The sequence below is a fragment of the Diabrotica virgifera genome, chromosome 3, assembly GCF_917563875.1.
Source record: "Diabrotica virgifera virgifera chromosome 3, PGI_DIABVI_V3a".
In the NCBI taxonomy this organism is placed as follows: Eukaryota; Metazoa; Arthropoda; class Insecta; order Coleoptera; family Chrysomelidae; genus Diabrotica; species Diabrotica virgifera.
The window spans coordinates 8,567,248-8,639,336 of record NC_065445.1 but is presented as its reverse complement, the minus strand read 5'-3'; the positions used below and the strand labels follow the sequence as shown (position 1 = coordinate 8,639,336).

At 32.8% G+C, this 72,089-nt stretch overlaps 2 protein-coding genes across 2 annotated transcripts; both read right to left on the bottom strand.

The window, feature by feature from the left end:
- Positions 1-33,531: 33,531 nt before the first annotated feature.
- Positions 33,532-36,520, bottom strand: LOC114324615 (protein snail homolog Sna). The gene is made up of 2 exons (XM_028272486.2): positions 36,284-36,520; positions 33,532-34,795 (listed from the first exon to the last, which is right to left on the bottom strand). Exons 1-2 carry the CDS (start codon positions 36,357-36,359, stop codon positions 33,816-33,818), a joined length of 1,056 nt encoding a protein of 351 aa, XP_028128287.1. The 5' UTR covers positions 36,360-36,520; the 3' UTR covers positions 33,532-33,815.
- Positions 36,521-49,265: 12,745 nt separating this feature from the next.
- Positions 49,266-55,868, bottom strand: LOC126881740 (uncharacterized). The gene is made up of 2 exons (XM_050646209.1): positions 53,909-55,868; positions 49,266-49,522 (listed from the first exon to the last, which is right to left on the bottom strand). The coding sequence occupies exons 1-2, from the start codon at positions 55,866-55,868 to the stop codon at positions 49,266-49,268; spliced, it is 2,217 nt and encodes a 738-aa protein (XP_050502166.1).
- Between the last annotated feature and the right edge of the window lie 16,221 nt (positions 55,869-72,089).

The window sequence follows — 72,089 nt, the reverse complement described above, 5'->3', positions numbered from 1 at the left end:
TGAAATCAAATTAGTTGATGTTGAGCGAAAATCCAAAACGGGCATAGACAAGCGACATACGACATGAGGTGCGACTCAAATTTTTCTTCTTTTCAGTTAACAACGGCCTCCTAATGGATTGGAAATCATTTCCATGTCTTTTAAATTGTGTTCGGCATCTTCCCGATAATTCCACCAAGTGGTCTTGGCATTGGTCTGATCCTTCGTTTGTATCCATTGGCAAATAATTACACAGGCCAACAAACAAAAAATTTTTCAGTCTCCTATTTAGTAAAAATATTTTGTTTGAAAATACTGTACATCGAAAATGAAACATAAACTCCATAAATAATAAATTAATACAGTTTGCTTTTGTACCTTACTAGATAATGAAAAATAATTATATACGGTATTTTAGCAGATTTTTTTGAGGACCTCTTGCATTTAAGATGCCCGTGAGGGAGAGGGGGACTGTTGGTGTGGATGAAAACTGTAGGAGAATGGACTGTAGATGGAAAGAAGAAATCTACAGGAATGAGACTGGCAAAACAGGAAGAACCGGAGAGAACGGTTGAGTACAGGAATACAGTGAAAACTGTGGACATTTTTAGTATAAAACCAATCTTCCAAACCAAACCGTGAAAGAGGTATCTTCAGAGAGAATAAAATTAGTAGAATTTAGCTCCAATGAGGAACCAAATCTCCAAAATCGGTTTATACCTACATATACTGACAAATCAGTCATTCGTTGACGTCTTGGGGGGGGGGGGGACAATGGGGAACAAAGAAATCCAAATATTATGTTATGCAGACGACGCCGCATTAATCGCCGAGACAGAACACGATCTCCAAAGATTAACACACATCTTCAATACAACAGCCAAGAAATATAATATGATAATATCAGCAGAAAAAACCAAATGTATGCCAACATCTAAATACCCACTATGATGTAAAATCGAAGTTGATGGGAAAATAATAAAGCAGGAAGCAAGGTTTGGATATCTGGGAATAGATATAACCAGTTACAGAGATGTTGAAGAGGAAGTACGACAACAAAGCTTAAAAGCAAGTAAAGCGGTGGGATCTCTTAATGACACAATCTGGAAGAACAAACACCTAAGACAAGACACAAAAGCAAGAATCTATAAAGCAGCAATTAGACCTATATTGAAATACACGGCGGAGACAAGACCTGACACATCTAAAACGAGACGACTACTAGAAACAACAGAGATGAAAATACTCCGACGAATCTCAGGGAAAAGTCTGTTAGATAGGGAGAGAAGCGAAAACATAAGAAGATCATGCGATGTAGAAGACAGAAATGGATGGGTGACAAAACGGAAACAGGAGTGGAACGAACACATTAGTGGAATGGCAGAGGATAGGATAGTACTAATTGCACGAGATAAGTCACCAAATGACGAAGAAGTATTGACAGACCAAGAAAAAGATGGTGCGATAACTTAAACAATTTAGGAGGCTAATATTAAGAAGAAACAGGTTTTAAAGCCTACATACAAGAAGGAAGAAGAAGAAGAAGAAGAAGAAGAAGAAGAAGAAGAAGAATTTAGCTCCAATGAGAAACCAAATGTCCAAAATCGGTATATACTGACAAATCTGTCATTTGTTGACGTCTTGGTGGAATGGATTAGCGTCTCGAGAAAATAGATCTTTTTTAAAAGAAGCTTATTAGGAAACATTTAGCGGCAATTTAGCAACACGATTTACAGGCAATAGTGGCAACGGCGGCAAAAGGGAGTGTCTAACCGACAAACGCCACACATTTTTTTGATTATCATATACGGTACTATACGAGTACTCTCTGGCCTTACCGTGTTGTATTCTTGCATTATTATTAAAATTATTTCAGTGGCTTGCCCAAGGAGAGATCTATTGGAACATAATGTATTGTGGAGATAAATACGGGTGGAAGTTAGTATAAACATTTACATAAATACAAGATATATAAAATAGATAATTTTTTTTTTAATCTTTGTTAGCGGGTTTACTCTTGATCAGTGAGTTGATGCTTTTCAATTTGATAATTATGTATGTAGTTGTTTGAATGATATGATAATTTAAATATCTGTTGGTGTGGATCAGTTTTCTGTAGACTTCAGCTAGGTATCATATATATTTCTTTATAATTAACACATCTAGAAATAGTAGTGATTTATTTTCCTTTTCCATTATGAGTTTGATTGCTTCTTCTTTACAGTTGATGTCGATTAGAAATTTGTTTAGCGGAGAACACATCATCTACATAATATCCACCATCCTGTGAGTTTTTGGTCAATATCAATATTTTATACACAATATCTTCCTCAAATTCTTCCATGAATATATCTGCTAATAATGAAGACCCCATGAGTAATCCAAAGTCTTGCTAGTTAGTTTTGAAAGCAATTAAAGATTTACCTGAAATATATTGGCAAAAAATTGGTATTAATTTTATGACAGTAGCAAACATTTGAATAAAACAACTGGTAGTATGTATTATAAAGCAATTAAAACATATTTTTACCATTAATGTACTACCTGGCGAAATATTTTCTGATAATGACCCACTATTTATTAATTTCTATGAATTTTCTAAATTTTGTCCAATCTTTTCGTAGCAATGGTGTGGTTAAAAAAACAATACAGACATAAAAAAATATTTTAAAACTGATAAATTAAAAGACATACCTATTTTTAGCTGTATTAGATCAAAATGTAACGTCAAAACAAAACTCATGCTAACTGAAAAAAAAAATTATGCAAATATCTCAGAACTATATTGGCAACAAACGGCAGTAATTGAAATAGAGCATAGAGCACACAACATCAGAAGATATACGAATCCATTGGGGAGTGCGACAGGGTTGCGTTTTGTTACCACTATTATTTAATATGTATTCGGAATATGTTCAGAGAATCACTATCATTTAATATGCTCAGAGAAGCATTAGACGAGGTACAAGGTGAAACCAAGGTTAACGGAACCAGCATAGAGAATGAGAATATCAGGTACGCTGATAATACCATCATAATAGCAAGCAACGCACAAGAACTACCTACAAAATAGGAATAAATGCAGTATGTAGTTCGTCACAGCAAAATGTTGGGTTTAAATGTAGTATTTTCAAAGATAGGTGCTAATAAAAGTAATTTTTTATGCCAAGGACAAATAATAGAACAAGTAGCTTCCATAAAATATTTGGGAGCAGTCAATGTAACCCAAAAAAAAGAAATCCTATCAAGAATCGAACAAGCAAGAATATCTCATGAACATGAAAATATTTTTTACAAGATCAGACACGTCTAGAGATTCAGACAGGTTTTTACAAGTCTAGAACTCAGAATACGAATGATCAGATCTGATATTAAGTTTTTCTCTCTTCCTGTATGGCTGTGAAAGTTGGACAATGAACTCTGAAACATAAAAAATGCCTTTGAGATGTATACTACCAGATGGATGCTGAAAATTCCGTGAATATAAAAAGTTACCAAGATAAGGTACTTCGACGCATGAGTAAACAAAAGAATTACTAAGCATGATAAAAAAGAAAAACTGCTATTTTCAAATTGTGGTGGAAATTGTAACTCAAAAACTAAAGACCAATTCACCTGAAATTTTGAATAGATTTTCTTTAGACATTTCATGAGATAATGTTGTCAAGATATTTTTTGTTTTTTGCTTATTTTTTGTTTAACAATACTAAATATGTTTATTTTCACCCTTTTTTACGAAAAATTTCGTTATTTTTACTTCTGAGTGATGATACCAAAAACTCAAAAATCGTTAAAACTAAAAAAATACGATAGTGTTATCTCAATATACTGATAAACTAATAAAATATTTTTGAAATTTTTGATTCACGTGGTGCAGTGATGAATTCTGATGTCCCCCGCAAAATTCATTTTTTTGGGGAGATGTCTGGAATAATTTTCCATCGTTGGCTTATGTTTCAATTTTTTGTTTTGAATTTGTTTTTAGTTTTCTTTGAATTGTAATGAATATGTCTATTTAATTTAAAAATAAAAGAACTCTTCCGTAGCTTCAAAAATAAATTCACAAAAATGTGTTTGAAATGTTGAAATCTTGATTTCAAACCATACCCCACCCTTAATGGCGATTTTGGTACTTTGTCTCTTTGGTATTTTAGGAAAATAGATAAATAATTTTTCCGAATATTTGTACACTTTTCGTATTGTTTTTTATATGAAGTTTCAATTAGTCCAGGAACCGAAGCATTTCACCTCGCAATTTTTACAGAATGGATCGATTTGCTTGAAAATTTGAGAATAAGTAGTGGATAGTTCAAGGATCAAAATCTATATGATGCCGAAAGGCGCTTTTACCATGGGGTCGGTTACCACCCCATCTTATGGGTGGAAATTTTTTATTATGTTTTGACTGCAAAAGTTGATAAAAACATTTATTCTAAGCAAAAAATATTCTATACTTTTTTTTGATAAAATTAATACTTTTCGATTTATTCGCTATCGAAAGTGTTAGTTTTATATAGAAAAAATCAATGTTTTTCGATATATACTCATTTACCATTCACTCAATTTTTGCCGTAGAAAAAATTTTTTCCAACCAAGTTCTTGGGAATTAAATAACCTGCAATTTCATATAAAAAAAATTTTTTGTATATCTGATGCTAATCTTTCTATTTTGAAGAAAATTACATTTTTTACCAAACTACAAAAAGTCGTTATTCGCTTTTAACTCTAGTTTTTTAAAAACTAATCATTCTATGCCAGTCAAACTTTTAAAATCTATTAATAATATATAAATAAAGAAGAATTAATAAGGCCAATGACTAAAAGCAAAGCTAACTTACATTATTATGCTTCCAATTGGATTTCTTTTTTTTTTTGAAAAAAATATATTGATTTTTTAACCGTAACATTTTTAATTTTTATCTTAGAAAGTTTGTTAAAAAATAGTTTTGTAGGTTTTTACAAGATATATAAAACTATTAATACCAAATGCTTTTAAAATCCTCAGTCGCAAAAAGTGGTGACTTTGAAAGGGTTGGTAAAGGTGATTTTTGCATGTTATTACAAGTTTTAATTGTCAATAGCTCACTCAATTTTTACTGTAGAGAAAATTTTTGCAAACCAAGTTCTTGGGAATTAAATAAGCTACAATTTTGTATTTAAATATTTTTTGTATCTACGATGATAATCTTTCTATTCTGAAGAAAAGAGAATTTTTTACCAAACTTCAAAAATTCGAAATTTGCTTTTGACTCCATTTTTTTAAAAACTAATCATTATAAACCAGTTAAACTTCTAGAACCTATTAATAATACATAAGTAAAGAAGGCGAAATAAGGTCAATGAATAATTTTAATCAGGGTGGTGATTAGGGGTTTGCTTTCGATCACTTTTTCGCTGAAAAATATAGGGTCTGACATTCTTTTCATTATAAGCCACCTAATTTTTGAGCTAAAGACTTTTTTTTTATTTCTGAAGATAGATATTTTTAAATACTTCAAATTAGTTTAAACAAGTGATCCTCGGAAAATGCATAGTTTTCCCGTCCTTTGACTTTGAAACTACAATATTTAGCATTTGCCGAAGAAGACCTAATATATAATAAAGTATAGCTCGTTACTATTGGTCTTAAAGAAAATTTTAAAAAACGGTTTTGTTGATTTTTTCAAAAGGTACATTTTTGTTAAGCAAAGTTGTTTTGATAAAACAAAAACTGTTTGAGTTATTTGCAGAAAACTGATTAAAAACATTAATTTTTTTAATATAAAACTAACACTTTCGATAACGAATAAATAGAAAACTATTAATTTTATCAAAAAAATGTATAGAACATTTTTTGCTTAGAATGAATGTTTTTACCAACGTTTGTGGTCAAAATATAATAAAAAATTTTCACCCCCGACATGGGGTGGCAACCACCCCTATGGTAAAAGCGCCTTTTGGCATCATATAGATTTTGATCCTTGGACTATCCACTACTTATTCTCAAATTTCATTACTTGGACTAAATGTGTTAATTGATCTATGTCTATGTGTGTAGGTACTGAATGCTACTGACAACAGTAGTTTGTATATTCTATAGACAAAATAGCAAACGAAAAACCATCCTGTTAACGATTTGTTTATTTTGCACCTGAGTTTATTTTTCCGTCGTGTCTCCAACCTTCGTAAACATGTTATTTAAATTAAATTAATAATAAAGTCAATTTAAATGTACCGGCGAACAGGTTCACACAGTCGATGACAAAAGGCAGTTGGCTAATCATCCTTTATAAGCCGTAAGTATATATGTAGAAGTCTCGAGAAAACTTCCTACATCTCTCATAGTCCATGTTGTGAGGCCACTCCCGTACGAAAAAAATTCTGATTCGGTTCCTTTGCAGATTCCCGTTCAAAAATGTCCCCTTTTTTAACCCTTAACTACTAGCATGGATGTTTTCGGACGTAGACTCTGACATCCGCTTTTTCATAGCGTTGTCTATTCTTCTTTGTATTCAATATGAATTTGTCTTACTCACTATATCACTATATTTGTTTTTTTATATTAACTACGGAATGATTCTTCACACTGCTGTAGAATAAAATACTGCTCCAAATAAAATAAACTTTATTTTTTTAACAAAATTATGAATGCATGTATAATATTAGAAAAATGGTAGAGGTTCTTACAAAATCCTAATTAATCCATAAGGTACTAGTACACTTTTTTCAAGAATTTTTTTCTCAGAACCTTTATTAAAAATTAACAAAAACTTTTTACATATTAATATCTAACTCTTAGAGAGTACAAAAAATATATATATTTTCATTTATGCACGTACACTAATATTGTAGAGGGCGCAAAAGTCGAGGCCTCGAAAAATGATGGCGGACAGTTAATCTCAGGATTGGGATATCTGAAACAAAAAAATCGTACTGCATTTAAAAAAGGAAGGTTTCTTACGTAATAATTTACCACAATTAGACCAAAAAATAAAAAATAAATATTTTTTAACCGTGAAAAACTGAAAAAAAACGGGCGATTTTTCCACAAAATTTTTTCAAATTTCCGTAAAATCGTTTTTTTGTAAAATTTTTCACTAACGGTGGTAAATTGTCACGTAAGAAACCTTCCTTTTTCAAATGCCGTACGACTTTTTTGTGTCGGAGATCCTAATCCTGAGATTAACTGTCCGCCATCATTTTTCGAGGCCTCGACTTTTGCACCCTCTACAATATTAGTGTACGCGCGTAAATGTAAAAAGATATAGTTTTTGTATTCTATAATAGTTAGATATTAATATGTAAAAAGGAGAAAAAAATCTTGAAAAAATGCTTATTTTTGGTCTTCTAAAGTGTACTAGTACCTAGTAAAGTGTACTGAAGTACAAAAAATTGAGTATTGGTAACACAGAAATAGTAAAATAGTGGTTTTCATTTGAAGGTATTACACCTGGATGAACTTGCTGCCATATTAATAGTGAAAGAATACTGAATGGACTGCTTTTAACTATAGAAACGTAAACACTGACATACGGTAAGGGATACCGCAGGAAAACTTTACGCCAACGGGAGCAGGTACAATTACACACCATTTGAAGGTTTAGTCGAAACAAAAATCGGCGCATTTTATCAATGAAATTCGATAGGTTTAAGACATTCAGAAGCCGCTGCCGCTACAGATAAGATGTTTTAACAACCGATTAATCATTCTGAATTAGTCGACGGATATTAGTACAGTTAAAATAATTAGACGATAATGATTATGCAAAGAGAAATTTAACGTTTCTTCTACTTTAATGAGAAAAAAAGCAAGTTCAGCAGCGGAACCGAATTCCAAATTATTTTGCCCATCATATTTGATACATTATTTGGTTAAAACATCTCATTTTTGTTGGCAAAAAATATATTAATTTGTCTGGACTAAATTACAGTTTTGTTTATCTTAGAAGGGATATGTTAAAATCAACATTCACACAATGTTGCCAAACTGAATATTGTTATATTTGCTGTAAATTTTCCAACCGATTCCCGCGCCGACTATAGACAGATGGTGTTATTTTAACGCGTTTTGCAACAAAATATGTTTTTGGCAAGGTATGACAACCGCATGTCAGTGGTTAAGGGTTAAGCAAATCAAAAGGGTGCCTGGCGAAATTTTTGGACAGAAATAGTTTAAACAACATTTTTAAACAAATTCAGAAGATCACCTTTTTTGCCCCGGAAAATGATTTTTTTAGGATTTTGGATTATTTTAAACAAAAAGATCTCTTACCATTTTTCTGAAAAGTTGAGTTTTAAGCGAGTTATAAACAATTTAAAATCTAAAAAATGCAAAAATGCGCATTTTCGAGGCTTTTAAATGTAAATTATTACTTTTGAGGTTGCCAAGATCCTAAATTGAAATTTAAACATTCAGTTTCAAGATTCTGACGAGTAATCTGAGCTTATTTTAATTTAGACCGTGTTTTTTAATTGTTAGTTATGCGCGCCCACTCGACTTTTCTGCGGCCGCGCTAACGCGGCGCGCTCAGCGCGTCCTACTATGATTGGCGTATTTAACCCATTGAGTCACGATTTATTTGATTTTTTATTTAATTGATGTCACTGCCACTACCACTATCTACATCCGACTGCTTAAGATTGCTCTTAATCATCTTCATAAAATATATTATGTTTTAATTTCGCCTGTTTGTGTAATATACACGAAATAAAAACGAAAACGTTGACCATGTTGAAACAAATGTAATTTAATTAGAAACCATTTAGTCCAGGGCGCATCTGTTTTGAGGTGGACGTTGAGAGGTGACTTAAATTTTTTTGCAGAAATTGCTTGAAAATAACTCAAATAATAATATTTGAGATATCCTCTCACTCAAAATGGCCCGGAACATTGTTTAAATAATCAAAATGTCAAAATATGAAGGAAAAATTCGATTTTTTTATTGGATTTTTGATTATTTTAAAACTTTTCATTTCTAAGAAAAGTTGTAATGACTTAAAGTTGCGTAAATAAATTTCCTACAATTTAGAATTGGTGAAAAATTTAAAAAATAGTCACCCTTGTTGCAAAATAGCAATAACTACGAAAAAAAACATACAAAAACAAGTATTCGCATTTTACGTTTTTCAACCATTTATGCTACACTTGGGACCTTCATATTTTACCCAGAAAAACTTTATAATATAGTAAAATAACACTGTAAATTTTATTAAGATCGGTTTAATAGATTTTGCCAAATAAATCTTACAATCCAGCTTTCGTAAAAAAAATTCATTTTTTTTAAACTGTGGCCGGACTGAAAATAAAGCATGTAACAAGTTAATTTTTTTTCTTATAGAAGTGTACTGTACCTTTTATTTTCAATTTACAAAATTAAAATCGATTAATTACCACGGCGCGGCGTCAGGAAATTTTTTAAATAAACTTTAATTTTTGGTGCTACGTGCAGGACAGCGTTGTTCGATTCACACAAGTTGATTTCCACCAAAATTTCTTCAATCTTTATCTAATATATTATTTTCTTACTCTATATTTTGTTGTATTTTAATATTTTAATTCCACAAAAATCAAACTAATTTTATTATTGTTTGTGAAATATTGTTTAGACAATTGCATATGTTTAAAAATAATAAACTTTTATTCTCTAAGTTAAAATATATGAACAAAGAAAGTTTTTGCTAAAAAAAGTGTTATTTTAAAGGATAGAGTATGTGTTTTTATTTTGGAATAAACAAATTTATTTATTTATATCGAAATCTAATAAAAATTAAAATGTATTAATCATTATCAAAGGTCATTGGAATGCCCAATCAGAGCAAACTATCCACTGTCCTGCGCGTAGCACCAATAATTAATGTTTATTTAAAAAAATTCCTGACGCCGTGGTTGTTAATCGATTGTAGTTTTGCAAATTGCAAATGAAAGGCACAGTACACTTCTATAAGCAAAAAAATTTCATTTGCTAACTGCTTTATTTTCGGTCCTGTAACATTTTGAAAAAATGAATTTTTTTTTGTGAAAGCTGTATTGCAAAATTTATTTTGCAAAATCTGTTAAACCGATCTTAATGAAATTTACAGTGTTGTTTTACTGCATCATAAAGTTTTTCTAGGTGAAATATGAAGGTCCTAAGTGTAGCATAAATGGTTGAAAAACGTAATATGCGAATACTTGTTTTTGTATGGTTTCTTCGCAATTATTGCTATTTTGCAACAAGGGTGACTATTTTTTAAATTTTTAACCAATTTTTTATTGTAGGAAATTTAATTGCGCAACTTTTGTGTCAGTACAGTGTTTCTCGGAAATGAATACTTTTAAAGTTATAATCAAAACACGAAGAAAAAAATCGAATTTTTCCTTCATTTTTTGACATTTTGATTATTTAAACAATGTTCCGGACTTTTTTGAGAGGGAGGATAACTCAAATATTATTATTTCAGTTATTTTCAAGCAATTTCTACAAAAAAAATTTGAGTCACCTCTCAACGTCCAAATGTACTAATATTTTTACAGATGCGCCTGGTCTAATTGGTTTATATTGGAAATGAGCCCAAATTACTTGCAAGAATCTTGAAATTGAATGTTTAAACTTCAATTTCGGCACTTGGCAACCTCAAAAATAATAATTTACATAAGAGTTTTCAAGCCTAGAAAATGAGTGTCTATTTTCGAATTTTTCAGATTTTAAGTCGCTCACTCGAAAACTATTAACTTAAAAAACTGACACAAGAGACCTTTTTTTATTTAAAAAGATCTAAGAAGCATAAAAAAATTTTCCGGAGCAAAAAAGATGGTTATTGAAATTTATTTAGAAAAATTGGTAAAACCATTTCTGCCCAAAAATTTCGTCCGGTACACTTCAGATTTGTTTAAAGGGGACATTTTTAAACAGGAATCCGTAAAGAAACGAATAAACATTTTTCATACGGGAACGTAGTCACAACATGGACTAATGTAGAAGTCTCTCTCGCAGGAGATAACTTCCTACATCTCTCATGAATAATAGAAAATTGCATCTTAGCATCGGCTATGACTCACGCCGTTCAACTCGTAACCCAAACCAAACCAACAACCAACGAATAAAACATTTTCTAATAGAGTTCGTCTTGGAGGAATTAAGCGGTAATAGTTGTGTGGATGAACAGGTGTGAATGGGTGGTGGAATATCTTTCTTTTAGATAGTTCCGTTTTGCCGCCATTATTTATATATACTGCTTCACAGAGTTCAATGTGAGGAAGACAAGAAAGTATTGTCTGAGTTTTACAGTTTAGATATAATAGCAAAAAGTGCAGAGACACTTTCTCTCTATCTTTATTTTCCATGATTTTCAAGTGCACCAAAATTTTCACGACCATCATACTGAACAGATTGAATTTCAAGCTAATCAAGTAGGCTTTAGACCAGAATCCTCCTGGTCCTGCATACATTTCTATACATGGTTTTTGCCGATTTCGAGCTTGCCGATGACACCTTATCTCATGCTGATGACACCTTATCTCATGCTGATGTATGGTAAATATTAGAGCTATTAAACATCCCGCATAAAACAATTTCCATTATAAAGTCACTGTACCAATACAAGTACAGTGTACGGGTGTCCCAATAAGAATGGCTCTCGGCCATATCTCAGGAACCGTTTATAGTACAGCTTAGAGAAAAGAATATTTATAACAAAAGTTGCCTCGGGAAAACCCTGGAAATTGTTTTCATAATTGTAGGTCGACCACAGAGGGCGTAATTGAATATCAAAAATTAAAAAATCAAAATTTTACAAAGTTTACACAATGAAAGGGCGCTGGAAATCTAATCGTCGTATTCTTCATAAAATTCTGCGCATATTTGATTTCACAAGTTTAAGTCTACCTTTGCAAATAAGAGGTGGGGATGAGTGGGAACCTTCTTATGAAAAAATGGCTGTAAGTCCGGTTCTGATAAATCGAATTTTGCATACTTGGTCTTGTTGAAAACAGCTCTGTTTCGCCGATATAAGAGTCTTATTTTCGAAATAGCCTAATAAGTAATATGCCAGCTAGTAGGCGTTATTTTATTATTTTCAGAAATCTAGTTTTCTTTGGAGAATATTAAATACAAGTATGCATTTTTAATCCTGTATTACAAAATTAAACCAAATTAGCAACGTAATACCGAAAACCGCATGTCGACACCTTTTTCTATCTCGAGATATCTTAAGAAACGTGTAAATTTTAAACAACTGTTAATGTCACCGGTAAACGAAGCTGAGGAAAAGTAGTGTGCTATGGAAAAAACAAAGAAACATTTTCCGGATGTAAACTTACCTAATAAGTAATGTAAAGTTTACCTAATGAAAGGGCACTGGAAATCTAATTATCGTATTCTTCATAAAATTCTGCGCATATTTGATTTCACAAGTTTAAGTCTACCTTTGCAAATAAGAGGTGGGGGTGAGTGGCAACCTTCTTATGAAAAAATGGCTGTAAGTCCGGTTCTGCTAAATCGAATTTTGCATACTTGGTCTTGTTGAAACCAACTCTTTTTCGCCAATGTAAGAGTCTTATTTTCGAAATAGCGTAATAAGTAATATGCCAGCTAGTAGGCGTTATTTAATTATTTTCGGAAATCTAGTTTTCTTTGGAGAATATTAAATACAAGTATGCAATTTTAATCCTGTATTACAAAATTTAACAAAATTAGCAACGTAATACCGAAAACCGCATGTCGACACCTTTTTTCTATCTCGAGAAATCTTAAGAAACGTGTAAATTTTAAACAACTGTTAATGTCACCGGTAAACAAAGCTAAGGAGAATTAGTGAAAAAACAAAGAAACATTTTCCAGATGTACATTTTCTTTGTTATATTTTATAGTGTTGTTTGTCTTATTGCTGTTTTAATTAATTATATACGTTTACATCTGGAAAATGTTTATTTGTTTTTTCCATAGCACACTACTTTTCCTTAACCTCGTATACCGGTGACAATAACAGTTATGATTAAAATTTACACATTTCTTAAGATATCTCCAGATTGTAAAAAGGTATCGACATGCGGTTTTCGGTATTATGTTGCTAATTTGGTTTAATTTTGTAATACAGTATTAAAAATGCATAATTGCATTTACTATTTTAAAAGAAAACTAGATTTCTGAAAATAATTAAAAAACGCCCCCTAGCTTGCAGATTACTTATTAGGCTATTTCGAAAATAAGCCACTTACATTGACTAAAAACAGCTGTTTTCAACAAGACCAAGTATGCAAAGTCGATTTAGCAGAACCGGACTTACAGCCATTTTTTTCATAAGAAGGTTCCAACTCACCCCCACCTCTTATTTGCAAATCAAATACACTGAGGCGAAATGTAGCGTGTCACACACTGGGATCAACAGTGACGAATTTAACATACTTACTGGAGTCAGACATGGGTTACGTGCTTTCTGCGTTTCTTTTTAACATAACATAACTGTAGACTATATTCTCTCCAAACTAATAGATTCCGACATAAGAGGGATACAATGGATCTTAACCAAACGCCCAGGCGATCGCCGACGATATTTGTCTATTAGGACAAAGGTTCCAAGATGTGGCTAACCAATTGGAAACATGTTCCACTGAATCCAATAAAATAGATTTGAATGTCTTTTACTTCTTGGAGATCTTTAGATTTGTTTAATTCTGAAGCTACCTTTGGTTAGTTTCCTGGGAGGTATATTGCAAACTATCATTCCATCTTTTAGGTGGTCTTCCGGGGGTCTTGAACCGGGAGGGTTGTTTTCTAGAGCAATTTTTGGTAGTTTATTCTCATCCATTAGTCTTACATGGTTGTACCACATCCCCTTGCGCTGCCTTCCCCATCTTACAATATCTTGAATTTTGCATTGCTCTCTAATGTTTGTATTTGTATTTCTCATCCTGTCTCTTCTTGTTTTCCCTACTATTGTTCTTGGGGTTTTCATTTCGGCGACCCTTAGCACTAACTTACATCTGAGCGGATCTTTTGCTATTGTCATACATTTAGTTTTGTTGGTAAAAATGTTCATATTTAGTTATGGGCTTATTTGAAAGAACTAAAAGAGATGTCTCCGAAGATCATATTCTGATTTGGCAATAATTGCTTTGATGTGAAACTCAATATTAATGAAACCATAAATTCTTGAGAATAAGTGGAAGAAACAACATACTATTTACTGTTAACAACCTGCAGATTGAAAATGTGGAAAATTTTACGTATCTTGGAAGTGTCAAAACAAGCATACAGCATGCTTAACCCTATTTTGAGGTCTGGCCAGTATCTTGCAAAGACAAAGATCCTAACATTCCAGTCAAATATCATGTCTATTCTACTCTACGGATGTGAAACCTGGAAAGTGACAAAAACCCTTACAGACAAGCTGCAGGTCTTTGTTAATAAATACTTACGAAGAACTGTTCGTATCTTCTGGCCAAACATTATCAGAAACGAAGATCTGCTACACCTGACGCAACAAAAGAGGGTAGAAAATGAAATAAAATCAAGAAAGTGGGGGTGGATAGGTCACACTCAGAAAAAAAGCTCCAGTATTGCCAAGACTGCCCTAGAGTGGAATCCCCAAGGAAAAAAGAAAAAGAGGTTGCCCAGCACAAACGTGGAGAAGATCCATCATGGACGAGATAAGAGGTCAAGGAAAACTCGTTATTCATCGCCCATCTGTCATTCTAGCTATGTGTCCTGCTTATCTCCATTTTAGTTTGGCTCTCCTTTCGATGACGTTAGTTATCTTGGTTCTTCTCTTGATCTCTTCGGTTTATATTTTGTCTCGCAGAGTTATTTCTAACATGGACCGCATCACTCTTTTCTGTGTGACGCTAAGTTTTGGTAGCCGAGGCTTTTGTTAAGGTACGTGTTTCTGCTCCGTATGTCAGCACTGGGAGGAATCAATCCTTGATCAAATACTTTTCTCTCAAGCATGTGGACAGCTCACTTTTAAAAATTTCTCTCAGTTTTAGACCAGGAAAAACAACTACTGATCTAATACGTGTGTTATAATTAATTCAACATTATAGCTACAAACAGAACTTAGAATTACGTCATATGGTTTTAAACATTCATATGACTCGACCTCAAAATCGAAGGATGCTAGATAACGTCATGAAAACATTAGAAAAACCAGAAAAGCATGTTAGTGAGAATGACGCTCAGGAGCACGAGAAAGAAGGTAAAAATGTTGTGATTTTAAAACGAACAAATAAAGAAATAATGAAGATGTATGGAAAACGAATATTTACGGAAAAAATACGAGCCGAAATGTTAAAAACAATATTAAATGAGGAAGAAATGGGGGGGGGGGAGAAGAGGACTTCCAAAGAACAAATATTTGAAAGGAGTAAAGCAAGACTTGTCGGAAATATGCGTGAGAAATTGGAGATGAAAAACAAAGGATAAGAAAAATGGAGGGAACCATTGAAATAACCGAGTTTTTGGAAGCCAGGGTCCTAAAATTCCTGTAGTGCTTTTATATCTATGTGTGACTGCAAAAACTACCAGTCTGTTTTTGTACTTGTATGATTGATGAATGTCAAAGCCAAGTAAAGAAAACGATGTTTGTTGGACAGTGTATTTTTAGGATCGTTGAGTTATAATGAGTGACGTGAGTCATCAAACCATAATGTTTATATCACCGCCGTTGGTTGTTTATACGATTATATTTAAATAAATAAATTGATTCGAATCCTACATATTTCTCCCCCTCCCCCCTTTGTTCTTTGTCTCTCTATCGAAGCTAATTAGAAAAGCATTTTGCCTGCCTGTCCTCTTTCGTTCAACTTTTGTTTAGGATTGCACAATCACAGTTTAGTATTGTTTCGTCTTCTTAATCAGTCGTGATGAACAACTTAAGTTGCAATTGTCAGCGGAGGCTATTTCTATATGATTTGTTATTAGAAATTACCATTTTATTATTTGAAACTTGAATATTATAGGTTTCTTAACAAGATAATTCAGAGACTAGGTACTTTAATTTAATTATAGTGGATTATGCAGTAAAAATTCATTCAGTTGAGATTTAAATCAGTTGTAGTCGAGGAAATGAAGCTGAAAAAATGGTAAAACCTCGCAATTTTTTCGTCCACCATCGATTTGTACAAAAATTTGGGATTAGGCTCATTACACCCTCTAGTTCATTTTATATATTGAGTCGTTGTACGCTTTTGGTTTTTTAAGTGTGAAAACTACCCCTAATTTTAAAAAAAGAATGTGTGTGTACTTTGTACGCACGTAAGAAGTTATACTTCTATTATATGATTTAAACGAAATTAATATACTTTTTATTTATATTTTGTTTAAATAAATATTAAACTAATTTATACTTACTACTTCTCAAACATTTTTATTAGAACAGTGCCAAAAATTAAAATAATAAAAGAATAAAACACACACAAACACATTAAACAAGCCACAAATGATGTCTGAACATTAATTGTCGAAAAATTTTTTAACTAAATACGTATTTTCTGAAAATACAATTATATAATAAATATACTTACAATCATAAAATGTATAAAACAAAAAAGAAAGTTTCTATTGGGACTCGAACCAGCGCTGATAAGAGCGGTTGGTATAGGAATTCATTCGCCTTCTCCGCTTAGCCACGGACACTATGTGTCATTATTTACGAAGATCGACTAACTAAACGGATTAAACTTGTGATATTTTGATATTTTGAAAATTGATCAAATTATTTTAATTTTGAATTGAAATGATTTAGAATTGAAAAAATACAACAAAACATAGAGTAAAAAACAATATATTAGGTGAATATTGATAGAAATTTTGATGGTAATCAAATTATATAAATAAAAGTATTACATACTATGTATTTTGGCAGATCAAATAGGTAGATTTATACCCATGATACATCAACAATTATTACGTACCTGTTGCTTTTAAAAACTATTTAAAAGTCACTACAATATTATAAACTTTTTTGTTTCTGTCCTCACAACAATAAAACTAATATATTATACATTTGTTTACCTTTACCTTTACCTCCAAACCACAGCTGCCATATCGGATAATTTTTGACATGGCATTTGAACATCCAATCAGAACAAAGTTATAATGCGCATGCGCCGGGCTGATAGGTTTTAACATATAAAAAAATCACCCTCTATCGCCGGTAAAGAAGTATAACTTCAAAAATTATAAAATAACATTTTAAAATTTAATATTGTCAACATTTGGTTCTTATTAGTTACATAATGATTGTTTTTTGCTTTAAGATATACTATCATAATATTTCAACCCTTAAAACCAAGCTTGTTGGAGATATATGTAAAAAATTTACTTATCCTAAAAGAATAATTTCGGCTTGCATCGATTTACATAAAAATTTGGGATTAGGATCATCTTACCCTGTACTTCATATTCTATCTATATCATGCTTAAGGACGTTGATTATTTTTAGGGGTGTAAACTACCCCTTATTGTCAAAAATTATATAAAAACATTGTAAACTTTAATATGGGTAAATTTTGGTTTTGATTGGTTAAATAATGATTGTTAATACTTTAGGATATAATATCATAATATTTCAACCCTTAAAAAACAACCCTTAATAACATTACAAGTTTTTATAAGTAGGTATTTTAATAGATCTATACAGAAAAAAAAGAAGAGAAGAATTAAAGAATTACAATAACATTTATTTACACAAAATACGAATTTGCAAATATGAACAAATACAAATACAAATAGCTTTTTAGTCATCTTCCAGTATACGAACCGGTTCTGTGGTATTATACATACGTTGAAAATTATCCATAACCGGACTATCCGAATTTTTCGAAAAAAAAAAAAGAATGTGTGTGTACTTTGTACGCACGTAAGAAGTTATACTTCTACTACATATTATGTGATTTTTAAAACAATACCAAAAATTTTAAAAAAATAAAAGAATAAAACGCACACAAACACATTGAAAAATGCCACAAAGAAAAAATGATTTCTGAACGATAATAATTGTTGTCAAAAATTTTAAATACGCATTTTCTGAAAGAAAAATTATATAACAAATATACTTACAATCATAACATGCATAAAAAAATAAAACTTGCATCGGGAATTGAACCCTTGAATTTCGTGCCGCTTTGACTCGTAATCGAAGCGTAGACTAACTCGTCCAATCCCACATTATTTATCATGTGGAAAAATACTGTAACTGAACGTTTTACTGTTTGACAATTGTTTTGAAAATTAAATTATGTAGTTTGAATTTTGTGGAAGAAAATATAAAAATATAACAAAACAGTAAGAAAATAATATATTAGATGAAGATTGGTAGAACTTTTGTTGGTAATCAAATTAAGTATGTAAATCAAAGCATTACATACCTACTAGATAAATAAATCTACGCCAAAAAATCATAATTTAAAAATAAAAATCGAACCTAATTTGGGATTTCTCTCTAAAATCCGCATTCTTGAGAAAATAAATGTATGTATTTCAACCTAATCCAAATGTATAATTACAATATGATTATAATAAAAGCTACTTACCAAATTAGAATGAGTTTTCTTTGTCCAAAATAGTCCAAAAAGTCCAAAAATATAGGTATATGAAAACTATTTAAAAAGGCAGTATAACTATTAACTAACTTTTGTTTGTTGTTTCTTTTCACACAAATTTTAAAACGCAACAACCATAAATAATCTAACTACAGCTGTTCCACAGCCGCCATATTGAATAATTTTTGACATGTCATTTGAACATCCAATCAGAACAAAGTTATAATGGGCATGCGCCCGGTCGCTAGGTTTTCCCATATAAAAATTTACCCTCTATCGCCGGTAAAGAAGTATAACTTCAAAAATTCGTTTTATAAACATAGCTCCTTTATTTTTGGCAATAAAAAGATTTTTCAAAAATGACTGTAGGATTTTTGAAGAGTTATAAGACTGTGTAAACTAAATTCCGTAAGATCCCTTAGTTTTTAATTAGGGTGGGTTTAAAGGGCTCGAATAAGGGGGTGTTTGCACGTAAATAGAGGTTTTAAACAGATATATCTCGCTAACTTTTCACTATAATTAAAATCTATGCACAAGGGAATTTTAGTTATTAAAAAAGCTACAATTTAGTTGTCCATCATTTTTTTCGTATCTATTTCACTTCTGCCGTCTATCCAACTTTCAGTTCCTCAAGTTCATTTACATCCAAACCTTATAAACGAAAATGTAGATCCAATGATAGAACCTGATCATCCTGACAATGAACTGGTACCCATTAATGAACCTGCTGCTGAAGAACGTAATGCTCTTTCACAATTAAGAAGATCTGAACGAATTCGACTTCTCAATTCAAGATTTTAGATTTAGGTTTTTAATTCTTTTGTATTTTGTAAGTTCAAAATAGCGTGGGAGACTATAATATCCTCCTCTATTTTATAGTAGTTGATATGTAATGTTATATGTCAGTTCATATTTTATTTAGTTGTCAATAGTACATTGTTTACCGGGTAGGAAAAGCTTAACATTCCTGGACGACTGTGAAGATTGCTAAGTCGAGGCGCAAGCCGAGACTTAGCAACACAGAGTCCAGGAATGTGGCTTTTCCTACGAGGTAAACATACTATTTTTCCGCAAATCGTTTAAAATTCGACAGATATTGATTGATGTAAAAAAACGCGATAATTTTATTCCCAAATAAATGGTGCTTTGAAATTCCTAATAAAATTACTTGGGTTACTATGGAAACGTATTGAGGTTGAATTGTCAAACTTTTCTATCATTTATGTAGAACACTAACAACTGTACGGAAATATCATTTCCTTACAGTAAGGAAATGACATTTCCTTACAGTAAGGAAGTCCTGACTTTTTCTTCAAGAAATTTTGACAGGAATGTCAAAATTTCCTGGCGATTTGCGGAAAAATATAATTATCGAAATGTCCTACTTATTCCATCTGAAGATATAATACATAGGTAGCCAATTACATCTATTGCTTAAAAAGCCTTCTGCTAATAAGCAAATCAACAAATTTTGGGACATCCTGAAGCAGAAGAGAATTTTAAGCATATTCACATCATACAAATATGCTACAGTACAGTTATATCATAACTAATGTCATTATACATGTGTAAATCCTTTTATTTCTTCTTCTCCACACCTCTGCCATCAACCTGCCTACATTTGGCGTGTGTAACCAATGCACAATATGGCTATAAAGAACCAGCGTCTCCGATAATGATTTGAGTGAGTCATACGCTTCTACGATGGAATTTCGAGCTGGGTTGCATAATTCCCTTCTATTAATGTGAATGAAATTCTGCAGTATAATTAGGTGTATTAGTATACGCGACGTTTGTATAGGAAAGAGCAGAGCAAAGAATAATTACGAAGATACAGTTATTGCTTGTCTTGAGTTGTATGTGATTGCTATTCTTCCACAATATTTTTTAGCAAATATATGTTAAATATTTATCTTGTAAATATAATAACTTCTTCTTGACTGGCTTTAAAACTCGGGGTGTTTCTTCACCGCATCTACTATAGCCCTCCTTCTTCTACCCAGTGCCATAACATCCCTTCTCTTGTACCCCAACATCTTAGGTAAATCGGCTTCAACTTCATTCTTTCATCTTTTTCTGGGACAGCCTACTAATCTTCTACCGTCTGGTCTCTCAAAAAAGACTGCCTTTAACACTCTGGCTTCATGTGATCTTACCACATGACCTGCCCATCTTATCTGGATAGCTTTTATGTCTGAAGATGTTTTCAGTAACATACAGTGTCTCCACCCTCCTGTCTTCACTTTCCTGTCAACTCATCTCTTTGAGGCCAAATGTCATCCTGAGAACTTTCCTTTTAAATACCAGCAGCCTATTTATTACCCGCTGATGCAGAGTCCTTGTTTCACTTCCAAATGTAATAACTGGGCGAATAATTGACATGTATGGTCTTAATTTAGATTTAGATTGTCTTTTTAGTAGCTTAAATCTAGCTTCTATGTGGTTGTCATCTGTGATTGCCTCCCCCAGATATTTAAAACTCTTTTACTTCTTCAAATTTGTGGTCGTTATATTTTGACTAACTCTTGATCTTGGATTTTTGCTTACTGGCGTTGCATCAGCAAAGGTTAACAATAGTTTTGATCCTCGATTCGCAAATCCGCCTGTCAGCTTTAGTGTTGCCCAAATACAAGACCAACACGAGACTTAGAAAGTCTTGGTCTTGGTCTTGCGCCAGTACACCTGGTCTTGGTCTTGGTATTGCGCTCCCGGTCTTGGTCTTGGTCTTGCAGCAAGAGTCTTGCAAGTCTCGCAGTTGCCCATTAGCCTATTGCATATCTTTAAACAACGTAACAGAGAGGTACATTTTAAGCTTGAATATCATAGCCATAATGCCAAATAACAAGACCAGTCAAATTAATAAATATCTAGACCAGCGGTTCTCAATCTGTGATGCATATACCACTGGTGGTACATATCATTATTTGCGGTGGTACACAAAACGCAAAAACAGCCAAAATTAGCACCACAACTATTATAGTTAATTAGATTACCTAGCCTACAGGCCCGGACTGGGCCGCTGGCCCACCGGCCCGCGGGCCGGTGCGCCTTTTGCTTTCATTTATATTCCATTAAAAATTTAAACGCTGAATTTTTTTTTAAACTTTACACAAACATTCGTTGAAGCAAAGATCAATTAAGCATAGTGTGGTCGCAAAATACAACTCGTATCAGGTATCAGATAATCTAGCACACATAGCTCGAAAATGGCATCCAATGTTTTGTGTTAATAGCTTAGATGCGACGCGGGGCGCCCTCGAAGACCTTCGGGCACCTTTCGCCTTACTACATTATACATACAGGATTGTTGCGCTCCAGAATCATACATAACGAAGCCAGTGGATACAAAAAAATACAACTCGTATCAGTTATCAGATAATCAAAGACCAGCACACATAGCTTGAAAATGACATCCTGGGTATTAAGTTAATAGCTTACTCGTAGATACGACGCGGGGCGCCCTCGAAGACTTCGGGCGCCTTTTGTGGGTATCAATACCCGCCGTTTTCTGTTATAATAATATAAGAGTGTTACATCCCACAATTAGCTTAAAATATACATGTACAGTTTTCAGCAAACGTAGCTCGAAAATGGCATCCATGGTTTTGTGTTAATAGCTTAGATATGACACGCGGCACCCTCGAAGACCTTCGGGCGCCTTTCGCCTGACTACATTATACATACAGGATTGTTGCACCCCAGAATCATACATAACGAAGCCAGTGAGTACAACAAAATACAACTCGTATCAGATAATCAAAGACCAGCATACATAGCCCGAAAATGGCACCCAGAGTTTTATGTTAATAGTTTAGAAACGACGCGCGGCGCCCTCAAAGATCTTCGGGTGCCTTTTGTAGGTATCACTATCCGCTGTTTATATTATAATATGAGGCCATGAGAGCCAGAGTGGCCTAACAACTCTGGAACAAGCACTCAAGCTGTGGAAAAATGGCATGGGAATTCCTCTCAATGACGAGACCATATTATACACTTTATGTTTCGCTGATGACCAAATTCTGATTGCTCAGGATCATGACGACTTGCGTTTCATGACGTGTAAGCTAATAGAAGAATCTAACAAATGGGGCCTCGCAGTCAACATTAAGAAAACTGAAGCCATGTGTATTGGAGGGACAAAGCAGTCCATTACATTAGATGATGGAGTAGAAATTAAACACTGTGTTGAATACAAGTATCTGGGCATGAAGATAACTAAAGATGAGATACTCGATGCTGCTATAAATGACAGAAACATACAGGGTAGAAAAGCCATATCCATGATGAACGGCATTCTGTGGGACCAAACAATATCTAAAGCGAACAAACAGATCATATACAATACCATACTTAAAAGTGAATGAACAAAAGTCTCCACAAGATGGAGACCTTACGAAAATAGTACGGCCATATACAGAAAATGCCAGATGACAGGATCCATAAACAGATTTTGGCGTGGGCACCACAAGGGAGACGGGAAAGAGGAAGGCCGAGAAGAAGCTGAAGGGAAAGAATTGAAAAAGAACTAGAGGAAAGTCCAGGTCTGTGATTAAATAGAGAAGAATGGCGGTTAGGAGTCGGAAGGCGTCGGAGGGCTCTGTAAACCGATAGTAGTAGTAGTAGTATATTATTCTGTAGCGGTAGTTGAAAAATTACCCACACTTGTCAAAAATTTGTTTCGAGTCTCCAGAGAGTACCAAAGAGTGTAACGGATTAAAAGGGATAGCTACCTACTGGGAAACTGAAGCTATATTTTTGTGGCATCTTAATAAGTTTCATCTTAATAAGTTTATTCCAAAGGAAACTTAATATAACAAGCAAAATGTACTAAAGCACAGGATATCAAAAGGTAACCGAAAGGTCGACAGTTTAAAAAAAATATTAAAGTCAAAGTACCTATCGAGAAAGACGAAAACCAGAATATACAAAACCGTAATAAGAGCAACAGTCACCTACGGATGTGAGACATGGGTGCTAAACAAAACAAGAAGAAATGATAGAGAAATGGGAACGGAAGGTACGAAAAGCTATTTTCGGGGGAAAAATACAGAAGACGGTTGGCAAAGAAGAACCAATCAAGAATTAAGGATGCTTTAAAACGAACCAAGTATAACAAGATACACAAAGGCACAAAGCATCAGGTGGGCAGGTCATGTCAAGAGAATGGATAGAGCAAGAATGCCAAAGAAGGTACTGCTAAGTAGACCAGTTGGGACAAGGAGACGAGGTAGCCCAAGTAAAAGATGACAAGAAAAGTTTCAGAACGATATAGGATCGATGGAAATTACAGACTAGAAAGAGAAGTCGAAAAATAGAATACAGTGGAGAACCATAGTGCAGCAATTTTTACATAGAAATTAAATAAAATTAAATATAAGACATTAGTATACTATCATGTGTATTATGTAAAATTGTAAAGTTGTAATTGTAGAAATGTAAAGCCCTAGGCCTACAAGGAATGTAGTGCATATTAAATAAATAAATGAAACTTAATATAACTTAAAAAATTTACAAGTAATATTCAATGCATTAGGATTTCAAAGTTTAGTAGGGGGGTGTGTGGTAGGGCGCCATAGTTCAGAGATTAGGTTGGCGCCTTTTTTAGAATTTGGGTTGGCGCCTTTTTGATGAGCCAGTCCGGCCCTGCTAGCCTACCCTATTTCAGTTAGCAAATATTAGGTAATATTAGGTAACAAAAAGCAAATATTAGGTAACAAAAATAATAAAAAGTATTTTGTGGTTCATGACTGAAAAGATTGAGAATTACTGATCTAGACAACTGACACCAGGTAGGGTTTGAACCCACGATATACGTGATCCGTGCCTATGTTCTAACTCTAACTAACTAAAGTTTATTAGAAACTTATGTATTTTATATTTTATTATCCAATATAAGCGAATGAAAAAACAATGCTAAGAAAATATAAGGCTATCGTTTTAATTTCAGTACTTATTTTATAAACGCTAGAATATTTCACAGAGTGGTCCTTGACAACATATTAAAAAAATCGGACAACAAGTTTAGGAAATTCGAGACATTAACAATGACCCCTTTTTAAGGTGGAGCGTAAATTTTTTGAAGAAGTGTATATCGTTATTAAATAATATTTCGGTATTTTACCGTATCTGCAAAATGGAATGTAATATCTGCTTCCTCTTCCTCCATCTCACTTTCAATATTTAGTAAATTCCGAAATAATTCCTTCCATATTTCATCGATTTCTGTTTCTATCATTACCCCAGCAGTTCCACCTTATCTGAATGTCTTCACTTCTCTAAAGAATTTTCTTACTTGATTCCTCTCGGCACTTATGTCCATTTCTCGTATTTGCTGTTCTATGTAGCTCCTCATTTTAGTTTTTTAGTTCTGAGTAGTCGCCTTGTCTGTGCTCTTGTTCTGTGAAAATTTTGCTTTGTTCTCATTTGCAGAGTTTTGTAGCATTTTCAATCTATTGTGAGTTTTTATTTACAGCATTTCCTCTCTTTGTTTGTCAAACTATATTTCCGTTTTGGGTAAGTCTTTTTTTACAATGGTTTTCTTCGATGCTTGTTCTATAATTGATGCCACTTGCTACAATGCTCATGCTTGTCCTAAGGCTGCGTTATGCTCTTCCTCTTCCTCTCCCAGCAATTGAAATCAGTTGTTTTTACTAATTACCAGAATACACACAAAGTAAACAGTATGTGTTGCCCCACTCTACCCCACATTCACAAATCAACAGATCCATACTCCCATATGCTAATCCCGCCAAATTAATCATTAATGAGACATTAGTCTGTACGGTGTTGTGTGTAATGACATTTTTTTGATCATGTTTCTATTAGTGATTGACCTTCTTTCGTTCTCGGTACCATTTTGTTTTTTTCTTAGAACTCTCGCCACTCCTCCTGATGTATGGGGGACAAATGGAGATGGAGAAAGCTGTAAAGAATAATTCGCCGAGCCTTGAAAACAAGAAAAAAAAACTAATGTTTTTATGTATGTTTTTATGAATATTTACAGAAGTTGTTACAGTATTGTAATATGTAGTTGTAATGATATTTTGATATTTCTGCCTGAGATCAGTGAATGCCATAAAAGGTGAACATTACTATAGCAATTATAAATACTTATTTTTTTTTTTTCAATATAAATACCTAGTAGCTGTCTAACTACTCTCGACGTCTAGATGCGTACAAAAATTTTTGTGAGATTCTCCAATCAATGAGTGCACCGAGAGAACAATTTCTTTTCTCCTAAAACACCGATTTCTTTGAGCAATATTTCTTAAAAGTTAACATATCCTATTAACTTAAACATACCGGTTCACATATAAAGAAACGAGTTTTTTAAACACAACTCAATAATTTCTTACAGATAATTTCTTCAATACTAAGAAATGCATTAATTTAATACATACATTTAATTTTCTTATCCTAAAGTTTTTATTTCTTAAATTGAAAACTACAAATATTTTGCAGTATAAGAAATATAATGTTAAGTTAATGCATATTTATATTTGTGAACAAGAAATTTTCTTGTAATTAAATAAATATTTTAAACCACAAGAAATAATTCTTCAGAAATAACCTCTGTAGTAACTGTGGTTATAAAATAAAAACTTTGTCATTAATGCCGAAATGTTACTTGCAAAGAAATTTTCTTCCACAAAAGAATTGCGCAGATTAACTATTTATGATTTAGTCGTCAGTGCTTGTCAAGATGGCGTGATATGTTCATGTTCATATAGATGGATGTTGGATTTATTGGTGTACTTTAAAAATTAACGGATATTTTGAAGGTACGTACATATATAGGTATTAAATAAAAGTAAATTGAGTAATTTAAGATGTAATAATAATATTGTTGCGTATCCGAATGGTTAAAAAAGAAATATAATAGTATCTTTATATGCTTTTTAGGTATATTGATGGACGACTCTGAAATAAAGGAGCTTATTATTCTAACTGGGAAATATGCCACAATTTAAAGCTGGGACAGAATGATATAATATATAGCTTTAGAACAATATTAAGAAAGGAGTTATTAACCAACTGCGGGACCTTCCAGAACTTCATACATGTAAGTACCTTTTTAAAAATGTGTATACTTATGTATCAACTATAATAGGTTTCTTGAATGTATCGTCTTCTATAAAAATTTACAATATAACGCTATATCAAACATGGCGGGTGCAACGCTGAGGATTTTTTCTGTTAATTTATTTGAGATAAAGAAATCAGTTAGTCTAAAAAAATATATGTTTATGGTTAAGAAATGTTTTAGCCGAAAACCGTGAATTAGTTAATATGTATTAAATGACTTAGATGTAAACTAATAATACTTTCCCGTAATAAAATTGATGTAAACTAATAATACTTTCCCGTAATAAAATTTCTTAATGATTAGGTATGCTGTCTCTTTTAGATTATAAAAATTAAGAAAATTACATATTATTATGTCTGCTTCAATGTTTTACATTGGTTGTATTTTCCCTCTTGTTTTAGCTAAACAATGTTTATTGTGTGACTTAATATTATACAGATAAATAATTAATATTTCATTAACAAAAAGGAAAAAAATAAACAACGATGTATAGGTTAAATAATGCCATGTTTGAACTAAATATGATTGATTATTATTAGTATTAATAGTTCTTACGTGGGGCCGTGTATTTGTTTTTTTTTTGTATATCCTAAATTTGTCCAAATAAATATCTATATCTTTATAAAAAAAAATTTTATTAAAGTAAGTTTACTCTTTCTACATAACGATTTTGTTTTAGTGAATTGCTGATATACAAAGTGCTATTAACAAAAGAAGGAAAATTTGAGGAAGTTGGATTTGCCTCTCCATCCTTTTATTGTTGTGTAGAAGCCAGTGGTTTAAGAGTGGAGAAAATATTTGTATGTAATAATAACGTTTTATATCTTGTTTTATTAATAAATAATGATTTTACCTTAACACAATGATTTATTTCGCGGTATGTAATATCACTTTATTTTAAAGAAATAATAACTTAACTCTAAATATACGTTTATCTCTGCGAAATATATTTCTTAACATTAAATAAATTAATTATTAATAGTAAAATAATAATATTCCTTACTAAGAAATATTATTGCTCAGAAAGAATAGGTTTCTAATGTGTAGAAAATATATTTTTATGACTAATAAAAGTAATTAACATCAAGTGCAATTTCTTTCTAATAAATGGGTTTGAAGTTTGCCAGAAAGTGATAGTTCAATCATGTTTAAGATATATTTCTTTGGCTATAGTAGAATTTATTTGAAATATTTTAGAAAATTATATCTTACATACAAAGATATATTTCTTAGGCAATATGCCAAGTCGATCTTTCTTAAATATTAATAAAGTTTCTTTATGTCAAGAATTTTTTTCTCTCGGTGTGATGAAATAAATGACTAAATGAAAATGAAGTCATTTATTTGCAATAATTATCTCAGTTTGTCTGTACTTTTGTATGGTGCAGAAATGTGGACACTAAAAGTATAGACCATGAACCGAATTGAAACATTGGAAATGTGGATACATAGACGAATGCTGAAGATACCTTGGATAGTAAGAAAAACTAATGAAGAAGTACTAAGGAGAGTCAACAAAGATAGAGAACTGCTAAATCACCGGAAAATGTCTCATCTGGGACATATAGTGAGGGGAAATCGATATAGGATGCTACAACTGATACTTAAAGGCAAAATAGAAAGCCATAAAAGTGTAGGAAGAAAACAAGTTTCTTGGTTAAAATCCATTCGTGAATGGGCTCAGATAGTAAACGCAGAACAATTATTCCATATTGCAGAAGATCGAGAAGCCTTCGTAATGGTGATCGCCAACGTCGGATATTTCTAATGTGATAACACGTGAAGAAGAAGACTTAAATCAATATACCTACCAGATCATCTATGGCTCGATAACACCAAAAAGAAAAGAGTCCTCGAAGAGCTACATTTTTCTTCTCCCTTTTCTATTCTTTTGTTAAGCGTAGGTATCTGGGATGAGCGAATTTTCCCATTGCAGGGAATGGGAGCCATGATAGTTTAAAGCTGTTCCACGCTTAGCTATTCATTTCCATTTGGTTTTGTTAAGTGGACTAAAACTGACATAAAAATCTTCAGCAAAAAGTACGAACACTTTTCATAAAGTTGTAGTATACTACAACATTAATCATCCTTGTAGTATACCATCCTTGTAGTACAAAGAACGATAATATCGCGGTATTTCGGGGTAAGAAGACCTAATGAATATAGATGAACAATTAGACAATTATAGGCCAGGATCCCGCGTGCCAAAAAAATGTTGATTAATAGCAAGCTGAAAATTTGTTAATAGCTTAACGGTGTCTAGTCGGACAAACTTTGATGTACGGGAACATTGGAACAAGGGAAGTTTTAATTGTGGAACAGGTTACAGATTTCGAACGTCAGACTACGAAAACGTCCCATGTATTTTGTCGGACAGAACTTCCAATTGATTTGTTACCCTTTCATTCAACTCTCTTGCAAAAATCAGACTGCTATTTACCACCAATATAATTCCTGGCATTTGACATGTTCTACGTGTCAGACTTATTAAAATGCCTAACATATTTGTCGGACAAACATTTTTCATGTATTATATACAGGGTGTCCCGAGAATATTGGTCATAAATTATACCACACATTCTGGGGTCAAAAATAGTTCGATTGAACCTAACTTACTTTAGTACAAATGTCATCATAAAAAAAGTTACTGCCCTTTGAAGTTACAAAATGAAAATCGATTTTTTTCAATATATCGAAAACTATTAGATTTTTTATTGAAAATGGACATGTATCATTCTTATGGCAGGAACATTAAAACAAAATTATAGTGAAATTTGTCCACCCCATAAACATTTTATGGGGGTTTTGTTCCTTAACCCCCCCCCCCCCCCCCAAACTTTTGTGTACGTTCCAATTAATTCATTATTGTGGTACCATTAGTTAAACACAGCGTTTTTAAAACTTTTTTGCCTCTTAGTATTTTTCGATAAGCCAGTTTTTATCGAGATGCGGCTTCTTTTTTAATATATTTACATACAAATTTTATGGGGGTTTTGTTCCTTTAAACCCCCCAAATGTATGTGTACGTTCCAATTAAATTATTATTGTGGTACCATTAGTTAAACACATTGTCTTTAAAATGTTTTTGCCTCTTAGTCTTTTTTTGGTAAGTCACCTTTTATCGAGATACATACACCTAAAAGTGTAAATTATAAATACATTTTCAGATTATTAACAGGTGTCTATATAATATAATACAATTGATCCAAAAAATGGCATAACCCAGAAATCAAAAGTGAAAGTTATCCTCCAACACCAAATTGTTCTATATGGTCCACATAATGTTCAGAAAAAAGTCACACCATTTTGAGCGTCTGGTTTGTGGGGGAGAAATCGGTAAATTCGTAGTTTTTTACGTTCTTCGTCAATATTTCTAAAACTATGCGGTTTAACATCAACAACCTTCATGAATCCTAAAATGAACGGTTTCAAAGTTACGGAGGTAGTATAGTATAATAGGGCCAAACAATGGCATAACCCAGACATCCAAAGTAAATGTTTTCCTCCAACACCAAATTGCTCTATATGGTCCACATATGGTTCAGTAACAAGTTACACCATTTTGAGCGTCCGGTTTGGGGGGGGGGGGGAGATGGGGAGAAGTAAGTTGGTAAATTTGTAGTTTTTTTACGTTTTTCGTCAATATTTCTAAAACTATGCTTTAGCGTAAACAATGTTCCATAAAGAAATGTTCTGCATGAAATTCAAAATAAAAAAGATCCTACAAAAGGTCCTTAAAAATATACAATTGTTATAAAATCAACGGTTCCAGAGTTACGGAGGGTGAAAAGTACAGGTTTTCGATACTTTTTATATTTTTTTGGGCAATTGATGATGATTTTGGGTGGTGGTTGACGTTTCTTCAAGGGTAAGCCTTCGCTAACATACCATCGGCCACTGGAATAGATGTTTTAGTCCAGGGTAATAAGGTTTTTTCCATAACACTTGAACAGCCAGGGTACTGAAGCATCGACAGGTAATACCTATAAGAGCAAATTGTAACTATTTCCTGCGTAGGATCTGGCGGCCATTTTATTTATAAACAATTAAGTGTCAAAAAATGGCATTTTTTACTTTTTTTTCAAATCAATGGAAAACAGGAAAACTTATGGTTTTTTTAGTAAAAATATCTTCGAGATTATGGAAAAATCTTTAAAATTACGTATTACAAAGTTTGATATACTCATTTATTGTTAATATAATTGCGAAAAAAGTCGGAATTGCAAAAAAAAAATATTTTCGCAATAACTGTTGTAAAAATTAGTGTACAGCTTTGAAATTTTTATCAAATAAGGGTTCTTTGGTGCTTAATATGTGATAAAAATTTCAAAGCGATTCATTCAATTGTTTAAATTTTATTCAAATTGTTTATCCCAGAGAGCATTTTTTGCAATAACATAAGTCAGAAGAAAATTACGTTAGAACCATTCCACAGGTGTCAAATGAAAGAGCATGAGCTATATTTTCAACTTGGTTTAAAAAAGTGAATAAAAAATGCATTTATTATGCAAAATATCGTAAATCTTTCCTTATATGTATACTTTTTATTTTGTTATATAAGAAATTATACATATTTATTACAATTTTCTATCAATTATTATAATATAGATAACATTACTTGGTAGTTGTGCACTTAAAACAGGGTTAAAAAGTTAATTTTTTTGGAAAAAGTTATTTAAAACGTTTATAAAGAAAAATTGACGATACTTTTGCATAATTATTTATTACTAATACATGCATTTTTTATCCACTTTTTTAAACCATGTTGAAAATGTAGCTCATGCTATTTCATTTGACACCTGCGGAATGGTTCTAAGGTCATTTTTTTCTGACTTATGTTATTGCAAAAAAATGCTCTCTGAGATAAACAATTTGAATAAAATTTAAACAATTAAATGAATCGCTTTGAAATTTTTATCACATATTAAGCACCAAAGAATCCTCATTTGACAAAAATTTCAAAGCTGTACCCTAATTTTTACAACAGTTATTAAGAAAATATGTTTTTTTTGCCATTCCGACCTTTTTTCGCAATTATATTAACTATATCAAACTTTGTAATACGTCATTTTAAAGTTTTTTCCATAATCTCGAAGATATTTGTAGGGTTAAGGATCCTATTATGAGACCCGTTCCCCCGTTCCTAATATGAGACCCCTGTCTCTAGAGTCTTGTAAGTTCTGCAGCCTGGTGAGTGGGGTAAAAACTAAGCCCTGGTAGTGTTTCCAGTAAGTAGGCTGTGAATAAATCGAGTGTCTGTGATTTAGTACTACCAGTCGAGACCCTCAAGTGTTCCTAATATGAGATAGGGTACTGTAATGTTTTGAGTATAACATCATGTCTTTTTACTATTTTATTGGGAAATAAGCCGCAATTTAAATTACAATTTAAATTTATTGACGTTTGGACTTCCAATTTTTATTTTTAACTTAAATTGTGGCTTATTAAAAAAAAGAGAATAGCATAATATGCCACAAATAAACAGCTTCAGAATAATATAATCATGTCTACAGCATGTAATACAGTTTATATTCAGAACAATGCGTTAAAATAATTTGCATTACCTGTTTAACCTATATAACGTGGTGTCTCATATTAGGATACCAACCACATGGTCTCATATTAAGACACCTTTTTTTAAGTTGGGAATTTTGACATTTTTAAAAAATTAATTTGTTGGTAAAGAAATATTAGTTTAAAATTAATTTTGAACCTGTTGCAATATAATAGCATAATTATCTGACACGTATCTAATTTAAAACTTCTTCAATCCATAAACTTTACCATTAAAAAAGGGTTTTAAAAAAAGGGTCTCATATTTGGATCCATTACCCTACTAAAAAAATCATAAATTTCACTGTTTTCCGTTGATTTGAAAAAAAAGGGGGAAATGCCATTTTTTGACAGTTAATCGTTTATAAATAAAAATGGCCGCCAGATTTTACGCAGGAAATAGTTATAATTTGTTCCTATAGGTATTACCTGTCGAAAAAACGCTTCAGTACCCTGCTGCTAAAGTGTCACGAACAGGGTATATTTTTGTCTTATTATTACCTACCCTGTTATCAAGGTAGATAATAAGTTTATTTTTTATCATTTTAAATGCCATTTAAATCCATTCATTTTTTTTTCAAATCTTGAGAAAACTAATAAGTAGATTCTTTTGAAAAATTTAAACGCAGAATGAAAAATTACATTATATCCGAGGGCAGAATGTCCCTGAAAACTTCTATAATATTTATTAGAATAAGATACAGGGGTGAAAAAAGAGGAAATTTAGTGTGATTTTTGATTTCAAATAAACTTTTTGTTTATTCTAAGGAACTTTCGGCCCTCGGTAATAATGCCTTTCATTCCGCGCTTAAATTTTTCAAAAATATTTATTAGTTTTCTCAGGATTGGAAAAAATGAATGCATTTAAATAGCATTGGACCAAGATTTTGCGGCTACCCCCTTAACTGATAATTTTGTAATTTTATCACAAATATTAAACTTTTTAGTGGTAAGACACGAATTGAAAAAATAGCATTTTCTGAAGCAAGAACACATAAATGAGCTACAGTCATTTGAAATGTGGTGTTACAAAAGAATGCTTAGATTAGCATGGACAGGGAAGAAAACGAACACGGAATTATTACAAGAAATGGGCAAAGAACACGAAATAATCAACACAATAAAAATAAGAAAGTTACAATATCGTAATGAGGGTAAACAGGGAAAAATAAGAAGAGGAAGGAGAGTGTCACGGTCATGGTTGAAAAATTTAAACGGCTGGTTTAATCATAGAATTTTTCGGAGCAGCGGTAGATAAAGTTATGATAGTGATGATGATATCCAATCTCCGATTGAGAGACGGCACTTGAAAAACCTATACTACCAATGGAAAGGTTACACTGTTGTATTGGAAAAGTGTTAAGTCATTATGTACCTATATGTAAAATCAAGGTAAATTAAAAATAAAAGTCAAAAATATCATAAATAACTTGTTTATTTAATATAATAAAATCTGTATAGCTTCAAAAAGACTAAAATTAAGGCACTATACAATGGCAATATAACATAAAGAAGTCAGACACTCCTTTTGACTAGAAAAATATCTTTTCACAAAAGTATATACAAAAAATAATATATTAGATATCCCGTAATACTAACAATTCGAATTTGTACACCGTGAAGATCAAAAAATCAGTCTTTTTTCAAAAGGCACCCACAATACTGTAAGGAATGTTTAAAAAATTTGTAACGAGAACAGTTCTAACACATTTTTTCCAAGTGCATGAGAGTACAACCTCCCTCTGTGTGTTTAGTTAGTAACGACATCCTGGAGAAGGTCTTGCTGCAGGTGTTACAGGAATATTTCTTGATGTCTGAGTGGGTCTGTAAGTGAGCTCTGAGGTTGGACCTGTCGGCAAAGGCTCTGTTGCAGTACGTACAGGAGAAAGGTTTTTCTCCAGTGTGTGTCCTGATGTGGCCTTGTAACAACCATGGTCTGGAGAAAGCTTTACCACAAATGGTGCATTTGCATGGTAGAGTGTGTGTTCTGATGTGCATTTTTAAAGCTCCTAGAGAGACGTATACTTTTTCACAGTATTTACAGCTGAAGGACTTTTTGGGGCCGTCTCCAGCTGCACAGTGGAACTGTCTGTGTTTGGACAAACCAGAGAAGGTAGAGTAGCTTTTTCCGCAATCGGGACATTGATGCCTTACACCAGCACGTCGTTTTTCTGATAAATCTTCAGCAGAAGGTACTGTCTGAGGTGGAGGTGACGTTGTAGAACTATTTGGACTCAAACTATTCTGGTCCATCGATGAATAAACGGTTGGTCTCAAGGCAAGTGGCTGTAGGGGTTGCTGCATCTGGTGTGGAGGCGACAAAGAGCTATCACTGTAGGGAGAAGTTGGTCCCATGTACATATTCTCATGGTAAGGGTACATGTACGGATGGTAGGCTGGGTGGTACATCGGCGCCACACTTCTATGCCAGGTTTGAGGTGCGTATTCCGGACTAATCGGCACAGGGTATTCCCTCAATGGTTCTACCTTGATGGGTGGTTGGTACATGAAGTGGGTCGGTGATGGAGATGACATTGGTGGTGATGAAGGTGGAGAATCTGGTACTGATGATGGTGGAGAAGCTGATGCTGATAGAGTGGGTGAAGATGGAGGAGATACTGAAGCTAGGCGACCTGTCCGGCTTAGATCTTCTGGTTTTGTAGAAAGGTTCTCAGGTTCTTCTGTAACAAAGAGAAAAGTTTGGTAAGAAAAGAGTGTAATATGGAAGAGTTGTATTGTAAGAAAGATAAAATATATCTTTTATTATTGTTATTAAATAGTAATTAAATTTTTTTTGATTTATACACAATTGATTTATAAAATAAAATAACAAATAATTAATAACATCTATAAAAAAAATAATGGTCAAATTTAGACTGTATAAATTATCTAACAATATTTTTTTTACTCTTTTTATTATTATTAAAGTTCTGTCAGATTAAATTATTTAATAATATATTAATTATATTAACAATATATATTAATAGATTAATAGGTAATACATAATAGTAATTACATTATTTTTCCCTATTACTTTTAGTTCTTTTTTTAATAGTAATGAACCAATTTTCAAATTAAATATAGGTACTTATGACAATATTTATAAATTTTATTCTTTCTAAAATTTAAAACATCAAAACTGAAAATTATTTGACGGATCTGATAAATTATAATTATTAATGAAAATAAGAATAATATCAAAAAATTGACAAATATCTTGGATTTAAGTTCGTTTGAACAATTTCTACTTTTTTTTCTATAGGTAAATAAAAACATTTGAGTTAAAAATGTCAATCATTGTAAGATATAATGTACAAAAATTTCATAGACTTTTTGTGGAAACAAGGGAGAACATTTTTTTGCACTTCAGTATCTATTATTTTAAATACCTATTTTGGTTCTAGTTTAAGTGATTATAACAAAATAAAATTATTTTATTTACAAAAATATTGAGTTAAATTAAGAAATGAACAACTTTTCGTGAAAATTTGAAACAAATACTAATAATATCGTCATAAATATCGTCAAAAATATGAAAAATCAAATCAATATTTCAATTATATATTACAAATAAAAATGAAATTTTTAACCCCAGTTACAAAAATATTGAGTTAAATGCATAAATAAATTGATGTCTATGAATTTTAAAGAAGAGGAAAAATTAAGGAAGGAAAAATTGTTAAATATTTAGATGGGAAATAAGCCACAAATAAATTGAAAAAATAATTTTATTAACTTTAATTTAGAAGAATTTTTTACTTAGCAAAAATTTTGTTTATTTTAGTGGTATTTTGTATTTTGACAACGACACCCGATTTGAGCGAATATTTTTTCAATTTAATTGTGGCTTATTTCCCATCTAAATAGTTAATCATAAAAATGCCATAAGGAAATAGCTTCAGAACAACATTAAGAAAAATTGTTGGTGAAAATTCATAGAAATATCAAAAATATTGTATAGTTTAAATTACAAAAAAAAATGATTTTTAAACCCAAGCAGGGGTTATACCTAATTAAATTTTAAAGGTATGTATAACAAATTTTAGTTTATAATATTTAATATATTAGGTTCCAAAATATGTTTTGTACTTAAGTAGTCTTTTTTAAGTCGTAGGTAAAGTTTTTTTTAATTTATAAATGTTGACAATAATTTTAGAACTTTAACTTACCAGGTATATCGTCAAAGACGATCGGCCTTTTCTTCAAAGGACAATGCGAGTAATTCTTAGCCATCATAACGGGCATATCCAGCACAAAAAAAAACGAAATAATCCAAAAATAAAGCACAATAAACTAAGTCACTAAACTAAAAGCAAAATCGTCTCTCTCGTATATTTTTCAACGTGTGTAACGTTCAACAACAACACAAACACGACGAGATCCGTTCGAGGTATGACCAGGAAGCCTGCCACAGCCTGCTATTAAGAGTTTTCCCACTCCTCGGCCAGCACGTGCCCTCCGACCAATGACGACCCGTCGCTGCACCGGCGGCCAATAACAGCGAGAACGAGGAGAAGTGGGGCTTCCAGCAGGTGTGCTTCCGAATAGAAAACAGTTGATTGTTAGGTGCGTAGCTTGTGCACGGTGACAGGCTGATTTTTACATGTTGATTTTTCGTAATAGGCGAAGGATCGCGATGAGGGATTTCGTGAGTACTTGCGTAATTCTGTAGCAGAGCTTTGGCTGCAGGATCGCGGAGAATTCAACTGGTGATCAGAATAGTAACTCGAGATTGCGACAGAAACTTTTAATGATTATTTTTGAGGTACTTATATCGATCTCAGTTCCAGAGGGAAACAACTCTGTAATTTCATATTTGGAGTTAATTTCAAGGAAATGTTTATTAAGTCCTCTTTAATCGATATCACATAATAAAAAGTACCTATAAAAATATTTTATTTTCCATAATAAAATATTTGATTGTGATTTTCTCAAAACTCTAAATATTGACTTGTCTCTCTATGGAACTAAGCAAGGCCCAGAAAGTTTATAAGTATGTTTAAATCAAGAAGTTAACATAATTTTACGTTAAAAAAATAAAACACATAATTCTTCTGAAGCTATTTCTTGTGGCATTTTATGCTATTTACTGTTTTCCTCGGGAGCCACAATTTAAGTTGTAAATTAATTTATTTGACGTTTCGACTTCCTCTTCGGAAATCGTTATCAAAATGCAAAATATTGATAAACAAATTTTGTTTATGTTGCTAGGTAAAAAAATCTAAAAATTTAATTAAATCTGACTCATTTTTATTGGCAATTCAGACATATATTATTATACATTTTAAAGTAGAAGACTTTAAAATAATATAGCCAATATTTATGAGCTGCGTTCCTGGGACGGCTTTATTTAAATATAGTTCATTCGATTACATGAATAATTGAACTTAGACTTATGAATATCTGCCAGGAAAATCATAACATGTGATCACATGTTATAATTTTTTCGCGAATTGATTTTATGTAGGTATCTAGCTAGGTAATCGAATGAACTATCTTTCAATAAAGTTGTCCCAGGAACACAACTCATAAATCGACACCTGATATGAAAAACATGCCAATAAACTCACTTTTGCTTAGTTTACAGGAGAGCGATTTAAAGTTTCCACAACATTTTTATTTTTATTTATTTTTTTACTGCGTAAGCTTTTATATTTTTTGTAATGTTCTTAATCCATATTTTATAACTTTTTCTCAGCTTTTTACTTTTACGTATCACATTGTTGTTAACATTACTGGGTGAAACTTCGGTATGCGGTCTACCGTCTAATATGTGGTCTACGGCAATTTAGCTGATTCGGCATGCGGTCTACGTACAAAAACAAATTAGAGAAACTATTACTATTTTATTATTACTAACAGCTTCACTGTTCAATTGGTAATTATACAAAGAGTCTACATTCTACCACATCCAATACTATTTTAATATTAAATATCATGCAACCACAGTAAATATAGGTTTTTGCCTGAAAGGAGGAAGACCTAACCCTTCGGTCCAAACCCAACTTACGGGTATTAGAGTGAGAGAACCGCAGGGCAGGAGGTATTTGACCGCTGCGCGCAATCACAACCCACCCTTTTTATTATCACTAAACGGTCTTTTCAGCGTTTTAAATTAACACTCAAGGCCCATTTCGTTGATTCAAGTTTATATAGGCAACCCAAATTACACGCCGCTAATCCTCGGTTCGGGATTTAGACAGAATAACACGTGAAGTGTGAAGTAAAGCACAAGTATGACAAGTAAAGTAAAGTATAAATATAAATAAAAAGTTTGTAATAGTTTCTCTAATTTGTTTTTGTACGTAGACCGCATGCCGAATCAGCTAAACTGCCGTAGATCGCATATCAGACGGTAGACCGCATACCAAACTAGAAACTCTGCCGTAGACCGCATACCGAAGTAGCACCCATTACTGGTCCTGTTTTAGGTCGAGTTACAATACCACTTTTTTTAAGAATTTTAGGTGAAGATTATTGTACCTAAGTGGTACATATATAGGGTGAGGCAGATAACTGTCCTATTAGAAATATCTCGAGAACTAAAGGCAACACAATCATGAAAATTGAAATAAAGGGGTTTTGAAGGATGATCTATTAAATGAAAATATTTTCATCTCTTTGCTTATAACTTCGTTCTTTTAAATGGGACACCCTGTATATTTTTACATTCTTGGATTCTCTTCAATGTCTTCTTTCTTAAAATATGAGGTTTTGTAATATTATACAGGGTATTTTAAAAGATAATTACGTTTTTTTATTAATTTCGTAGCAACATTCACACCCTGTAGAATTGTAGTAGTTTGACATCTGAAACTCTACTTACGTTCAAATATTTTTTAATATACTCTACTATTGTTAACAATAATTAGTATAGCTAAATTTTTAATTTTACTATACAGGGTTGGTCGAAACTCGGAATGAGTATTTTCTGAGCTTTCTTAAATGGAACACCCTGTATTTTTGTATTGTAGTGAAATGATATTTTATAGTACTTTTTTATTTCTTAAACATTCCCTATACCTAACTGCTTTAATTTGTGAGTTATTGGTGATCCAAGCTAAACATTAATTGCAACAAAAACTACGTAAAATTTTATTAGGTTGGCCGTTAAAATACTCAATCCCAAATAATTTTTCAGAAATAAATACATATTAATCCAGATTGGTCCTTAAAATTACCAATAATGGTTTAGCTATCAAAATACATATGTAGTTAAGATTTTGGTGCGATTAACAATTAAGCACAAATTAAAGCATTTAGGTATAGGGAATGCTTAAGAAATAAAAAAGTACCATAAAATATCATTTCATTACAATACTAAAATACAGGGTGTTCCATTTAAGAAAACTCAGAAAATACTCATTCCGAGTTTCGACCAACCCTGTATACTACAATTAAAAATTTTAGCTATACTAATGATTCTTAACAATAGTAGAGTATATTAAAAATCATTTGAACGTCAGTAGAGTTTTAGATGTCAAACTACTACAATTGTACAGGGTGTTAATTTTGCTACGAAATTAATAAAAAAACGTAATTATCTTTTAAAATACCCTGTATAATATTACAAAACCTCATATTTTAAGAAGACATCGAAGAGACTCCAAAAATGTAAAAATATACAGGGTGTCCCATTTAAAAAAACGAAGTTATAAGCAACTTCCGGTATAACCGGAAGTTGCAAAGAAATGAAAATATTTTCATTTAATAGATCATCCTTCAAAACCCCTTTATTTCAATTTTCATGATTCTGTTGCCTTTAGTTCTCGAGATATTTCTAATAGGCCCTTTATTTGCCTCACCCTGTATACAATGACATTTCATCAAAATATGTGTCTTTGATTAGGTGCATGTATATGGTAACTAATGAGTAAATATCAAAATAAAGAGATTATTATTAGTTTTTTTTATTAATTTACTTAAAACGTGATTTTTTACTCAAACAAGTAGGTATCTAAAAATTCACATATCACAAATCATACATATTAACAAGAAGTAAATAAAATAATATATATTAGTATCAAATTATAAAACAGTTTATATTATTTTATTTAAAAAACAAAATTATTAATTCCTAGGAAACTTTTATTCAGAGTCATCATCCGAATATTGTGTTTGTTGAGAGTGTGGAAGATTCAAATAACATTTGCAATATTGCTCTGGTATATCTTTACTAGAGCACAAAGCAACAAGATCTTTATAATTTAAGTTGTTATGGGAAGTAATCCAGAAAGGAATTTGAAGTTCCCATAAATATTGTATATTTTTATTCCCGGATTTGGTAGCCCTTTTGCTCAATTTTGGTTTGTATTCTAGGTTTCTAAATATGATAATTGCTCAGATATGAAATTGTACTGAAAATTGAGAATATGTGGTTTTTCTTTACATATTTTTATCTATTGAAGACATGGAATTTATCTATGTATAAATCCCAATTCGGTATTTTCTTTAACATTGATTTAAAATCCTAGATAGGTATCATTTTGACTGAGGTCTTTTAAATCGTATGGTTTTGCTGTGAATTTTCCGGTCTACAGCATTTGCTCTGTTCTTATGGCGACCACGCATTTCTGATATACGCCCTCCACCTTCCTGACTATGATTTTTTTAATGGCGTAGTTAACCACATATCTGTTATGTTGAAAGTGTCCAAAAATGTTTTCTTACAAACTTGGAGTCGCTGTCGATATTCTGCTAACTGCAGATTATATTTAAGTGTCCAGTTTCTTCTGGACTCTTTTAAATTTGCAACCTCTCTCTTGTCTGAGAACATATATCTACATAAATATTCGCTTCTTTTGCCATGATCAGCTATTACCCAAAAAATATTAAACAATTTGAGTTATTCATTTTCAGATAATTCCGATTTACATTTTATGTTACGTTTATAGTTACATCCAGGTCCCAATTCTTTATTTTTCGTTAATTTTGCCGTTTTTGTAGTATAGTCGTGGCCAGAGTTCCTAAGTTTCTTCAAGATATTCATTTTGAAATACTTGGATACTTGGATCCCTTTGTCCAAGATTCAATGACCTACGAGGTTTTTCTTCTTTGGGTACTGTTTTTTCTTAGCAGACATATCTAATGATAAATTTAGCCCTGTGATGTTGGCACCTCTAAATACGATTTTTTTAAAAATTTTTCTTTTTTTAAATTGTCCATCAAATGTCCACTCTTGTCCAGTAAAAAATTTTTTTGTCCACCTTTTGTTTACGAGATACTAAAAAAACGTGAAATGAGGCCCAACACCCCGAAGTCAAAAAAACGTCGTAAAAACTAATACGTTTGATTGTCCAACTGCTGTCCACACTTGTCCAGGCATTTTTTTTAATTGTCCACCTTTTATTTATTTAAATTAGCAATAATCATCGTTTGTTAAGTAGTAAAAATGCCAAAAAATGAGAATTTTTGGAATTTTTTTTTCATGTTTGATTGTCCATCGAATGTCCACCCTTGTCCAGCAAAAATTTTTTTTTGTCCACGTTTTGTTTACGAGATACTAAAAAACGTGAAATAAGGCCCAACACCCCGAAGTCAAAAAAACGTCGTAAAAACTGATACGTTTGATTGTCCAACTGTTGTCCACACTTGTCCAGGCATTTTTTTAATTGTCCACCTTTTATTTATTTAAATTAGCAATAATCATCGTTTGTTAAGTAGTAAAAATGCCAAAAAATGAGAATTTTTGGAAATTTTTTTTCACGTTTGATTGTCCATCGAATTTCCACCCTTGTCCAGCAAACAATTTTTTTTGTCCACCTTTTGTTTACGAGATACTAAAAAACGTGAAATAAGGCCCAACACCCCGAAGTCAAAAAAACGTCGTAAAAACTGATACGTTCGATTGTCCAACTGTTGTCCACACTTGTCCAGGCATTTTTTTTAATTGTCCACTTTTTATTTATTTAAATTAGCAATAATTATCGTTTTTTAAGTAGTAAAAATGCCAAAAAATGAGAATTTTTGGAAATTTTTTTCACGTTTGATTGTCCATCGAATGTCCACCCTGGTCCAGCAAAAATTTTTTTTGTCCACCTTTTGTTTACGAGATACTAAAAAAACGTGAAATAAGGCCCAACACCCCGAAGTAAAAAAACGTCGTAAAAACTGATACGTTTGATTGTCCAACTGTTGTCCACACTTGTCCAGGCATTTTTTTTAATTGTCCACCTTTTATTTATTTAAATTGGCAATAATCATCGTTTGTTAAGTAGTAAAAATGCCAAAAAAATGAGAATTTTTGGAAATTTTTTTTCACGTTTGATTGTCCATCGAATGTCCACCCTTGTCCAGCAAAAATTTTTTTTTGCCACCTTTTGTTTACGAGATACTAAAAAAACATGAAATAAGGCCCAACACCCCGAAGTAAAAAGAAACGTCGTAAAAACTGATACGTTTGATTGTCCAACTGTTGTCCACACTTGTCCAGGCATTTTTTTTAATTGTCCACCTTTTATTTATTTAAATTAGCAATAATTATCGTTTTTTAAGTAGTAAAAATGCCAAAAAATGAGAATTTTTGGAAATTTTTTTTCACGTTTGATTGTCCATCGAATGTCCACCCTTGTCCAGCAAAAATTTTTTTTTGTCCACTTTTGTTTACGACTTACGAGATACTAAAAAAACGTGAAATAAGGCCCAACACCCCGAAGTCAAAAAAACGCCGTAAAAACTGATACGTTTGATTGTCCAACTGTTGTCCACACTTGTCCAGGCATTTTTTTTTAATTGTCCACCTTTTGTTTATTTAAATTAGCAATAATTTAACAGACAGAGGCCGTTTTCTCCGTTTTCTGCTTCCACTCATTTGCTTTCTGTTCTATGCGTCTCACTCGCACTGCAGCAGCCTCTGTGTCCCCTTAAGATGGGAAATATTGCTTGCACCAGGAATTTGATTAAAACTTGCAGTTTACATTTTTCGTTTATTAAAACATTTATCACCGACACTTTTACTATTTTCTATAAACTTATAGAAAAATGAAATGTTGAATGTTTACAAAAATCCTACAGAAGTATATCAATAAACTCACTTATTAATTGTTAGTCGTCTAATTGTCTATTTCTCCGTGATTCTCAAACCTATCATGCATTTTTTTTTTCAAAAATGTAAACATATATTATTTTTCGGTTATCCAATCCTTAACATAACAATCCGGTAACATAACTTGAGCATAGTTTCTTCGAATTTTACAATTTAACTTGTGCCTTACTTTTCATTCACAATCAACTATTAAAATATATGACAAGTACCTACTGCATATTAAAATGAGTTATCTTTTTAAATAGTAAGTAACCCATGTGAAAAGTTACAGATGACATACTATTCTCAAAAATGTTGATCATCAAGAAATTTTTCATCCTCGCCTTTAAATTTACAGAAAATTGTCAGCATTTAACGCATCAAATGAATCATACTTCCGAGGAATTTTCTAATATGTTATTATCAAATTATAAATAATTGCGATCAACAAAAAAAAAAAGAAAAATAGAAAGTGTACAAATAAAAAAAAAATGCCAAAATATGTCTAAACATCAGTTGGACAGTAAAATCTATTAGTTTTTATGACCTTTTTTCAAAGTCCAGGTGCTTGGCCTTATTATGGGTAAAATATATTATGTATCATTTTCTAATTATCTCTTAGGCTAAAAATGGACAACGAAAATTTTCTTGCTAAGCAATAGTAAAAGTTAAAAACATCAAACAAACAATAATATATTTCTTTACTAGTGTGGAAAAGTTTTTTTAAACGAATCTGAGGGTTGCAATGCGAGCCGAAGGCGAGCATTGTAATCAGATGAGTTAAAAAAACTGTTCCACACTAGTTAAAAAACGATATTTTATTCAACAACCTTTCCTACACGGCGTTGAATAAAAATATCATTTTTTGGAATTCTCATTCATGATCCATTGTTGCTACCAAATTAAAAAATATTGCTGAGAAAAAACCAATGTTTCACAAGTAATGAAAATGTCTGAACACGAATGAATAACTTTTGGACAATCCAAAGCTGTTAGTCCTGACAACTTTTTCTCGAATTCGGAAACTTGTACTCCTTCCCTGTCCAAAAAATTTGTTTCAACTATTTTTTTCACAAAAGGTGGACAAAAAAAACTTTTTGTTGGACAAGGGTGGACATTCGACGGACAATCAAACGTGAAAAAAAATTTCCAAAAATTCTCAATTTTTGGCATTTTTACTAACAAACAATAATTATTGCTAATTTAAATAAACAAAAGGTGGACAATTAAAAAATGCCTGGACAAGTGTGGACAACAGTTGGACAATCAAACGTATCAGTTTTTACGACGTTTTTTTGACTTCGGGGTGTTGGGCCCTATTTCACGTTTTTTTAGTATCACGTAAACAAAAGGTGGACAAAAAAAATTTTTGCTGGACAAGGGTGGACATTCGATGGACAATCAAACGTGAAAAAAAAATTCCAAAAATTCTCATTTTTTGGCAGTTTTACTACTTAACAAACGATAATTATTGCTAATTTAAATAAATAAAAGGTGGACAATTAAAACAAATGCCTGGACAAGTGTGGACAACAGTTGGACAATCAAACGTATCAGTTTTTACGACGTTTTTTTGACTTCGGGGTGTTGGGCCTTATTTCACGTTTTTTAGTATCTCGTAAACAAAAGGTGGACAAAAAAATTTTTTTGCTGGACAATGGTGGACATTCGATGGACAATCAAATGTGAACAAAATTTCCAAAAATTCTTATTTTTTGGCATTTTTACTGACAAACGATGATTATTGCTAATTTAAATAAATAAAAGGTGGACAATTAAAAAAAATGCCTGGACAAGTGTGGACAACAGTTGGACAATCAAACGTATTAGTTTTTACGACGTTTTTTTTACTTCGGGGTGTTGGGCCTTATTTCACGTTTTTTAGTATCTCGTAAACAAAAGGTGGACAAAAAAAAATTTTTACTGAACAAGAGTGGACATTTGATGGACAATTAAAAAAAACAAAAATTTTTGAAAAAATCGTATTTAGAGGTGCTAACTTCACAGGGCTGATAAATTTGTACCTTTGATGTATGTAGAAGTTTCCGCTGTCGATGTTTCTTGAGCGTACAATCCACTGTGAACATCAGGTTCCTAATTTTATCAGTTGAAATTAGTTCGGTCGTAAATGATATAGATGTTACGATGTTTTTATAAAAAATATTCATCTATATAAATAAAAATGAATGTTTGTATGTATGAATGTTCCGTATAGACTCGCAAACTATGCATTTGATCGTATGATGACCTTAATCAAAGTTGTTGTGCATGAACCCGGGATGGTTTCTGAAGTGGAACGTTCTACCTAAGTGAAAAGGGGGCTTGCCCCCCCAAAATTATTTTAAATTTTTTTGGCCAAATTTTTTTTTCTTAATTTTATACGATGTAGAACCAAAATATACACACAATCCTAAATTTTCACTTTTTTATCTTAAACCGTTATTTTTTAATAGCCATTTAAATATTTAACATCTATATATATATATATATATATATATATATATATATATATATATATATATATAAAAAATTCTCTTTCTTAGTATTTGTTGCCATACTCCTCCGAAACTACTAGACCGATTTTTATGAAATTTGGCAGTTATACTCCCTGATGAGTTCGCTATCCAACGGTATATAAATCGTCTCTCTAGCTCAATTAATTTCCGAGATAACAAAACGAGCCCGTAGGACAACACGAGAGCACGAGAGACGACATTAAGCACACGAGAAGAACGGGCGAAAATTGTACTAACATCCGTGAAATTATGAAGTTTTTAATTTATCGATTACTATTTTTAATGTACCAAAAATATTTCAAAATTTTGCCAAAGGACCATGTCTCTGGTATAATAATCAAAATTTTGGCAGATGCTTTTATAGAGGCGCATCTCTGGTATAATAATCAAAATTTTGGCGAAGGCGTGTATCTCTACTACAATAATAATTTTTCCCCAAAAAACTAGCGCAAGAACACTTCGCTCTCTGTCTCAATAGGTCCGTCCGTCAGTTTACTCTTTTTAATGCTTTTAAAATTTTACCAAAATACAGAAGCATAAAATCAAACTCTATTGTTGATCAAAAAATTTTTCTATAAAATATTTTGTAGAACACCTACGTTTTTTAGAGTTTATACAATTATTACAGAGAAAAGCAACTGCCGAAAGGTCACATTTACTCAAAGTTGATTGCTCGAATGAAAAAGAAAATTGTATATCTAAAATATTTATTCACAATAGTACAAAATATAGACATAAGAAAGATAGTATAATAGAACAAATTATATGATATTCCACATATATAATCGTATATTAATTTATGCTGAAAACATCTTTATTATAAATCTTAAATATGTTTGAGCTTTGGAAATATAAGAAAAATAACGGCAGAAATTTATTTCCGCTCTAGAACAAGAACAAAGTTTAAATGAACTAAAAATTGAACAGTGTGGTCCTTCTCAGAGGCATTTTTCAGTATGTCACAAGTAACCGCAAAAAAGGTAAGTCCGTGGTAATACACATTTATAACATTTATTATAATCTGACATTTAAGTTAATTGTGACAGTTGTCAGAATCGTAATCAGCCAAATATGAAAAGGGTATTGCAGTTTAACCCTTTAATTTGCAATTTGGTATAAAAACAAATCAATTGTGTTTATTGCATTTATAAAATGTTATTTTCTTTGATTTGTATAGTCTTATAAATTGTACAGATTATAGTCGTATATATAATTCCTAAATCATTTTTTGTTCGATTATAGCGCCATCTATCAACAACTAGAATAAATGTTATAACAAACTGTGATCACGGACGTACCATTTTTTCTGTCACTTCCAACTTAATGCGTTAGAAAGAAATCGAAAACCTGTGATGCACTGAAAGATGCCTCTGAGAACGAGTATCCATAAGTGGCAAACAACCTCAAAATGATCATAGAAGATATAGAGATAGTGTTGATAGGTTATTGCGTTTAATAAACAATTACATATTATGAACCACAAATTAATATCTGTGATTATATACGTAGAATATTAAATAATTTGTCCTATTAAATGTACCTCTCTTATATACCTACAAATTTTGCATTATTGTGAATAAATATTTGGACATATAATTTTCTTTTTTATTCGAGCAATTTTTATTTCGATCAATTTTTATATCGAGCAATTCATTTTCGAGCAGTTGATTTTGAGTTATTGATCTCTAGCAATTGCGTTCGACCAATTGATCTAGAATTAAAATTATGACACATTATCTAATTATGACACATTATCTAAGGTGTAACGAAGTTCACCGGGTCAGCTAGTCGATAATAAAAAATTTGAATATTGTAACATTGGTCACAATGTCTTTTCTACCAAGTGATCCAAAATTTGCGCTTATAATGAAGTTATTTTGTTAAATAACTTTATATTTACATAAGATAGGATAAAAGTTTTTAGACAAAAATGAAGGTTATCCTTTATAGATATTATTTAAGCCGTAGTTGAAAACATTGTAAGTGGAGATATAGTCGGTTCGCTAAACTCAGATACAACTGGCTAGTGATTTTAGTTGATAGCTTTTTTGTTTTTGGCCAATTTTGACAAAATTGGCAAAATTACTAACTATATTTAGTAGGTAATTATTAACTATTTAGTAATTATTTTTTCGCCAATTTTATCAAATTGGCAAAATTACTTACTAAAATCACTAGCCAGTTGTGTCTTGTGTCTGAGTTTAGCGAACTATACCTACAATGACTATACCTACAATGTTTTGCATATCAGGTGTCGAAATATTGACAATATCATTTTAAAGTCTTCCACTTTAAAATGTATACCTAATACCTATCTATATGTCTGAATTGCCGATATGAATGAGTGATTAAATTAAATGATTAGAAGAATTTTTTCACTAAACAACATTTTTGTTTAATTTAGTAATATTTTGCATTTTGATAACGACGTCCGAGTTGGCAATCGAAACGTCAATAAACTCATTTTTTAAGTTAAATTGTGCTACCCCTTATAAAAACTGCGACGAAACATAACATTCGACAAACCTCATACTACAAAGCCAAAGCCACATACAAAACATAAGTAGGTACATTACCTAATTACATACTACATATTTGAAATTCTTACATCATCTAAGTTTAAGAACTAAAAAAGGATACCACGAAGCAATACTAATCTCTAAAACAGAAGATGATTTACAACGTATGCCGCACTAATTTAATATTACCGCCAGAAAATTTATTATGTCAAATTTCCCCACAAAAGATAAAATGCATAGTTATACATAATAGCAAATCTACTAAGATGTAGATAAATTGGAGGTAGAAGGTCAGACAACACAACAAGTAACAAAAGTGATGTTACTTGTTGTAGAAGTGGAAGTTGAATTAAGGGAACAAAACAAACAAAGCCGCAGGTTGCCTAAATGAAACAATAGGAAGAAATAAAGATATCGAAAAAGAAGTGAAAGGCAGAATTTACAAAACAGTCATCAGACCAATAATGACATACGCGGCAGAAGCACGACCTGACACAAAGAGGACAAAAAGAATGCTAGAAATATTGCAGCTAATATGGATGAATAGAAAAATCGATGGCAATAAACTACGGGACAGAGCTAGAAGTAGGTATACAGATATACGACAGATTTATATGCAAGGTGGAAAACGTTAATAACTGGGTAGGAAACAGAAGGGTACAATGATCATATTATGTATTACAAGCCGAATGACAATAAATAGAGTAGTAAGGACGGCGGGAGACGATTCCACAATAGGAAGAAGACAATGGTAAGACCACGAAAGAGTTGGAGGGACAGCTTACTGGAGGCACTTTGAAAAAACAGACAGTCATGTCTACACAAAAAAAGAAGAAATAACTAATATTTCTTTTTCATCCTCCGCAATCACTTGTTCATATTCGTTCATGATAATTCATAAATGACCAGACTAGCCCATTAAAATAATATGTTGCATAGCTCCTTATCAACATTATGATTACAATTTATTATCTTTGCATTTTATTTCTCTACATATCAACCTCGTGTAAAAATCTCTTTCACCATCAAAGCACTCAAAGTGCATTGGCACGCGCCCCGAAAACCCCGACCAGCTGTGTTTTGGGAAAGACCGTTACGATACGCACAGACATACAGCGTTGGACAAAGACAAAGCGATACGACGCATATGAAATGGAAAGAGAGCGGTGTAATAGAAGGGCACAGGACAAGGGCACCCTCCAGATGGGGCGGCAGCTATTCCCTCGACCCCTCGCTCGGTGCCTTGTTGGATGGCAGCCACCTTCCACATACACCTGGCCCTACGAAGGGCCATACCGCACCGTTTTTGTGCGTGAAGGAACATGTGCAGATATGTCGGGATAGAGGGGGCTGTAAATGACGAAAATAAGTTGATTTTTGATCTATTACGTAGCAAATTATTATTTTTGTCATAAAATGTCATATGAAAATAAAGTAATTTTTAGGGAAATTGAGTATCAGAGAAGTAAAATAAATGCAATAAAAATTTGGACATCTTGGATATTAAAGCACCCTAATATGTCTGTGTAGATTTTGGCGTTCGATCCGACCATCACTTGTGACATCGTTGCCGTATCCTCTATTTTTTGAAGTTTATTTTGAATTTTATGTGGGGGCACATTGTCAAAATCGCAATTTTAACCTAAAAATAAAAAAAAAAGACATCACGTTTTTTTGCGTTTACCTCGCTACAACTCTGTTCCATTTTAATATTTTTTTCTGAAAATTTTACACTATATAGCTGTAACATTTCTGAAGACAAAGGTATCTGCCTCAAGTTTTTATTCTTATCATGATAAAGGATGAATTTTTTAAAGAAAAAGGTGCGGATTTGTGCATTGCAAAGTTTAATCGCAAAAGTTGTGTGACGAAGTTTTAAATTTAGCTTCTCAATCACGTTTATTTTAAAGTAAAGAGTACAAAGAAGTTTTCTGGTAAGTTTTAGATCAAAATGTTTTATAGAAAAAAAAGAATGTGTGTGTACTATGTACGCACGTGAGAAGATATTCTTCTATTATATAATAGGTAATTTATGCCTGGTTGCACCAACAGATCTTAAGTTCCAGATTAGCTAAGCTCTACTTATAAATAGGGCCTCCTTGAGTATCACTTACGTTGCATCATAATTGTAGATTCTTACCTTATTATCAATTATATCTATTATTATATTATGGTATTTGTTTTGTGTATTGTACTTCCCGCATGGGATTCTACTTTCGACTTTCGATTGTAATTATATAAATTGAATTGACAACTTTCGTAGTATATGTTTATTCGTGGACTTCTGAATTACAACTCTTTTGTTTTACATATTATGATTTTACGTACGATACAATCTCGCGTTCCGCGGTTGCCACTTCTTGAATAATGCCCTAAATATAACAAAATTATAACAAGATTAAATTGTCCTTAACATACTCCCCCCATTGGAAGCTTGCAGAAGGTTTCAATCATCACTATCTTCTACTGGTAAAGGGCAGATCTTGGCAACTGATCTGCGGATGATACCACTTGAGGTTCGGATGGAAGCGACTCTAGCAATTTTGTCGCTACCCGGATGCAACTCTATGATGCGACCAAGCATCCATTTTAATGGAGGTAGATGATCTTCCTTAATTACGACGAGTGTTCCCTCCTTCAAAGGTTGATTGTGAAATTTCCACTTGGTTCTCTTTTGAAGCTCACTGACAAATTCTTGAGCCCATCTTTTCCAAAAATGCTGGTTGATTTGCTGCACTAGCTGGTAGCGGGAAAGACGGGATATAGGAATACTTTCGAGTGTTGGGTCAGGTATCGATGTCAAAGGTTGACCAATGAGGAAATGCGCTGGAGTTAGTGCTGAGGAATCGTTGGGATCATTGGATAATGGACTTAAGGGTCGCGAATTCAGCACTGCCTCTATTTCAGCTAACAAAGTTGATAACTCTTCGAATGTAAAAATAACATTTTGTGTTACGCGTTTAAGGTGTAATTTCGCCGACTTAATACCTGCTTCCCAAAGCCCCCCCATGTGCGGAGAATAAGCTGGGATAAAGTTCCAGGACACACCGATATTGTTTATAGACTCGCCTAAGGTATTTTCATTGGCGTATAAGAATTTTGCTAACTCTTTGAGTTCATTATTTGCTCCGGTAAAGTTAGTACCATTATCTGAGTGAATCTCTGACGGCTTGCCTCGTCTAGCACAAAACCTTCGAAACGCGGCCAAGAAGGCTTCCGTAGTCAAGTCACTCACGAGTTCCAAGTGAACCGCCTTAGTTGTGAAGCAAATAAATAGACATAGATATGCCTTCCAAGATTTGACTCCTCGACCCCTTCTTTCCTTGAGTTGGAAGGGACCCGCGTAATCAACGCCTGTTGTGTAAAATGGAGGAGCCGGGGAAACTCTAGCTTGAGGCAGGTTTCCCATAATAGGATTTGTTTGACATGGTTTAACTCGGAAACAATCGACACAAGAACGAACAGTTTTTCTAGCCAAACCTCGTCCAGATAAGGGCCAAAATTTATTTCGTACTGAGGATAATAAAAGTTGTTGTGATGCGTGGAATAAACGAGTATGTTCCTGTTCAAAAATGAGTTTAGTTAAAACATGTTTGTGGTGTAGTAAGATCGGGTGTTTTTTGTCATAATGAAATGGAGAGGCTTGCAATCTGCCTCCAACTCTCAAAATGCCCTCCCGATCCAGGAAAGGGTTGAGACTTACGAGACGGGATGATTTAGGTAATGGTTTGTGGTTTAACAAAGCTTGCCTTTCCTCTGTGAAACTTTCGATTTGAGCCAGTTTTGCTAAGGTTAAAAGAGCTTGATTGAGTTCGACTGACGTTAAGAGCCCTACCTTTCGATCGGACCGTTTTGCCTTTAGATTAAAAATAAACCTATGTACATATGCCATTGTTCGCCTTAAACGATTGAACTTGGAAAAGTTCTTGAACGGAAAGGTTATGGCAGGATCAGTAACTAGAAATGCTACGGTTTGTTTTCGAAGCTCTGGAATTGATGGCAAGAGTTCTTGTTTAGGATTCGGCCAAGAATCTGAAGGTTGAGATAGCCATAGTGGACCAGACCACCAAAGGGCTGATTTTAATAAGAATTGTGGGGTACACCCTCGCGATACGATGTCCGCAGGGTTCTCTTTAGTTCTGATGTAGAACCACCGATCTGGAGTTGTGATCTGCTGAATCTGTGACACTCTATGTTGAACGAATGTCTGTAAAAGGTTAGGTTGCGTTTTGATCCAGCACAACACTACGGAGGAATCACACCAAAGAAAGATCTCGCTAACATCCAAATTCAAGGAAGCCCTTGTTTTCTTCAGAAGCTGTGACAAAAGAAGAGCACCACAGAGTTCCAGCTTGGGAATTGTTAGAGATTTTAAGGGAGAAACCCTAGACTTTGCACAAAGAAGCTTAACGTTAATGTTACCATCGAGATCAATGCTTCGTAAAAATATACACGCTCCATAGGCTTCCAGCGATGCGTCGCAGAAACCATGGATTTCGATTTTGATAGGACATTCGCATAGAATTTGTCTTGGAATTTCGCATTGATTTAGTTGTTCTAGTTCTTGTCGGAACTTACACCATTTGGTATGTATTTCGGTTGGGAGTGATTCATCCCAACTAACCTTGATCATCCAAAGCTGTTGCATTAGTATTTTTCCAACTATAATGCAAGGACTGACTAGTCCAAGTGGGTCGAATATTTTAGATATATCTGATAAAATGGACCTTTTACATACGGATCCATCGGATTGATTTATTTTGATTTTGTAGGTCAAATTGTCGTTTTTGCAGTCCCAAAAGAGACCTAGTGTTTTAGTACCTTCGTAATCGCCGAGCTTTAATAAAGCTTCTGGGTTTGTAGCCTGAACATGGTTCAAAACGTTTTGATTATTGGATGCCCACTTTTGTAATTGAAAGCAGCCCCTCTGTAGGATAATGTGTAGCTCATCACATAACTGTTTCGCCTCACTTTCCGTGGAACAACCAGTGAGTACATCGTCCATGTAAAAGTCTTCCAGTATAACTTTCGAGGTTCTAGGAAATTGAACTTGGCTTTCTGAAGCCAATTCCTTGAGGCAACGGACGGCCAACCATGGTGCCGAAGCGGTGCCGTACGTAACTGTATTTAACTGGAATGTTTGAATATTGTCTGACTCATCCCTCCAAACAATTTGTTGTAAAGGACGTTGATTTAACTGAACCAGGATCTGGCGATACATTTTGATGATATCTGCACAAAGCACGATTGGGTATTGTCTAAATCTTAATAAAATAGAGATAAGATCTTGTTGGATTGTCGGGCCTATTAGTTGGATGTCATTAAATGATAGACCAGACGACGTTCGACAAGAGGCGTCGAAAACGACTCTCAGTTTTGTGGTTTGATTACTTTCGTTGAATACGCCATGGTGAGGTAGGAAGTATTCTACCTCTGGCACTTTCGGATTGCTGACCTTTGACATATGGCCGAGATTATGATATTCCATCATAAAATCAGTATACATTGATTTTAACTTTGGATTTTTTGACAGACGTCTTTCTACCGAATTCAATCGGCTTATGGCAGTTTGCTTAGATTCTCCAAGAAGAGATGGAGAGTCTTTTAAAGGAATTTGTACCACAAAACGTCCACTTTCGTCCCTAGACGTGGTTTTGGTGAAGATCTCTTCACATTTTCGTTCATTTTCTGACCACTGTGGAGTATCAGAAAAGGGTTCAATTTCCCAAAACTTACGAATACAGTTATGAATATCTTCGTCAGTGTCACTTGTGCTTAAGTGACAATGTACATTTTGAGTTTGACCGGTATGAACTGGCCCTGACACCACCCATCCAAAAACAGTTTTTTGGAGGACAGGTAAGCCTTTACCCAGTTTAATTTGACCGATGCTTATTAGGCTATAGAAATACTCTGCTCCAATCAACATATCAACATTAGTAACTTGATCAAAGGTAGGATCCGCAAGAACCACATTGGAGGGAATATTCCATGCCGAAGTGTCTATGGGATGATTTGGTAAACTTTCGTTTATTTTAGGTACGACAAGACAAGTTAGATTTAAGTAAAACGAATTTTGGGTAGATTTAATTGCGACTTGGCACTTTCGGTTTATAATTGAGGTAGTTTGATTGATACCTGTCACGGATATGTCTACCTTAGATGTGGTTAAACCTAGTTTTTTAACAGTATCACTAGTTATAAAGTTTGACTGAGACCCTGAGTCTAAGAGGACTCGACACATTTGCAAATTTCCAAATCTATCTTCAACATTAACTAGAACTGTTGAGAGAAGCACTTTCGGTTCGCTTGATTTCTGACAATAAGAAAGAGTTTGTAAAGGAATACTTTCGTTTATCACTTGAGAAGAGTGATGAGGAACATTCGAGACAGAAGACACATGATTTACGGATGTATTGGTTTTGTCTACATGAAGCAGTGTATTATGACGTTGACCACACTTTCGACAAGGGCCTGCAAAACAACGCCTTACATTGTGATTGTTTCGCAGACAGTTTACGCAAAGATGATGTTTATTTACTGCCTGTGTTCTTTGCTCTATCGATAAGTTAAGAAATTCCGGACAACCCTGTATAAAATGTTGACTCTGTTTACAATAAATACAAGAAACTTGTTTAATATTATCCTTACCTTGGTTTTCACCTGCTTGATTATGATAAGATACCCTCGATTTGTTCCCTTTTGTTTCCTTTGTTAAGGATAGCGTTTCCAATAGATCTGCTCTTTTTCTAATAAAAGATGCAAACTCTTCCAGAGTAGGTGGCACCGATTTGTTGTTGGATGACGTTTGGCTTTCGCATTTGACCTTGCTTTCTTCCCATTCCCTGGCCGTTGTTTTGTCTAATTTATTGGATAAAATGTATATCAAAAGAGTATCCCAATGTTCTGTTGGTTGGTTTAAATTTTGTAATGACCTTAAATGTTTTGACAAGCTGTCTAACATTTGCCTGAGTTCAGCTGCCGATTCTTGTTGTATATTTGGGATATCAAATATAGCTTTGACGTGGTTGTGAATTAATAAATTGTCGTTGTTATACCTATTTAATAGTGTTTCCCACGCCACTGTATAATTGGAAGCAGAGAATTCAATAGATCGGATTACTTGTGCAGCGCCGCCCTTCAAGGATGCACGCAGGTAATGGTACTTCTGAATGTTACTAATGGATGCATTTGAATGTATAAGACTATGGAACGTGTCTCTGTACTCTAACCAGCTTTCGTAACTTCCTGAGTAGGACGGTAAATTTATCTGAGGAAGCCTAACATTCGCGATAGAGACGTCTTCCGCATGATAAGATTGTCGGTTATTAATTGATCCTGATTGAGAGGCAAGTTGTTGGTTTTTTGCATCATAAAATGCTCCTAAATACCTTTTGCTTATGGCTGAGAGACTATAATGATTATTTGTAAACTCATCGCGTTGTTTAATTAACTGATCATCAATAAAATCAACTGCACTTTCGATTTCCTCTTGTAATTGTTCAAATTCATGAAATAAAACAACTTGCCTTTCTAATCTTAACTCTAGTTCAATTATACGCTCCTCTTCTATACCCGCTACTGAACCCCCATTTAACAAACGCGTAAAATTATCTAAGTATGTTTTAAATTGATCAAGCCGTGCTATTTGTGATTCTCGCTTCTTTAATAATTTTCCTAAACCTTTTGGAGCCATAATATATACGTTTCGATATCAGAAATAACTCAAATATAAAATAAATTGGAAATATAAAACATAAATGCTTATTCTTAATATGAATTCCGAGAAATCTATTTTTATAAGAACGTAATAAATATTTTAAATTAGAACGCAGAAACAATGCTGAATTCGTTACGCCCAAAGAGAGAATAATATGACAAGGAATATAAAGACTTACAGGATTTGGTGTACTTTTCTTACTATCAGCGCTGTCTCTCGGCTCGGCTGTGGCAGCTGTGCATTCGTGCAGCGCTAGGATCTTCAGAACGTCGCTTCTCCCAATACAATATTCGGCTGGCCAACTGGATTTGACGAGTTCTTGGCGATGATGGTATTTAATGAATGGCGTCTTCGGAAATTCTTGTTTTAATAATTTCAAGTTTTAAGTAATTTGCACTGTAATTTTCACAATTACTGGTATCCGGCTCGAAGGACCAAACTATGTTTTGTGTATTGTACTTCCCGCATGGGATTCTACTTTCGACTTTCGATTGTAATTATATAAATTGAATTGACAACTTTCGTAGTATATGTTTATTTGTGGACTTCTGAATTACAACTCTTTTGTTTTACATATTATGATTTTACGTACGATACAATCTCGCGTTCCGCGGTTGCCACTTCTTGAATAATGCCCTAAATATAACAAAATTATAACAAGATTAAATTGTCCTTAACAGTATTCTTATTGTAATATATTATAATTTTATTATATTAGTTCTTATGATATTCTCGACTTAAGCTTAAGATCTGTTGGTGCAACCGGGCATTAAACGAAGTAAATATACTTAAAAGGTTATTTGTATTTTATTTAAAAATCAAACTAACTTTCTTATCTACCACTTTCAAAAAATTTTTATTAAAACAACCAAAAATAAAAAAAAATATGAATCGCCCGGGAATTGAACCCGCAACCTTCCAATCTCAGTGCTAACGCATTTCTAACTACTCCATCGAGGCTCTAGAAATAGATATGTAAGTTTCGGATATAATTACACAACACGGCGACATATAGTGTAAAAATGTTATGCTTACATAATATTTTATTAATCCAATAACACAAGAATTATAATAAATAATACATTTCCTAAAACCACTAATATATTCTTTTAATGACTTATTTGCACGGTGACAGATACATACATACCTATCTTAGATTAGCAATGAACTACATAGGTACTGTCAGAACTACATACTGTCAGTGTGCGCAGGCGCGCGGTAAATGTACAATTTTACCCTCAATCGATTCGCCGCTAAAGAAGAATATCTTCAAAAAATAGTGCAACTTTTAATGTCAACATTAGAAATCCCCAATATAACGCTTATTTTTTGAGGGACAGACAATCTAGGTCTAATTTCTCACATTTAGTACTATCCTTGGATTATAAGCTTTAATTTGACACCTCATTTGTCATTTTACCTAGTATAATGACGGAGAAGTAAACGTTATTATTCTATTATTCTTGTAGGTACATTTAACATTGATTGAAATTATGAAAAAAATATATAGAAAACAGCATGGCAACACTGTGACGCAAAAACATAAAAATTCAGCCACATTCAGCTGTGCGTTATAAAGAGTGCTTTAATAGCCAAGATGTCCAAAAATTTTTATGAATGTTAATGCGGAGAAACTGTAATCGTGGAAGACAAATTTGAGAAAAACGAAAATAATCCATTCTTTCACGATTTTTGCTCAGGATTTTAAAGAACCGCTTTGATGGACATGGCGTTTGATATACGCATAGGAAACATAAGAAAAACATTATCTAGTGCCGATATGTGCTTTTACCCCAGGGTGCCCGATGTGTGCTTTTTACACTCCTTATGGGGGATAAAAATATTTAACCTCTAAATAACTCCGATAGAGAACTCAATTTATAGCAACAAATGTTATATAATATTATGTAGACTTTTCTCAATAAGCTTTTCAGTAAGTTATTCACGCTTGAAATTTTTGATTTCGTAGGTACCTAAAAATGTATGTTTTGGGTAGTTTTTAAAAAATAACTCGAAAACAGAAGGTACATTCTAATAAAAAAGTCATGAAAATAAAATATAAACCTTACGATTACGATTTAGATAATCATCAATCTGCAGTTTTTAATTTTTGGTAAAAAAGGGTAGTTTTCACCCCTTAAAAACAAAAGCAACACATTTTAATCATAATCATAACTTTTGAAGAGGATGGCAAGTAATTGCAAAATTTCATTTAAATTGATTTAGAGTTATGTGGTTCTACAATATTTTTTTACAGTGAAAGAATGGACTAAATTAGGAAATCCCAGGGAATCACGTTACAATGGTTTTATTTTGAAAATTGCTTTCAAAAAATTATAATCTTTAACACCTTTGTGAGTGTCCACCGGAACTTCAAACTTTCTAGTATTAAAAATGTAACCGAATCGATTTTTATCAAAAAACTTCGATGAAAACCTGGTAATGAGGTTTTAAAAATACAAAAGTAACGTGTTAAGTTTTTTAGTTAATGTCACGAATAAATTTTTATCTATTGAATATATTGTTATTTTTGTCATTTCTGATTTTGTGATACGTCGGGTATTTATTAAGTAGGTATATACTGCTTATTATTCTTTTTAATGTGCCTAAACGTGACGAATATTGGCGATCATCATGGCAATATTTATCTTATCTGCAGCAGCGCTGCATGAACCGGGGTCTGAGTTTCTTCAATTAGGATGTTCTTCTTCTTCCCGGACATCGCTTTCCAAATGTATGTTTCTTTACAGGATGGCTTGTAGTAGAGCATATCTGGATTCATTTCGCATAATGTGTCTGAGAAATTGTAACTTTCATTTGAACTCGTCATTTGTGAGTCACATTGTGGGCCATGCCATGAAATCTTAAGTATGTACCTATATTCTCTGATATAATTCAAATAGTTCCAATTTTCTGCACATATCTTCATTCAAGATGCACGATCCAGCACCATAAAAAAGGACAGAAAAGACGCAGCATCGCAGAATTCTTAAGTTTATACCAAGAGAGATGCTGTGGCTTTAGAAGAAGGCCACCATCCAGTTAAAGGCGGATCAAGCTTTTCCGATGCGCGCTCTTATCTTCTGGTTGTTGGTCAGGTGTCTATGCAGTTGTAGTGCGTCACTCTTTCTACTGTGGTTTAGTTGAGATAGAGTAGACCTTCTGTTATCTTTTTCTTGCTAATTATCATGAGCTCTGTTTTCTGTATATCCGATACATCATCTGCATATCCGATGTTGTTTCGGCAGTACCCGTTTAGTAGAATGCCTTTATAAGGAAGCAGTGGCGGCCGGTCAGGGTCGGCAGGGTCGGCAGTGCCGACCCACACATTTATAGATATAGATTTTTTAAATATTTGTATCTGTGAAATAAAAAAAAATCTATCAGATAATACAGACTAAATTTTATTCATGGTTTCTAAAAGAATTTGATCAATCCGAGCGTTAAGTGATCCCTGCGCATAACAGACTTCTCAAAAAATGAATGATCCGAGCCATTTATCTGACTTTTCGGCTAGCCGTTCCTAACATCCGTAGCTTGACAATTTACACGTAAAACTCAACGACATAACAAGTCGATGAGCAAGCGAACATTACTTCTCTCCGTGGGCAATAGCAGATACGGTATGGCAGGTTAAGCGGCAAGTACGGCACATTTCGGTCTGCCGGTCGGTGTTTCATTTGGAAGCATGCATCGGTAGAAATTGTCAAAAATAATCACGCCGTTTTACGTCGTTTAATTGATATTGTAATTTTTTTAAGTTGTCAGGAATTATCATTTAGTGGACATGATGGATCGAAGCATTTGTTAAAAATCAAAGTAATTATAGAGAATTAATAAAATTGTTTTAGAAATACCTATTTACTTTCTGATTCGAAGTGTATTCGTAATACAGAATGAACTAATACATATAATCAAATAGTTAAATTTTGAATAACGTTGTTGAATCTGAGATTTAGAAAACCATTTGCTTTTCACTGAAAGTAGATGAAACTTCTGATTATCATGTCATTCACAATTATCAATTATTTTGTTCGATACGCGTTACGTGGTAATATTTATGAGAGGTTTTTAGGTTTTAGAGATGTGAGTAAAAGCAATAAGGCAGAATATATTTTTGGTGTTTTAAAGAACAGATTCAAATTTTTTGATACCAAAAATAAATTGGTAGGGCAATCTTATGACGGCGTTGCTGTGATGAGTGGTGAATTGAATAGTCTCCAGGTAAAAGTTAAAACTATTGCATCACAAGCTTTATTTACTCACTATTATGCGCATATAATGAATTTAGTTTTACATGATACGTGTAAAAAAATAAAGAATATCGTCTTTTCTTGCCAGTTTAGCTCACCTAAACGGATTACTGCTTTAGAACAAATTTGTTTCGAAAAAAAAAGCGAACAGTTTGTCAGACGCGATGAAATGTTAAATCTCTGTTAGTTTTATCTAAGCAGATTATCTCTTATAGTTTTAGTATCTGTAGCAGATTTTCGTGAACAGCTTTTGGAAGTTTTTGATGTTATTATCGAAGGCGATGATTTTGAAAGTGGCGATACCTCGATCCGTGAAGCAATCGGTTTGAGAACTTTATTAAATACTAATGACTCTCTCAATATTTTTTTAAATATTTTTAAGACAGAGTTTGCCCAAGATATTCCTTGCTGTTCAAAATCAGTCAACTGACATTATTTATTCTAAAAATAGAATACGAAAGCTGGTGCAAAATCTCAGAGATTTTCGTAATTATAGTAGTTTCCAATATATACGCAGTGACGTTTTGGATTCGCTTGATATTTCCGAACCACCCCAAAAAAGACAACGACATGATACATATCTCGAAAAACGAGTAAGTATATCTTGAAATTTTGGATACCTACTATTATATGCAAATAGATACTCGTTTTTCGAATTTTGAAGATTTGCAAATTTTTGACCTCTTTGACGATTTAAAATTTAAAATTTACGTTCGCCAAAGAATTTCCAAGATATTTATTATTATAAGTTAGGTACTTAAAAATTATGCTGGTCCAAATATTTTCAGAAAGTGGGATAAGTTGCACAATATGTATGTATAATTCTATGTAGTAAGTACTGCAATTCATTACAATTAACTGTTTATCAATTTTCTTATTACCACCAATTTCTGCCTAAAAAAAACGGGATTTACCTTGTCTCAAAAGAATCAACACGTATTGTCGAAACACCATGAAACAAGAGATAATATCAAGTACATCAAATAAAAAAAAAGCAAAAAACAATAAAATCTCCTATGATGAATTAAGCCTTTTAGTTTGATGGTATACCTATATGAGGAGACAAAAAACCTTGCCGACCCTGTCTCCAAGGCCACGAGCCGCCACTGTAAGGAAGTAAGAAGGAGAATGCGATAACAGCTCAAAGGTAACATCTCTTCAGTCTTTAAAGAGTTTCTCTAGGTATTGTTTTCACGTTCTGATTTTACTCGGTTTGTCCAAGACGATGTTTCCGTCAGAATCAGTTAGATCTCCTTTCTGTCCTATATAGGTACGTTGTGACTATTTTACTTTAACGGTTGAGCCCCAATTTCTTCGCATCTTTCCCTTGCTTATTTTTCTTTCTCTTTTATTATTTTCATTGTTATTACTGTATACTTCTTATTGTTATATTCCAGACAGATACAAAATGATAAATATAACAATAAGAAGGAAAAAATACAAATAATAAAGAGAGACAATGCAACACATCCATAATTAAGTTTTTTAGTAATATAATTTATCACTGAATATATGTCAAGTTTTTTGTTTTACACCTACCTAGTAATACAATCGTGACTTCAAATCCAATAATTCCTTCAAATATTAAAAGTTTACCAGTAAATTACTGACAAATTTTTCATGGCAAATATCGCTACCAATAAAATCTTCAAATAAATAATAAAACGAACAAGTGATGTACACATGTTCGTCTTCAGTTCAATAAATTAAAATTTTTAGGAAGCACTAAAATTGTCTCTCTTGTAAAATCACGTACAGTAACAGTATCCCTCAATAAACGCTGAAGATTCCCACGGACTTGTCGAATCCTTTTGATCGAGTATAATAATTTTTGGCCAGATGCGACTCAAAATTGTGAACTGATTTCAAAACTGGCGAAGAAAAAGAAAAAATTTTATCTGTTATCAGTAACCGAGATTAGTCTGTATATACAGGGTAAGTCATGACTCATGAGGAACTGTATGTACTCCTCGTACCTCGTATGGAGGCCCTATTGGCAATAACAAATAACCATTAAACAGTGTCTCCTCCCATGATTTAATAGATAATATAGAGGGCGAGTTGAGAATTGTGACTGAAATTTCTATTAGTTATAACTGTTGAATGGTAAGTACAAGATCTCAGGATTACGTCGTCTGTGTACATCACAATCTGTTTAGACTAAGTCTTATTAAATAGTATAGTTTTGGGGTTTACATACACTTTTCTCATAATATATTTCATACAAATATTAAAGAGAGTCGAAGTCAATTCATCTCCCTGTTTTAGCCCCATGGTTATCTGAGAGGGATTTGTAGATTTGTTTTGGACTCGTACTTGCGTTTCTGTGTGACTCATGGTGGCTTGAAACTTTACCAATCTCCTTAGTCTACCAACTTATTTCATAATTAAGTCTACTTTATCTTTTTTTATGCTGTCATAGACTTGTGGAAAATCTACAAAGATTTGGTAGATATCTATATCGTGCTCCCAGGCTTTAGCTAATATCTGTTTTACGCTAAATAGCTGGTCAATAGTAGACCGTCTGGTCTAAATCCGCCTTGGTATTCTCCTATGATTTGCTCTATGAATTGACTCAATCTCCAGTTTATGATCTACGTAAACAACTTATAACTCACACAGATTAAGAATATGACTCTGTAGTTTTTGTAGCTGAATTTGTCGTCCTTCTTACTGTTTTAAGTCTCCTGGAATTTTTTCTATATTCCACACGTTTGTAATTAGTTTATGAAATCTATCTATCAGTTTGTGTCCTCAAATTTTCAGAATTTCAGCTGGTAGGTATGTTGTCAATACCTAGGGCTCTTTTATTATTTAATGCTTTAAAGGTATCCATTACTTCTTGTCTTGTGAGTGGGTATGTCACTTTGGTTCTGGTCTCCTGTTATGTGCAAATCCGCTACTGCATAAGGTGTATTTGTTTGTATTATTTGCTCTATTGGGAGACCCTCGAAACAGTTTTTTCCACCTACCTCTACCGAAAGTATACTTTTCCGGACCTGATTGTAGGGAGCAAAGTTGTACTTTTGAGTACCTTGAATGATTACTTCATAAATGAAACTTCATTCTCGGGAGGAAAAGTAGCACTTTCCTCCCTTGTTATACAAATAGCTATTTTTCAGCCTGCTTTTATTGTAGCAACATCACCGACAATAATTTGTTCTTCACTATTTTTAAAAAGATTAGTGCGTGGTCTATATCCCTGTCGAGGTGTTTCAGGGAATTTATGTACTCTTCTAGTGTTACTCTGACTAAAATCTTCCTCCTTTTGTATTATTTGGTCGTTTTCGTATCTCATCTTCTTTCTTCTGCATATTTTGTCTGTCTTTCTTTGATTTTTTCAAATTTTTTCTCGCCTTTCTCCAATTCTTCCTTGAGTGTACTGCACGTATGGTACGGTATGGTTCATTTCTTTTGTCTATTGCTTGTTTACATTGTTCATCAAACCTCCTTTCTTTGATGGTTTTAATTTCCATCACTCTTTTAGCCGTTACCCATGTTAACCTCTTAATCTCTTCCATTCTTCTTGTATTGTTTCGATTCTGTATTCTAGAAGTTCTCTATTCAATTCTTCTCACAATCGCTTTTCTAATTCTGGATTTTTCCAATATTTAATACATTCTAACTAAAGTGTAATTCTTCCAACTCCTTCCAAATCTATGCAGCGCGCGCCTCTGTCTTGTTTTCAAAAGGTGTTTTAACATCAAATTCATCACCCCAGTTTGTTATTGGATAGCTCTACTTTTTATTTCAAATGATATGCTTCCTACTAAATGACGTGTTGGTAGCTTTTCGCTTTAGGGGACTTATATGCCGATAAAAAGAAAATTATTGTTATTATGGTCTTGTGCAAGATACGAATTAGGTTAGAAGCTGCTTGGAACAAATGACTTCCGAAAAACGTTTATGGAATCGACTCACGAACAATAGAAATTAGAAGAGCTGTAGATTGTTGCCTATTTTCATTGAGGAAGATGAATTATATTTCATAGAAACTCTAAAAATAATTTTTGGATGCTATATTGTATTATATCTTTAGTATAACAATCATGTTAGAAAAAAAAACAATATAATCCGTCAAACAATATTTATTTGAAAGCACTTTAACCCACAATCCATAAAATTAAAGAAAACAATAAAGTCTTGAAATAACAAAATGAAAGTAATAATGTTTAACATCAATTAGCATAAAAAATTTTTAATGTAAAACGAATTCAAATTGTTTTTTATTTATTTGTGTTTTTTCTTAGAAGTCAGCGTTATCACCGCTAGTCCTTATGCAAGCGTCAAGTAGAATCTTCTGTTGCAAGGAATTCTGTAGTCATTCTGCTGGTATGTGGAGGAAATTTTCTCCCATTGAAGACATAATTACCTACTAGGTACTTCTTCTTCACTTGCCATATCATAATTATTTGACGTTCGCCGTCACCATTGCGAAGGGTTCTCGATCTTCTGCAATATGGAATAATTGTCTTGCATTTGATATCTGAGTCCATTCATGAATATTTTTTAAGAAACTTGTTTTCTTCCTACACTTCTACGGCCCTCTATTTTGGGGATAAGACTTTTCCGGTGTTTGACCCTTCTTAGTACTTCCTCATTAGTTTTTCTTGATGTCACAAGGTATCTTCAGAATCCACATTTCTAATTCTTCAATTCTGTTCATGGTCGATACTTTCAGTGTCCAATCTTCTCACCATACAAAAGTACAGACCAAACATAGCACTTAACCATTCTTTGTCTTAGTTCTAAATTGAAATGATTATTGCAAAGAAATTGTTACTCCATTTTCATAAAAGTAGCTTTAGTCATTTTCTATACTTAATGCATTTTATTTCTATGTCTGGATCTAGTTGGTCCCTTATGACAATTCCCAAATATGTCATTTTGTTATTTGTAAAAATGACGTATTAACGTTATTTTTAATTTTTGGTATTATTTTAAGTATTAAAATTAGTTTAATATTTAAATACAAATACAATTAAAATGTTTAAAATATATTTGTTTCATTGAAATCATAATAATATAAGTATAACTTCTTACGTGTGTACAAAGTACACACACTCTTTTTTATTTCATATGGCTGTCTCTCAAGTGCCTTTTTAATAACTGACACGAGTAAACATTGACACTGATGGCAGAGAACAAGGACCACAGAGAAACGACACAACCGCACTAAAAACGTGTACCGTTTTTGAAGACGCATGCGCGAACCTGGTTGCTTTAAGTATCACCAGCATGCTAATTCTGTGTTTTACGATAGTCCGTAGGCGTGTATGGTAAATACTCGACTTAAAAAGTTTGTTTGAGCATTTATATAATTATAATAGTTAAAATGTCTGGTTACTCGTATGTGTTTCACGGATGTTCATCTGCGACAGAAAGAGAAATAAGTTTATTTAGATTTCGTAAGAATAATAACAGGTAATTGTTATTGCTTTGTAATTTTTACATAAGTATTAGTTATTACGTATCTAATAGTCTTAATTTGACTTGATTAAATATTATTGATAATAAATCATGACGAAAGTGATTCATTTTCTTGAATTTAATTACCCCTACGTAATGCATAAAAAACTAAACTTCGCTCTGCCAAGCAAGGGATATTTTAAATTAAAAATATTAAATTTGGTGTCAGACGCAAGTCTACGAAGGGTCAGCCAGGTCAAAAATTCAACAGATGTTTTGCGTATGTTATCGCACTCCAAGATATCCTATTTTTACGAAATAAAAATATATAATGAGTTCTATACACGAGAATTTCTGATTTAAACGACAAAAACAAAGTACGCTTCAAACAAAAATTGTTGGAAACATAATTGGGCCGATAATTGAGAAAATCTTAAAATTATAGCAGAACAATACTTCAAAATTGCAAAAACACGGTTGCAAATAAACAAACTTACATTCAATAATGAAAAATCTAAATACTTATCTACCTTTTGCAGTGCAGTATACAAAAATTGTTTGCCAACTTTTAATTATTTAAATATAAATAACAAAGGTTACCTATATATATATATATTTATTTTTAGCATCTTATGACGTCCCCCCATGTTAAACCGTAGTCTCTCGTGGCTTCCAGGTCTTCGTGAACTCCGATATACGGTTGCCACGAGGACTTTCCCTAAAATGTATCGCAAATGAAAGGTACCACTTCCTACAATGCTTACACAAAATATTGGCCGGACGTCCTCAGTCACGTTATCTGTATAATAATATACACATTACTTGGAGCAATTGCCGTCAGGCGCGCCATGTTCGCTTGCTGTATATCTAAAATCACTTTAACGGTTTTGATGGCATCCAAATATATATTTATTCAGTTTGCGGTTGTAGTGGTCTCCGTATATTTGAGTTTATGTCCTCATGGCTTCCACTGCGCTGTTGTCACCTCAAATGTTGGAATTTAGACTTCGGATATTTTTATAATTGATTATTGTAGTATGTTGAAAAAAATATTGTTGTGATATATTAATGATATTTTTTTGTATAATTAACAATGTATTTTTTTTCACTGCAAAAATAAAAAATTAAAAAGTATGTTCATTAAAATTGATCAATTTATCATAATCAGTTGCCAAATCTGCTGGTCTAATTGCTCAATTGTAACATATATTATAGAAGTGTTGAAATTGAATTCTTAATTTTTTATTACAAAACTTTTACCTCGACAGCGTAGGGTACAAGAGGACGGCTTAAGTAAAGTAAGTACAAAATTTTTAATAATATAATTTGTTCAACTAATAGGTGCAAAGGTGTCTGGAAAATAATAAAAATGTTTAAAACATTGCTTACTTATTTCATACACTCAATGTATTTTTTTATGTAAGGATATAGAAAATAATATTTTGAAAAATATTTCAAATATAGTAGTAAGTCTTAAATTTCACATTACATAACGTAGTTAAGTCTGCTAGTCTACAAAATTAAAAACAAATAGAATACACACTTAAAAAAAATTAAAGCACTCATGCCATACCAAACGAACTACATTCTTATATATTTTAAAAAGAAAAATCTTTAATTTTGCCCAACCCGACTAAACTATCGGCAGGTAAAAAGTCTGCAGTATGCGGGGGCCTTACTGTTGAAATAGATTAGAAAATTAAAATAAACTTATCTACCATTATGAAATTCTAATTTGACACAAAAAACTGTATCCTGGATTAAGAAGAAGTGTGTAGAATACTCTCGTGAATTAAGAAGCGTTTCTACTGTAGAGTGACCATATCATAAATTTGAAAAAAACGGGACACATCCAAGCAGCAGTAGCGCACCTATAATTTTTCTCTGGGGGGAAGGGGTTGGCTTGGGCGTCGAAATTTTTTTCTATATTTTGTGAAAGACAAGTTACATTTTCCTGCTATTATTTATATATTTTTCATATGCCCTGGGAGAAAGGGGGTTTAACTCCCAAACCCTCCCCCCTGGGTGCGCTACTGCCAAGAAGGGTTTGGAGCGATAATACACAAACAGGTATTGAAACACCGTCTTTCAGTTAATTTGGAACCTATAAATCCTTTTCAATTTTAAATGTGTAATTTACGTACGATCAAGACTGCGAAACGCAGAAAACTAAAAAACTACGCTAGAATGACGTGGATAAACAACCAATCCGTCAAAACAAAACAGGGAAGAATAAAAAATAGCGAGAAACACAGCAAACTCAACAAATAAAAAGAAGAAAAATGACGGGTTTCGCTGGAGGACATTAAAAAAGACAGAAAACCATCAAATATAACAATTTTACAAAAAAGTCAGATAAAAAAATACGTCCAGCATTAAAACAAGAGTACTAAAAAACAAAAAAAAAAGAGAAACCCTGTTTGAAGACAAACAGATCAGCAGAATATGAGAAGAATATTACGAAAAAATGCTATTCGGTATGAAGGAAACATATGAAGAAGAACAAGATAACAACGAAGTAGAAATTTTCACAGAAGAAAACGTACAAAAACAAATATTAAAAACATAGAAAACGGAAAAGCAGCAGAAGAAAATGAAATAACAGTGGAAAAAATACAGAGGAAGAGAATTACATAAGGAAATAAACCAGCTAATACAACAAAAAATATGAACAAAACAGACTACCAGCCGATTGGAACGCATATATTATAGTAGGTACCTATATACAGTAAAACCCCGCAAATCCTAACTAATTGGGGGGACAGCCTGTTCGGATTCCGAAAAGGTCGGATTATCCGAAAGTTAGCCTAACTAATAATTGAAAATTTACTTTGTCGTTGATTTTGAGTCGCTGTGCCTGTCTCTCTCCCTCTTCCACCCATCTCAGATTGATGTCACTGATGCAGAGCCAGTGTCATCATTTGTGCTTAGTCGTTAACTCCATGGCTTGATTTCTAATTTGAATAAGCTCCATTTTTCCCCGTTCCCCTATACAAGATGGATCAGAAAACTAAGAAGAAAGTGTAATTACAGAATGGATTGAAGCTGACGACAAAGGGAGCGAAGAATTTACGGATGAATACATTGTAGACTTGGTTCAACCTCAAGGCAACCCTAATGACTAATGAAGATGAAGAAAGCGAGGAAGAAGTTTCCCTGTCATATTGAGTGTCACACGCAGATGCCACTAAAGCTCTGGGTGTGGTTCTACGTTACGTGGAGCATAACTCTGCTGCATTACCAGTAGATGTAATGTTTATGTGTAAATAGAATTAGAATTAAACAATGGTTTCGAATTCACCTGTATAAGTTGCAAGTTGGGAGGGTCAGGTAGTAAAAAAGTTACGAATTGGCCGGTGTACATTTTGATTTGAAAAAGTTTGTCATTAAGAGTTACGAGTTGGCGCGTGTCCATTGGAAGAAGGAGAATGTCACGGTTAAAGAATTTAAGGGACTGGTTTAGATGCAGTTCTATAGAACTCTTTAGAGCAGAGGTGGATAGATTAAAGATAGTGATAATGATATCCAACCTCCGATTAGGAGACGGCACTTGAAGAAGAAGATTAGATTTTACTTATTATGCCGCCCCCTTGTGATGCCGCCTGATGCGGCTGCCTCACCGCATCATAGAACGGCACGGCCCTGAAAATTACAGTCTTTTCGTTTAAGTCGCTACAGGTAAAAATAAGTAATTAAATATCTTATATCAGATAGAGCATTCATTTTTAGTAGATGAACAAAGGTTTAAAATGGCAGTTTTTGAATTTTGGTACGATTATTTGTTGCTTCGGAAGTTGCAAAAATAAACTTTTGCAAAAATAAACTTAAGACTGATATTACATGAAAAATTGGGTCAAACAGTCCATGTTCAGTCCAGATATAACAAAAAATTTCAAGGTGATTCGTCAATTAGTTTACATTTTATTCAATTTGTTTAATAAAAAATCCTTTTCTTTGCAATGATAAAGCATGCTTTTCTTCATAAAATAATAATGATACAGCAATTTTGTGGAAACTACAGGAAAGAAGAATACTTATGTTTTCAAAGTTTTTAAAAAAATAATAAAAACTCATTTTTATCATTCCGAAAATATTTTAGTAAAGTAGAGTCATTTTTGGCTTATAAACAATTTGAATAACTTTGTTAGTATTGACTGCAAACTAAATTAATCGACTAAGGGATGGAAAAAACCTACCGGTTATAACCTAAACCCAGTTTTTTTAATTCGAAACAACCGGTTTTACCGGTTGTTTTTTTGTCCCGGTTATAACCGGTTTTTTTCTTTTTAAAGTAATAACCATTGAAAAACCGAATAAGTTGCCTGTGCAAAAAAATTAATTTAGAGAAAAATGAAGAAATTTCTATATATTTTCGATCTTAATCATATAATATTATAAATAATAAATGCGAAGTAATTAACCCAAACAACCATAATTCAACTTTTATTTACTAATAGAGAACTGGACGAAAGTGTCACATCAGCTTTTATGAAACAATTTTGAGAATAGTTATTTAGATTAATAAATATTTCAAAGACTGGTGAAATGGTGCATGTGATGATAATATTTACATAAAAGTATGTGATCTGCTTGAAATCGATATTCCAACCATCATCAGCTAAAAAATTGTTTATACTTGAGTACTTGAGACTTGAGACTCTTGTATAATGTGAATACCGAAATACGATTAGGAATCTCCATTATGTAATTTTTAAACAATAAATAATTCTTACGAAATAAATGGTAGGTATTATACAAACGTATTAAAAAATATTACCTACTGAAATTTTTTGATGGCAATAGAGAAGTAAATACTGAATTGGTTTATCGAATTTATTTTGTAAAATACCTATAAGTCATTTGGACATTTTTTAAAACTTGATAGATCCAAGGGACATTTTGATAGATCGATAGGATCATCACTTTTGGGAATATCCCAATTATTGACAACGCAATATACGCCGACGCCGTCTACAACGACCGACGAATCAGAGATTGGGGTACTCTGGTCCATTTTTAGGGTATCTTGAAAGCGCCTGGGAAAATTTTTATAGGTTGAATTGGTTGGGGAATTTTTCGGGAGGAAAATTGAGCAAACTAAAGTGCAATATAAATGTAACATTATAACTTATTGAGTATTTGCTTTTGATTAAAAAAAACCGAAAACCTGTTTTTGGAACAACCGATTTTTTGACCGGTTATAACCGCCAGGTTAAACCGTAAGTTAAAAAAACCGGTATAACCAAAAACCGGTTTTTTGTTCAACAAGCGCCATCCCTAGACTTTAGGATTTAAAAAGCTGGTACTTTTACATTATTATTATATTATCGGTTTATAACGTTCTTCGTCTTCCGATACCCGTTCGCCATTCCTCTCTGTCCGTACATTGATCTACTTGCAGACCTCTTTCATCCATGGCTTTGTTTATTCCTGCCTGCCAACTTTTCCTCGGTCTACCTCATCTTCTTCTATCTTGCAGTTTCCATTTTTGCCCTTGTTTTGGGATTCTGTCTTCATGCATTCTTTATACGTGACCAAACCATCGTAGTTGTATTTCGTTGGTTTCGTCCTTTATTGTATGTGTGACCTTCATTATTTCTCGTATCCGTTCATTGGTGACATGTTCTCTTCTTGATCTTCCTGCAGCCCTTCTCCAGAAATCCATTTCGGTGACCTCTAACATTCGTTTTGATTTTTCCTTCATATGCCATACTTCGCAGCTGTATGTTATAATGCTTTTCACTACGGCGTTATAGATCTTTTTCTTGTTTTGGTTGTTTACCTGCTTGTCCCAGAGTACTGAGTTTAGGAGCCTAATTGCTTTCCTGCCCTGAGTGTTTCGTTCTTTAACGGCTCCGTCTATTGTTCCATCATTCGTGATTTTCATATTCATGCCCAGGTATTTATATTCGTTACATTTACTGATTGTTTCTCCTCCTTCTATAGTCGAGGAAATGAAGCATTTTGACTCGCAATTTTTTCGTCCAGCATGGATTTACTTGAAATTTTCACAGAAGGTAGGGCGTAGGGAATAGGCCAAGGATCATTTTCTATATCATGCCGCTGTACGCTAAAAGCTTGGGCTGGTTGCCACCCCATCTCGGGGACGGGAAATTTTTATTGCATTTTAACCATGTAAATCGATGTAAAAAGTAATTCTAAGAAAGAAATGTTTTTTACATTTTCTTCGTAAAACTAATATTTTTCGAGTTATTCGCGCTTGAAAGTAACAGTTTTTCGACGAAAAAATCGACTTTTTTAGAGGGTTTTTTGAGAATACCTCGAAAAATATGCATTTTATCAAAAAATACTGTAGATATGAAAAATTTATCTTTTAGTAACACAAATTACCCCTGTAGTTATCACATTGTTTTCGATGTGTACTTTTACATAAATGTTAAAAAAAAAATTTACCTTGATTAATTACGGTCAAAGTTAGGCACTTTTTTTATTTAATTCACAGCTAGTTTCTTTATAACAATTAAGAAACCTAACTAGCGCTATTTTAAAGTTCAAGGTATGTATATAGTTTATG

What these genes read in the sequence shown, in the direction of transcription:
- LOC114324615 (XM_028272486.2), bottom strand. Translation starts at nt 36,359, where the DNA reads ATGCCCGTTATGATGGCTAAGAATTACTCGCATTGTCCTTTGAAGAAA. An exon ending in CGTCTTTGACGATATACCTG is followed by an intron (nt 34,796 to 36,283) that starts GTAAGTTAAAGT and finishes TCTTTGTTACAG; the next exon opens with AAGAACCTGAGAACCTTTCT.
- LOC126881740 (XM_050646209.1), bottom strand. Translation starts at nt 55,868, where the DNA reads ATGGCTCCAAAAGGTTTAGGAAAATTATTAAAGAAGCGAGAATCACAA. An exon ending in AGATATTCATAACTGTATTC is followed by an intron (nt 49,523 to 53,908) that starts GTAAGTTTTGGG and finishes CGTCATTTACAG; the next exon opens with CCCCCTCTATCCCGACATAT.